Below are 72,089 nucleotides of genomic sequence, written 5' to 3' on the forward strand. Positions count from 1 at the left end.
GACTTTTGAAGTGCTTCCCCCCCCCCCCAATTTTTGATTGGTGATCCACAAGACATTGGTGAAAACGACAGCAATCACCTTTCAGATGAAACCAGAACTTTACTTTTAAGCATTTTTGGACAAACACTTTTATTGTTGTACATAAACCCTGTGGCAAGATTATTATATGTACATAAAGGGAAAAAGAAACTGCAAATGTTGAAGGTTAGCTATCCAAGTCTTGGCAGATATGGAAAAACAAAGATGACTAATGAGAAAGAAATTTTCAGAGGTTTTTCTCAAAGTTTGTTTATGGATTAAAGTAGATAAAATAAAGTAGATAAAATAATGGAATGATACAGGGTTTTATAGGGTTAAATAAGGGGAGATAATGGAAAATTTAAATAGTGTTTAGAATGGTATAAAATTAATAAATAATGATTAATGAGCTGTGAGGAAAGAGAAATGTGGAAGTACACTATATATTTTTAAGTTAGGTATTGAGTTTGGAATTTACACATTTGTTTCTATACATGTTTATGTATTGCATTTTTATGTTTATTTTATATGTAGAATTTCAGTGAAATTTAAACAAAAACAAGAAAAATATGTTCCAAAATCCAGCCTTATGGTATTTTTCATTTGATGTTTAAAAAAGACTGTGAAAATGCACACACTATGAAAAGCAACATGTGTGATTTGAGCTGAAAAGGATAGCTATAGGCTTTTTATCTAAATAAAATAAAACAGTGTTTATCATACATTTGTTCTACGTATATGAGGTATCCTGCCTTAGAGATATTAGGAGGTAATCCATGGATTTATTTATTTGGTGCCTTATTTGTCCCCAGACCAAATTAATCTGAGTATATAAACAAGGATCAGGCAGGCTGGCAAAAGCTGAAATAGTACTGCAAGCAGGAAGGTGATAAGGAGAAGCAACCTTTGGCAGGCAGTAGAGTAGAGTAAGGAGAAGCAAGCATCCTGATAGGAAGATCAGGACCTAACTGGAAGAACAGGAAGTGATGTACTTGCTCATCTGGTGGATGATTATAGCCAACTGAACACGGTGTCTGTCTAGGCAGAGAAAGATTGGTAGAAATGGTACTAAAATAGTAACTTGAGTGGGTGGCTAAATCCTATCTATACCCTTGAAAAAGTAAAGTGAACTGGCCAAGTTCCATCAAGAGCTCTCTATCCATTTTCCCCCTTTAGAAAGGCTCTTCATCTCCATTCGACCTTTGGCAATCTGCTTTTCTTATTTATGTCATTAATCCTGGAAATGCAAACACTCACACTGAAACCCACATCTAACCTGAGATGGAGTTTTTCTTCGCAACACAACACATTTTAAACTCTCCTCTTTATTTCATCCAGTGAGTGCTACATTATTTAGAGGGCTTCTTTTTCTATAAAGCACGAAAGACAAACAACTTCAGAAATGATGACCATATTACATATTGTTCTTTTCTTTGTCACAGTAACAAAATGGAAATGACCCACAGCATGGCTGGAGCCATGGTTTCCAAATGACGTTGTAGAGAGACAGCTGTGGTGGGACAGGAGTGAGAGTTTTGCGATGCTCTTCTACAGCTTTGTTCATTCTCTCAAGAATTGTGTGAAATTGTGGTTCACTATCTGCTGACAGAGGCTTGGCTTCTGAAGGGTCTTTTGAGAGATGAAACAGTAGAGGGGGATCATGATGGGTGACCCCTTCTCCAGAACATGGACAGTACTTACTGACATAACAGGCTCCAGATCTTTCAGGTTGGAAAACAGGGCTCACATAATGGGCTTTCCACACATTTCCGCCTGATGGGAAACAATCTGATTTATTAAAATGGAAGCAAACTATGAACAAGTTTTAAAGAGTCTAGTTTCCTGCAATAGAACTGTTTTAATTCTACATTGGCAGTTGAGACAAGCAACCTTGTTATGTTGCCTATCAGCTGCATTCTCTTTTAAGAAAGAAATATGCTACTGTTCCTGTTAGATAGGGTGAATGGATGAGATAGGATTCAGGCTCAGTGACAACAACAGCTCTTTATTCAGCAAACTATGTACAGATCCAGCGCTGGCCTCTCTGAGAGATGGCTCAGCCAATCAGCTTGAGTATTTTCCCTCCGAAATGGAGGACTTTGGTGGATCCTATTGCTCCGGTCTCAATATCTAACAGTTCCATTCCTTTATTTTTTTTAATACATTAAAGAGGCAGTGCATTTGCTTATAATTTAGCTTCACCTCTCTATTGTTCCCTACCCATATTACTTACAGATTTTTTCTTTGTGATTTTTTATATTTCTTTATGATATAACTGCACTACAATCAAAGGCTATGTCAATGTCATGTTAATTCTTACAGAATAATACAATTTTCTGAATTAGGCCCACAGCAATTTTAAATCAATTATGACATCAAAATTAATCCTGCCCATGTTTTAAGACTTAGAGCTAAAATTAGCCTTTTGAAATTAATTATGCTTGGTATAACTTTTGGTGCCAGTAGTGGTGTAGTTTAAGGGCATCCCTACATTTGGAAAGGGGTAAAATTGGAAGGATACATTTTGTTCCAATTGAGAAAAGTCAAATTAAAATGCAAATCATATCAGTTTTGAGTCATTTCAACACATAATCCTGCACGATGAAACCCAATAAGCTTTTAAGGAAACAGTGCTTTTCCAGGAAAATTAGGTTTTGTTTGAAGGAACCCTGGATACTTACTCTCCTTCTCGTACCATCGCACTGCATGTAAGTATATTCCACAGTAATGAAACATAAATTCGTGCTCTGAATGATGAACCAATCCTTGCAACAAAGGCATCAAATTCCGGCCATCAATTACCCTAAAAGGACAACAAGCACAGAGTTTCAGCAGATGTATTTGGAGTAATTCAGAGCCTTGCATTAATTGTCCAACAACTGAACATTTATTAATGCACTGCATTAATATAGCTGCTACATCTGCTATATATAAATACAGTCCAAATCACTTGAAATTCCAAATTCTTGTACATGTGAATTTTTGTAATATATGCAGAATTCTACAGGCAGAAAAGATTCTTTATTTACTTCTACAGTTTCTAAAAATTATTATGATAGACCTGCAGTATTCATTAAAGTGACCTGGAATTTCTGGTTGGGATGATGTTCTGAGTACAAAATACTAACCTCATCGAGCACTAGGGAACAGACTTTGTATGCTATCTTAATTCATTAGTTCTTACAAGAGGAGTGGAAGAGACTTTATAGCAAAAGAACATCATTTCCTAAGTTCTCCTATGTCAGTGATGTGTAACCTTTTTCTAAAGGTATACCAAAACTGTGTGTGTCCGTGCTATCTCGTGCAAGTGCCTAGCCACCTGCGAGCAATCCCCACATGGGAGGAGGGATTTTTATCCTCCCCAGGCTCCGGAGGCTTTCCTGAAGCCTGGGGAGGGTGAAAACAGCCTCCCCCGGCTCTCCAGAAGGTTGAAAATCAGCTGGCTGGTGTGCGCATGTTTGCCGGAGCTGAGGGCTGCCGAAGGCTGCCGAAAGCTGCTGTAGAGGCAGATATGGCTCTGTGTGCTACCTGTAGCAAATGTGTCATAGGTTCGCCATCACAGTCCTATGTTGTATTAAACAAGGCAGAACAGTTCTTCCTCACCCTAATGAATTTATTAATCTGTTTTTATTGTTTGCTTTAAACATATCAACTAAAAGGCTATTTTTGGATTCTTTTCTTCCTTAGATGGGAATATTCATAAACTGTCAGAACTGTGAGATAAAATGTTTGTTTTTTTAAAAAAAATTCCTGAAAAAGACACTTCTGGATGTCTGGATTGCCGCCAATAAGACTCCATATTCATGTTCATGAAATCATGAGGAGTCAACCATATTTTTAATGAGATCTTTATATGAGAACAAGAATACTCAGTTTTCTCTCAAACACCTCCAAAATATTCTTCTTCCATTATATTGCTACAGGTTCATACCTGTAGCGATATGTTGGTAAAACTTTCTACTAGTGTACTGGGGTTATTTTGAACACTGTAAGTGCTATTCCATGGGAAGAATAGCAATTCAGCAATATCAAAAAACTTCCCATCCATTCACCCAGCCATCTGGACTTGTGTTCCTAAATATAGAACAAATACATTCTGCTTATATTACTTTTGATCATGCAACTATCTTACTTCATTTCTGAACATTTATGAAAAATACATTTACTCTTTAATTTGAAACCTCCCAAGTTTTCCCATTGCTTCATCCGTCTTTTTTTCCCTTTTAAAATAAAATCAGCATAGTTGAAGAATGGAAGGAACAGATTGAAATATTCTGAAAGTCAGTAAATCAGAATCATAGCAGGCTTGTACCACTAAGTACTTTTCACTACTTTTGGGGATCACCAGGTTTAAGGTATTAAGTCCTGTAGCATCCATACCTGTCTTGTGGCACTGTTTCACCAGCCAATTGAACCAATGTGGGAAAGATGTCCATTAAGCTTGTTGGTACAGCAATCTCTTTGCCCTCTGGCAGCACTCCTGTCCATCTAAATAATCCTGGAACACGGATTCCTCCTTCCCAACCTCCCATGGCTTTTCCACCTTAAAATAACATACAAAACATTTCATATTTTCTCTCTCTCTCTCTCCTTCCTTCCTTCCTTCCTTCCTTCCTTCCCTCTCTCTCTCTCTCCCCCCCCCTCTCTCTGTTTTTCTCCTCCATCTCTGACATTATGGAAAGAACTAGCTCTCTGGAGAAGACTCTAAATGCTGGAAAAGATGAAAGAGAACAGAATGACCAGCAGCATAGACACGGTATGCTGTCCAGAGTCTCTTCCTGTGAGATGGGTGGCTATGTAAATTTGATAAATGAATAAAGACAATAGTAAGGAGTGAAATAGAGGAGCTATTAGAATAGACGACAAACAGATTTTAGGGAGAAATGTGGTTGCTAAGAGTTGACAACAACTTGAGGGTTCTCCTCCTCCCCTTCATTTTCTCCCCTCTTACAGGCCTCTTTTCTTAGTCTTGCAGTTGCTGCTGATTTCTTCATAAGTGTGTGTTTGTGAAAAGTTTTGCAAACACAGAGAATTTTCAGGCAGAACTCAGTGCTTCTAACACTTTTATCTTAGTTAGATTGTAGGGTCAAAAGTCTTATAAACAATAGAACATCATTTAGGACATCAGATTCCTAGAGCAAAAATCCATGGACAATTATTTAGATTGTCAACTAAAAGAAACAAATAGAAAAATGAAAATACATTATTTATTTATTTAAATGAATATCTTAATATCTATCTTAAAGCAACTCTGGGCAGCTCACAACAATCATAAAACCAATAAATAAAACAATACAAATAATAAAATAAGCAAATATTCTGAGTGATAATTATTCCCTTTGGGATGCCCCAAGCAACCCCCATGCCATACTGTTCTCATTGCACTCATACAATCCCAGCATCCCAGTAAAAGTCTAGGTCTTAAAGGGCCTTCAAAAAGGCTAGAAGGGAGGAGATCTTTTGAATTGCTGGTGGGACCTGAGCAAGCCCACCTTATCTGATCTAGTGGGGTGGTAGATATTCTTAGGGAGAAATAGTCCCACAAATGATGAGTAAGTCAAGCAAATGGTCAGGATGGCATTCATAAGCACATTGATATATACATATAACAGTACTTATTAATGCTTTGTTTTTTCCCAGGGGACTTATAATCATCAGGTCTTGCAAATAAATCTTTCCAGGATATCAACAGCAACAGTATTAATTCAGATGGATCTATGTGGGACTTCATAAAGTTATTATTACAGCTCTTTCTTCAAGCATAAGTGCTTTGGTCCACATTCCATCCTAACTACCCAATAAAAAAGGATAGTAAAAGGAGAAAATTAAAGAAAACCAAGAGATTTAACAGTCATATTTTCATCCTGTAGATTGTGCAACAAACTCTGTTAAGACTTGCCTTTTCCATAGATAAGTTCATATTTTCTATTAAATTGCTAATTTCTTTCATTCTAGCAAGTTGTATGAATTAAACTCCTATTTTGCATCTTATGATTGCAGATGCATGCTTCATTGATCTACTAGATTTTGCTTAACCCAAATTTCAATGTTTCATATTTAAACTATATTTCAAATAGCATACCATGGCTTTGAAAATGCAAAACAATTTTTTTAAAGAAACATATGAGGGTTACTCTCACCTTTGTATATACCATTCCAACCACCTCGTTGACTATTTTCTTCCCAAGCCTCTAAGTGTCCACCATGGTCAGAAGCAAAATATGTCAGAGTACTGTTTTTCAAATTTTCTTTATCAAGAGTATCCAAAATTTTTCCTGCAAAGAGAACATAACTTATGTATCACTAACTTTAAGTCAGGCAAAATTCTACTATACATCTATTTTTGGTGATCTTGATTAGTTTATGCATGATGCTAATATTGTTACATTGTTTCATTAAATTAAAAACCAAATTTTCATAACATAATCCCAAGAATTGTGCAGACAAGAGAGCCTAAGGGCATGTTTTTACTCCTAGATTCTTTAAAAGACCCACAGTTCAGACTATGAATTCTGTTTCTTTCCAACAATCACTTGCTCCATACTATTTATCCATACCTTTATTTGTAATTTTAGAAGGCATATTTGACATGGAACAATAAATTGAGGCTAGCATAATCCCTGGCAATGTCTATTTAGATACTCATGTCAACAGACATAATTTTGTCTGATATTTCAATCAAATTGCTATATTAATGTTTTTAGTTTTAATCCTGGGATGTTGCAACGAATTGCAAGTTGAGGTTTTCAAAGAAGATGCCAGAAAATGAACACCTTTGTTCCTGCAAATTAGGAGCTATTGAAACAAAAGTTCCTGTACATCTTTACCATCAATCATACCATGAACTATGATAGAAACTTAGTATACTTTTCTTAGCTCATGTTTCAACTTGTATTGATTCTTTTTACTTTACCTAATCTCATAATGAATTAGAATATTATACATTCTTATGGGTAACAGCTGGCAATATTTTTATTGTTTCAGGACTCTTGCCAGGAACATTTTGATTTAATTCTAATTTTATTTACCTTTGTCACCTTATTTTACTTTTAATTCTATTTTATCTCATTAGCTCATTTTATCTCATTAATTTAATTTCATTAATTTTTATCTGCTTTGTGACACTAGTTTTATTTCAATAACTGAGAGAAAGTAAATTGATTCTATGTAGGTCCCTTACATTTTCCACACATTTTCCACACTTACAGCAACTGCATCATCCCCGTGGTCACATGATCAAAGTCTAGACACTTAGCAACTAATTCATATTTATGATGGTTGTGGGGTCACAACACTTTTGCAACTTTCTGACAAGCAAAGTCAATGGGGAAGCCAGATTCACTTAACAATTGTAGAGATTCACTTCATAACTGTGGCAAGAAAGGTCATAAAATGGGGCAAAATTCACTTAACAAATGTTTCAGCAACAGGAATTTTGGACTCAATGGTGATCGTAAGTCGAGGACTACCTGTAGGCATGTATAAGATCTTAATGCATCCCTACTAACAATATTCATCTCTCCCCCAGAGTGTCCTTGCTGATCACATTTAACATACTGTAAGTTTTTACATAAATATTATATAATTTTTATTCTTCATAATAATATTTGAATGATTTAATTGCTTTGTTTATTAATCAAAGTTACACATATAGACACACCACTTCGAAGTATTTTTGATATACCGGTATATGACAGCCTAGAAATAAAACCAATAATATAACTAAGATGTACCTACCCACCATCCAGTCCATCTCTTCTACATTATCACCATATAATCCATGATTGCTCTTGCCAATGAAATTTTCTGTAGTAACCAGAGGAGTATGAACATGCAAGAAAGAAACCAAGATGAGGAATGGACCTTGTTTGTTTCTAAAAAAATAAGAAAATTTTGCCTGTAATAATTATTCATGAAATTATTATTTGGGGATGGGCAATTAATATTTTGCAAAATAATTGTACTCTTAGTACTTGATGCTTTGAACCAAACCACCAATAACACTGTGTTCTCATTTATAAAAGTTCAACATGCTTCCTTGTTTCTGTAATATTTCAAGAAAGCTTGCTTTATAAGGGGCATAGTATCTATACTATAGTCCTCAGCTTAGATTCACACAGCCCTCGGTTGATTTTCAAAATATCTTTACAATTAATTAGTCCATATTTAACTGAGAGCTAATGTTAATTTTCTTGATGCTTCAGAAAAACAGAGAAAAAGCTGTTAAAAGTAGCTATCGGTGACCAACCTATTTTTTGTTTCAATTTCACTTATCGTTGTACAGCATCCAATAGGTTACCCCTAAAAGAATGACAATTTCATTAATAAGAGCAATAAGTTACTTGTAACTTATGAATGCAAGGATTACAGAGGTAGATTATGTATAGAACAATAATGGCTATTATTGAATCTTTGCATAAATCTATCTGTCATCTATCTATCATCTATCTATCTATCTATCTATCTATCTATCTATCTATCTATCTATCTATCTATCATCTATCATCTATCTATCTATCTATCTATCTATCTATCTATCTATCTATCTATCTATCTATCTATCTATCTATCTATCATCCTATCATTCATCCATGCAATCTATATCTATATAATATCTACATCTAGATGGGATATCCAACATGTAGATAAAGCAAATAATCAATTGTAATGCTCTTCTTCTTTTTATTAACATTTTTCCTTGTTCTGAATTATTAAATTAAAAAAATAAAGTTTTTCCAGAAAAAATAGCATACCTTTTAATAAAGGAAAGGGCTTCTTTCAGCATAAGAGGTGCAGCTGTTTCTATTTTCATTGGCTGCTGTATAATGTCATAGTTTCTCATTATAATACACTCCCAATATCTCAAAAAGCCATATCTTGAGTACCAGAAAATAAAGAAGAATAAGTCAAACAAAGCCAAACAGAAAATGGCTTTCCAACTGAGAGAGACAAGATGAGTTAATTTTGCTACTACACAGGTCAGTAGAGCAAGGGTAATTATTTGAGTATAAAGCCAGAGTTTCTTTTGCAGTGCTGGATCCAACTCAGAGGTTTGCGAGATTTGGCAGTCATTTATTAGTGAAAGTGGTACCCCATAAAAATGATCAAATCCATGATTTAATGGATGATGGCAGTAGTCGTTACGAGTTTCACAATTCAAACCTTGATGCCATTTTCCTGAAATACATAATGAAAAAACAAGACAAAACAAAAAAGAAGCAAAGGAGACAGGAATATCAGTAACTGATAGCAAAGACCGGCTTAGTTTTATATTGTTTTATATTTCATAACTCATTTAAACCATATATTTTTTGCATAATCAGAAGTGAAAATTAGCTACAATTTTCTTGTATATATACAATTTTGTGTGTGTGTGTGTGTGTGTGTGTATTCTTTATTACTTATTATGTACTCTTAAAAAGTACTAACTGCTTTACATCATTAACCCAAAAGAATGTATAACTATTAATTAAAACATAATAACCAAACTGGCCTACAGGAAAGACCAAATGAAAATTAGAAAAGAGGTATGGCATGGCAAACATCTAGCTGACTGTGGGATCAGCCATAATAATTATATAGGAATGATTAAAAATATGAAAAAAGGCATCTTTCACAGAAAACAAATGTTATTACAGATAAGGTTTGTCTAAACAAGACTTCTAACAATCTTTAATCTTTCAATTAAAATAAATTCGTTTTAATCAAAACTTTAAAATATTATAAGTCTTGTTTAAGATTAAACATTTTGATCTTCAAAAGAAGGAAGACATTAGACAAGAACGTATTTTCTTGGAAACCTAACATGTATTTACCAATCATAGTACATATATGATGGAATTATTATTTATAGTACATATATGATGGAATTGTTATTTAATTTATATGAATCATTATTCCTAACATTATCCTTTTCTATTGATGATCCATACCAAATATGGAGGTAGTCCACCAATTTCTAACAAACTGAGAAAATCTATAGGATTTGAATATTGGTAGCTCGGGTTGGTAGTTATTATATTGTTGGCTTGAGTTCTGAGCTTGGCGATTTGTTGCAAATGTTTCATCCCCATTCGAGGAGACATCTTCAGTGCACTTTGGACTGTGCTTGTCTGGGGAAGCCCTGACCTTTAAATACCTTTCTGAGTCCTGGCTTGATTTCGGGTTGTGTGATTGGCTGGCTGTAGTTACTGAAACATTTGTTCAGTATTAAGATAACATGTTGTCCTTTATCTAGAACAGTGTTTTTCAACCACTGTGCCGCAGCTCACTAGTGTGCCGTGACATAGTGTAAAGTGTGCCGTGGGAGAATTACTTTATATATAGTCAATATAGGCACAGAGTTAATTTTTTTTAACATTTTCTAATGGTGGTGTGCCTCGTGATTTTTTCATGAAAAAAGTGTGCCTTTGCACAAAAAAGGTTGAAAAACACTGATCTAGAATAACCCCAATTTCTAACTTCCTCTTGACCTTTATGGAATAATTTCAGTTCAGTTCACCAACTGAAGCAAATTAATTTTACAACCGGGTATTTAGTTAATCCTAAATTGAATGCAATATTTTCTCAAATTAAAAATTAGCAAATGCTTCTTACCAAACAAGCTTGAATTAAATCTTCTGTTATGCTTGGAAACTTCAGATAAAGATATCAGTGGAAAGGACAGTTCTGATTAAAATTATCCAAAATGAAAGCCATATATGTTGCTTTTTCTTTCTAATATTTCCAGGCAAATAATATCCTTACCTATTAAACCTGTGCTGTAGCCTTGTTTCTGCAATATCTTTGCAAATGTGGTCTCATTTGGAGGAAGACCACCAGAACTAGCAACTGACTGAAGGACACGATAACCAGCGGTTTGCTCCATACCTAAATTTAAACACATACATTAAAAACAAGACAACCAGTCCATGTCTGTGGACTGTAATCTGTCAACCATCTACAGTATGTAACTTTGTTGTGGCTGTTATTTGCAAAGTTGTGTCCAACCCATCATAACCCCATGGACAACGTTTCTCCAGATGTTTCTGTCCTCTACCATCCTCTGGAGTCCATTTAAGCCTACTGCTTCAGTGACTCCATCCAGCCACCTCATTCTCTGTCATCCCTTTCTTCTTTTGCCCTCAATCTTTCCCAGAATTAGGCTCTTCCTCAGTGAGTCCTTCCTTCTCATTTGGTGGCCAAAGTATTTGAGTTTCATCTTCAGGCTCTGGCCTTCTAAAGAGCAGTCAGGGTTGATCTCCTCTAGGACTGACTGGTTTGATCGCCTTGCAGTCCAAGGGACTCGCAGGAGTCTTCTCCAGCACCATAGTTCAAAGGCCTCAATTCTTTGGCGTTCAGCCTTTCTTACGGTCCAACTTTCTATGCAACTAGTGACATTTTTTTAAAAAATTAATCACTAAGCAGTTAATGGGAAAGGAGAAAAACAGTAAATTTATACTTCAACACCCTTCCAGATAGGCTGGGTTACATTTTTTGGAATTATAATCTAAATTCTAAAACATTGGGAAGGTGGAAAACTGTTCCGCTTTTGGAATATATGGTAGAGCTCAACCAATTATTTAGCCCAAGCTTTACTTACCACAAAACATTAATATTCCATATAAAAATCATTTTCCACTATTATGTCTAATAGTTTCCACTTGATACTTAAATATGATAACAAACCTGATCGGATTGCATATCTTCCAGTTAAGAAAGCAGTTCTGCTTGGTGTGCAAAGGGAAGCTGCAGCAACATGCTGAATAAGTTTTATCCCTTCTTTTGCTAACCGATCAATATTAGGAGTCCTAAGAAAGATGTCAATACATGTTTCATTGTAATATTTTGGTGGGGGATGAACAGTAAACAATTAACCATTGTAAAACAGAGCATTCTTGCCTGTGTCAAAATTCACTTAAATCTAGAAACATACATGTATGAAAGTGTTTGTTGGACCATTCTTCTAGCAAAGGGAGAACTTGGGTAATGGAGGTGAAACAGAGAGAAACATTCCATACAACAGAAAAAGCCAATTATAATTATACACCTTCGGAAGCAGTGGCTAATATTTGGTGATCTTTGGATATGAAGGCAGTGCAGACAGATACCATATAAGAAACCCCTGAAGGATCTGAAACACTGCACAGCTGTTTCAATAGCTGTTTCTATTATCATCACGGGATAAAAGCTGGCCAGCTCCAATTAATAATTTAATTAACTATTAAAATTTAGAGGGGAAAAACACATTTTTTAAATCTTGGAAATACCTATAATAGTCTTATAATAAGTATTACTGGGCATATAACTTTAAAAATACTTTCTTATATATCTGTTCTTAGATTATAGATAATACATTATCAGTATTATCTACTCATCTGCTGTGTATAAGAAAGGGCATGATTATTCAATGATCTTTTTTCCAATTATGTGTTATGTTCCTACAAACTTTCCAAATATTTCCTGCGCTTGGATCTATGAAATAAACAAATGAATAAAATAGAGCACTGATATGAAATACTTTACCTCACTGTAGTATTTCCATAGCAGCCTAGATCTCCAATGCCGAAATCATCAGCTAATAAGATGACAACATTGGGCTTATAGCTGATCGAAGCATCCAATCCACTTGGCTTCAGCACCAAGCAGAAAATTAGAACTAAAACTGGGTATTTCCTAAAAACAGGACAGAACAGTAAGACATTTTAGCAAGATCTCAAGGAAGGCTGTTCTTCCTACACATTAACATTTATAGATAGCAATAGCAATAGCAGTTAGACTTATATACCGCTTCATAGGGCTTTCAGCCCTCTCTAAGCGGTTTACAGAGTCAGCATATTGCCCCCACAGTCTGGGTCCTCATTTTACCCACCTCGGAAGTATGGAAGGCTGAGTCAACCCTGAGCCGGTGAGATTTGAACCACTGAACTGCAGATAGCAGTCAGCTGAAGTGGCCTGCAGTACTGCACTCTAACCACTGAGCCACCTCGGCTCTTTTATTTTATACATGGCTATAAAATTGCAGAAGTCAACAATGGACTAGATTGTATGAAAGGAATATGCTGTTCTTCAGTCTCAAGGACATTAATGTGAACAGAAAGAGCCTGTTTTGTTTTGTTTTTTGCATTGCCCGAAGGTAATCAGAAGGTGTTGTCCCACATTTTCCTACTGAAATCAGAATGCATCAGATTAGAAAGCAGTGAAGCCACATCAGGCAGAACCCCCTCCATCTGAACTTAAGCATTCAAAGAATAAGGCATGCTGAGTCTCAGCTGTGGATTGCTGACACAGATGTCAAGAACTTCTGAATTCACTACTAGCATGAAACAGTGCAGTTTCAAGCAGCCATTTTTCTCTGCACTTTTGCCCAAGACAGAGAGTTTTTGAAGTTTTCAATCAAATGACTTGTATTCAATATTTTCATGATGTTTTATATTTCCATAAAGAATTCTTTTTCCTAAGCAGAACTGGCAAAGGCAGAAGCCACTGCTTGTTATTCTACTTGGTTTAAAGTAGACACAGGAAGGCAATTGAACACAAAGGTTCGTGTCATCAGTTAGCAGTTAAATGGCATGACCAAAAACCCCTGATCTCAAACCACACTGATAGTAAACAACACCAGTTTGATTGGAACAAAAATCATTGGCCATACCAACACCTGCCACTGCCACTTTCCCACTTGATTCATTGTTAAGATTAGGATCGATCTTTTGGATAAACAAAGTTAGGGCTTGACTTACAGCAGTCTGTTCAAAGTTATAACAGCACTGAAAAAAATTCAGATGCTTGGCAATTGACTCATACGGTAATATTCTGAGTTGAAGTGTCCTGGGTTCATGTGATCATCTTTTGTGACTTTCTGACAATTAAAGTCAATGGGGAAGCCAGTTTCATTAAACAACCAGGTCACTAATTAACAACTGCAATGATTCACTTAACAACTGTGGCAGGAAAGGTTGTAAAAAGGGACAAATGTACTTAATAAACATCTCACTTAGCAACAGAAATTTTGGGCTCAATTATGGTCGTAAGTTAAGGACTACCTATAAGCAGCTTATTTTTAGATCAAGGACGTTGTGCAGTAATAATTTCTGCTAATTAGACATGAATGCATCAAATATTTCAGAAATTCCACTTTTCTCTCTATTGCAGTTAAATATTCAAAGGTCTGAAATTACAGTCTGGGCTGTCAGGAAGCTTTGCCTGGATACAAAGTCCTTAATATTGTCATTTTTAAGAATCTCTTAACAGCCTTCTGAAGTGGTTGCAACAGCTGAACAAATGGCAGCTGCCTTGAGTAGTTACTGAATCTAGGCAGCTCAGGAGCTCTCTCTGTAATTCCTTATATGGAGGATTTTCCATATAGAGAAAACTCTGCTGCTAGTTAAGCCTCACTCTCAGTCTGCATGTCCCACTCCAGAGGCTTGCTTCTCTGTGAACACTGTTATTATTTACGTTATCATTCTTCTTAAGCCCTATGAGATCATCATCGGTTTTGTTGCTTGGTTGGTTTCTACAAGAGGTTCATATTCTTTCTCCCCATTGTATTATTTTTTTAAAAGTGGATGCAGATACAGGTAGTTCTCAATTTATGACAATTAAGCCCAAAATGTATGTTGTTAAGTGAGAACTTTGTTAAGTGAATTTTGCCCCATTTTAGAATAGAATAGAATAACAAGAGTTGGAAAGGACCTTGGAGGTCTTCTAGTCCAACCCCCTGCTTAGCCAGGAAACCCTATACCTATACCCTATATTCAGACAAATGGTTCTGCAATCTATTCTTAACAACTTCCAGTATTAGAGATTTACAACTTCTGGATGCAAGCTGTTCCACTGATTAATTGTTCTGTCAGGAAATTTTTCCTCAGTTCTAAGTTGCTTCTCTCCTTGATTAGTTTCCACCCAATGCTTCTTGTTCTATCCTCAAGTGCCTTGGAGAATAGTTTGATTCCCTCTTCTTTGTGGCAACCCCTGAGATATTGGAACACTGCTATCATGTCTCCCCTAGTTCTTTTTTTCATTAAACTAGACATACCCAGTTCCTGCAACCGTTCTTCATATGTTTTAGTCTCCAGTCCCCTAATCATCTTTGTTGCTCTTCTCTGCACTCTTTTCTAGAGTCTCCACATCTTTTTTATGTTGTGGCAACCAAAACTGAATGCAGTATTCCAAGGACTTACCAAGGCATTATAAAGTGGTCTTAACACTTCATGTGATCTTGATTCTATCCCTCTGTTTATGCAGCCTAGAACTGTGTTGGCTTTTTTGGCTGCTGCTGCTGCACACTGTTGGCTCATATTTAAATGATTGTCCACTAGGACTCCAAGATCCCTCTCACAGTTACTACTATTGAGCAAGGTACCTGTGCACTTCATTTTTCTTATCTAAATGTAGAACCTTACTTTTTTCACCATTGAATTTCATTTTATTAGATAGTACCCAATGTTCAAGTCTGTCAAGATCCTTCTGAATCGTAAGCCTATCTTCTGCAGTGTTGGCTCTTCCTGCCATCTTGGTGTCATCTGCAAATTTGATGAGTTCCCCATTTATTCCCTCATCCAAATCATTGATGAAGATGTTGAAGAGTACTGGGCCTAAAACAGAGCCTTGGGGTACTCCACTGCATACTTCCCTCCATGTAGATCTCCGTGAAGATTTTATGACTCTTCTCGTCATATTTGTTACGTTTATTGCTGCAGTCCTTAAATTAGTAACACAATTAAGTGACACTAGGTTCTGCTTTGACTTTGTTTGTCAGAAGGTCAGAAAAGGGGACCACATGACTCCGGGACAATGCAAGCATCCAGATGTGAACCATGTAACCATCAGGATGCTGCAATGGGCATAAGTGTGAAAAATAATCCTGTCACTTTTTTTCAGTGCCATTGTAACTTTGAAAGGTCACTAAATGAACTGTGTATGTTGAGGACTACCTCTAAAGTACTCAGTCAGTAGAGAATAAAAACTAATTATATATAATTAGGTTCTAGTGAAATAAAACAAAATGAATAATCAAGCACTTCCTAACTTTTTACTGTACACAAATTACTGTACACATTTTTATTGAGACATTAGTAAATTAATAAAGAAATAATGTTTGTTTCATTTACCAGAAATGTGCACAACACTCCATGATCTCTTTCAGGAAAATCAAGTTGAAGACAAATGAGGAATCTCAGACTAGAGAAAAACAAGACACTATTAAAGAAAATCCAGATAATTGCAAATTGTATTGACATGCGATAAATATTGAATATCTTCAAAATTTGTTCACAGATGTTTGCAGTCAATAAAATTCATTTGAAAGCTAAGGTTTTTTTCTTTCTGTTTTCTTACAGATAACTTTTAATGGTAAAAGAGGGATTACGTTCTTTTACCATGCTTTTGCTCAGAAAAAACAAAGTACTTCATATTTCCTCATATGTCAATGTTTTTTCAACTTACTCAGACTTTTAGAGTGCTGCCCCTTTTTCAGATTGATGACTTACCACTGTGTTTGACAATAAAACCTATCATTCCTCATGCTGCCTGGAATGGCTAAAAGTAGACTTAAAAAGATTGATAGGCATTGCACTGAAATGTGCTGTTAATTGTAAAAGCCCTTGCTGTCCAAATCTCTATTCATAAATGTTACCAAGCTTTTAGAAGTCAGATGTCAACAATGTAGGCATAAAACATGATTGCACACAAACACACACAGGCAATTCCACGTCATACTTGCCTAAATGCATAGCCTGTTAGGCACAATCCACACCAAGGTGCTTTCTTGTAATAAAAAGTGATTAAGACAAAAAAAATCCAGTGCCCTCTAATTTATTGAAGGCTAAGTTAGATGTCACTAAAATCTCCAGGAAAAGTTAGAGGCACACATTAGAGAAGTTCCAGAGATATTTCAACAGATGAATGCTGCACACTTTCCTCCTCTCCCTCCCTCCCTCCCTCCCTCTCTCTCTCTCTCTCTCTCTCTCTCTCTCCCTCTCCCTCTCTCTCACAAACACTCACATGAAGACACATTGTTTATAAAATTATATATTTTGAAATGTATATAAAATTATGAATACATGAATAATAGGGGGAAGTTGTAATGGTAGGTGGGAATGTCCTTGGATGACAGGTGGAAGAGTCGCAGACTAGACCATAACATACCAGAGGCAGTTGAGTCTATAGAAGAAATGGGGATATGGCAAATGTCTCAGAAGGGACCCACAGCAGTGCCATCAACTGCAAAGGTAAGAGCAGGAGAAATGTACTTTCAAACACAATATTTTGTTAATGTAACGACCTACCATTCAAAGCTGACAGGGAAGTGCCTGCAGGTGAGTCACTGGACTCAGGAATGATCTACCTCAATCAGCCCGTCTGGTTAACAGTAGCTCCTGCATACAGTATGGGCAATGCATGCAACAGAATCCCCTTTGATGAAATAAAACAGACCCTCCACAGAAGTAGATGGTGTAATTTTGAGAGATCAAGTTCATCAGCACCCCAATCTACCTTTTTGCACAGCCCTATGAACTATGTAGTACACTGATGACTAAGTTAGATCTTTGTCTTATAAACAGCTCTTTTTATGGTATCTCATTTCCAAAAATGTTTGCATCAATCTAAGCATGATTTTTTTAGATAACTTTTAGATATCAAGGCACCTTAAGGTTACATTAGTCATAAAAAAAGAAACAGTAACCCCCATTTTTAAAGAATTAAATTAGCCATTAAAACAGCAGCATTAAAAAAGCAGTTCATGCAGGCTTATCATTCATGCCCAAAGAAGCATTTTAGAAGAAACATTTTGTGCAGAGAAGCTTGTAATAGATGTTATCAAACCAGTCTATTTTAAACTCTCACACAAGTTTATTTTTCAGTGCCAGAAATAATTTGGATTTTCAAATTGCTTCTATATTTAACCCCCCCCCCCAAAGGAGTTAATATATTACCTGGAGAAATCTCATCAGTTCTGAAGAGATAAAGCAGCAGCAGCTACAATAGCAACTAGACAGCTTGGTTGGAGAGCAAACTTTATTCCTGCTTTTTCAAGAAAGCTGAACTACATCCACATGTGTAGCATCTTTCATCAGACTCTCTGAAAGTCAATAAGGAATTCCTCACATTAATCCCATCTGCTCATGCGTAATTGTAAGCCTTCAGGGGAGGGGGGGGGAGCAGCTAACGTAAGTGATGTAGGGAATTCTACAAGCGTACCTCTGCTTCCTTTCTCAACCCTGAACTTCTTGCTGATTACATCAGTTAACATTCGGCTGCCCATATGGAACTGATCAGAGAACAGAGATGTTTTTCAGAGTTCGGGCTCACGCGGCATAATGGCTAGTCCCCAGTCTCCAAAAAAAGGACGTCACATCCTTTAACTGAAGTCTTTCCAAAACAGGAATGAGCACAATGAGCTATTTTCAAAGCTTTTCATCTAGGAGAAATCAAAACAACTGTTATAGGAGAAACAGAAAGCTTTGCAGCATTTCAGCCAGTGGGATTTCTTACAAACATAACTATTTTTTAAAAGAATCTTTGGAATATCATTGTAATTAGGCATACAATTTTATGATGCCTTCTTTCCTGCTTCTTACACTTAGTTGTGACATGCCTTTATTACATTTAATTATACTTCATGGTAACCAAGATTCTTCATAAGTGTTTGCAAACTCTTGAAACTACAGTGTTTGTATACTAATGCCCAATCCTATTTTATATAATTTTTTTCCAAAACAAATTATCCAATGTTTATTTTATAATTCAAAGGAGAAGAATAACAAGAGATTTTCATGTAGTAGATGCCAGCTCTTCCATGAATTTTGTAAAGAAATCGGGGTCAGTTCAGCACAATATTACTTTAAAACAGTGGTTCTCAACCTGTGGGTCGGGACCCCTTTGGGGGTTGAATGACCCTTTCACAGGGGCTTGCCTAAGACTATCGGAAAACACATATTTTTGAAAAAATACGGAAAACATAAAATAATTTTATGGTTGGGGGTAACCACAACATGAGGAACTGTATTAAAGGGTCGCGGCATTAGGAAGGTTGAGACCCACTGCTTTAAAACCTAATTAACTCTAGTTAATACCAACTCAGGTACATTATTATATCATAGTGCTGCAGTGGTGGGTTGCTCTTACCGTCGCTACCGGTATGCTGCTTGTGGTCTGTCTGTGCACGTATGGGATGTGCGCTGTGCATGTGCCAGATGTGTGCTGTGCATATGCCGGAAGTGCACTGTGCATGTGCTGGATGTGCGCTGTGCATGTGCTGGATGTGCACTGTGCACATGCCTGATGTGCGCTATGCATGCATGCACACTCTACCGTTCCTGCAAAACCCAGCTGCTCGCCAGAGGTCACGCAGGTGCCGCATGCTGTGCACACATGTGCAATTGGCCCAGTTGCTTCAAAAACAGATATGGCACACAGGCAGGCGGGTGGACCAAATGAGCTACCGTACCGGTATGGTGGTCGCTGCTCCTGACTACTTCCAGCACGGCTGTACTGGCCAGAACTCACCACTATGGTGCTGGAAGAAATACCCATCTAATTCAGTTACAAGCTGGGAGGAAGACACTAGAGATAAAATGGAGGCTGGAGGCTGATTGGGAAGAAAGGTTCTCTTTATTGATGAAGCAGAACCACCAACCACATCTGGGGCAGGGGGTTGGAAATCTTTTTTTCCTGCTACCTCTTCAGTGGGGCATGTTAATTGCCTGAGGGGCATGTCCCTCCCATGAAATTGGCAGGGAGGTATGAGCAAGAGCAAGAATTAGCCTGAGTGGGTGAAGGGGATTCTGAATGGGGTGTGTGTGCAGCTATCCATAAATCTGTACAACTGGTTAATTAAAGGTAAAGGTTCCCCTCACAGATATGTGGTAGTCGTTCCTGACTCTAGGGGGCGATGCTGATCTGTTTCAAAGCCAAAGAGCCAACGCTGTCCAAAGACATCTTTGTGGACATGTGGCCAATGTTCCCTCTATTTTTTTTTCAGTGTGAGCGGAAAAGTATAGTGTTTGAGCGGCACATTTTCATGCCTGAGCACCTGAATTTTTTTCACATATGTCACCTAAGACAACCCGCATTTTCTGGACAGGGATCCCTTGGAGAGGGGATTCCTTCCTGCGAGACCCTGTCCAGAAAATGCGGGGAGCGGCAGCGGAAACCCGGAGCAGTTTCTGCTGCGACAGCTGGACTGTGGGGCTGAGAAGGGGGCGGGAAGAGCAGCGGGGCTGGCGGTGGGCGATGGTGGCAGGCTGGTTCGCCTCCTCCTCCTCCAACAGGCAACAGCACTGCCGGATTCAGTTGCAGCCGCCTGCAAAGGACTTCCACACGTTTCCTTAAGAAATCTCTGCGCGGCAGATAAAAACTGCTGCGCGGGATTTTCTTGCAACGTGCGTGGCCACGCACACGCGCACCTTAGAGGGAACAGTGCATGTGGCCGGCATGATTAAATGCCGAAGGTGCACGGAACGCTGTTACCTTCCCACCAAAATGGTCCCTATTTTTCTATTTGCATTTTTATATGTTTTCGAACTGCTAGGTTGACAGAAGCTGGGACAAGTAATGGGAGCTCACTCCCTTATGCAGCACTAGGGATTGGAACTGCCGAACTGCTGACCTTTCTGATCAACAAGCTCAATGTTTTAGCCACTGAGCCACCTTAACTGGTTAATTACCTCAAGGTAAATGAGGAAACAAAAAAACTTTACAATGGGTTTCTGCCCTCCCCCCCCCCCCCCCAGTCTTTACAGTTGTCTTCTGAAGCTTTACGTGCGGGCCACTGGATCCCTAAGTCCTTCTTTTCTCTGCAGCATTCACAGGCATCTGAGTAATCTGTAGGACCTGGGAAGACCTGTTTCCCTCTAATTGCATGGTGACTTTCTAGAGGATGGCTGGATCCAAACCCAAGTTTCTGGCTTAAATAAATGGAAGGTTTCCACTGGAAGCAGCGTCTGGGTCAATGTGCTCTGCTTCCAAAGGTTGTGGAGTTGTCTGTACAGGGCTCAAAGATATGAGAATAGGGACATCCTGCCCATTTGTGGGTGACCCTCCCAGAAAAGGCATTGTCGGTCTGACATAGGAATGGAGAACAGAGGATAAGAGATGGAGAGATGGAGTGGATAGCTTGCAGGCTGGGTTTGAAAAGACACTAATGTTTACATTGCAGAGGCTAAATAGTCAGATAAAACCACTTAAAAGACATACCATAAATGCAAGAATGAAACCTTTCCTGTAAATGAACTTAAAACATTGCCTCATAATCAAAGGCTGTTCTTTATGGGACCCGTGAAAATCTACGAAAACAAATTATGAAATATATATATATATATATATATATATATATATATATATGTGTGTGTGTGTGTGTGTGTGTGTGTGTGTGTGTGTGTGTGTGTGTGTGTGTGTGTGTGTGTGTGTGTGTGTGTGTGTGTGTGTGTGTGTGTTTATTTGTGCTGATAAAGTCAGCACAAATAAAAAAAACACAAATATAACAAGAATGAAACCTTTCCTGTAAATGAATTTAAAACATTGCCTCATAATCAAAGGCTGTTCTTTATGGGACCCGTGAAAATCTACGAAAACAAATTATGAAATATATATATATATATATATATATATATATATATATATATATATATATATATATATATATATATATATATATATATATATATATATATGTTTTTGTAGATTTATATAAATTCCTGTAAATGTTTCACCATGTGACGGAGTTTGCAGTACAACTAAACATTTGTCTGCTTGAGCCAGCCTACAGTGACCATCAACCGATCAAATACTGATGCCAATGTTCAACTTTTGGGGCAGAAACATTCACAGAATTAAATATATATTCGTTCCAAAGGAAGAAATAGAAGAAACTAGGATGCTGCAAGAAGAAAGATGGAAAGTTAGCAGCAGAACAGCTGGGACGAGAGATCATCACCAGTTTGTGCCAGTTGAGTCAAATTCGATAACTGTTAGCAAAGTTTCAAATGACACAATTAACTTTGTGGCCAAACTGTCCAATACTGTCGATCCGAATTTAAAATTGGCTGAGAATATTTCCTGGTTGTTACGTTGCCTGCATTTATGACAAAAAATGGTGGATAGACAACATTGTAATTTTGATCGAACAAAATGATGCGTTGGTAACATTTATGTATCTGTGATTCCTCCTCATTCATTTTATTGGCCTGAAAGACAAGATGTTTGTTGGGTTCCAGAACATCTTATTTGCATTTTTCCTGCCAGTGACGTGCGGTGAGCTTCATGGCCGGTGAGGCAAGTACGAAAACCCCGCCGAAGCCCCGGCGCCGTGTCCACCATAGAGCGGGACCCTCACCAGCCATGAAGCTCACCGCACGTCACTCGGCAGTTCAAACTCTGCTCTGCAGCCCAAACTTTCTCCTCCCAGCAACTTGGCCTGTTGGACACAGTGGTGGCAGGGGGAGGAATGGGCTGGGTGGGCTGGCTGGCTGGGGAGGGGGGAGCCCTTTAAAGCCCTGCTGCCGCGTCTTCCCAGCAAGACTTCCTTTCGGCTTGCAGTTTCCCTTGCCTGCTTTAACCAAAGCTTGGCGCCCTGCCTCTGCTTTTGCTCTCCCTCCCTCAGGTCTGCAGCAGTGTCGGCGGCAGCTCTCGGCCTACGGCTGCAGCATCGTGCAGGCTGTGGAAGGAGGAGGAGGAGGAGGAGGGAACCAAATGGGAGGCTTTTATCAGGCCTGCACCCCACAGCCAGGACCGTCCTTGTGCCTCAAGTCGCGTTTCTTCCTGCAAAGCCCTTCGGGCATCAGGCGGAGCTCTCGGGTTGCCCAATCCAGTTCCTCCCAGGTTCAAAACTACGGAGGGAGGAACTGGATTGGGCAACCCGAGAGCCATGTGGCCCTGTCCAACAATAAACCATCTTTCCAAGCAGCCTCCATGTCTCCAGTGTCTTCTTCCCCACTTGGAGCTGAACCCAGAAGGACATTTCTTTCAACAGGTGATTTCTATTTTTCTACTTGCACTTTTACAAGGTGGTGCAGTGGTTAGAGTGCAGTACTGCAGCCACTTCAGCTGACTGTTAGCTGCAGTTCAGCGTTTCAAATCTCACCGGCTCAGGGTTGACTCAGCCTTCCATCCTTCTGAGGTGGGTAAAATGAGGACCCAGACTGTGGGGGCAATATGCTGACTCTGTAAACTGCTTAGAGAGGGCTGAAAGCCCTATGAAGCGGTATATAAGTCTAACTGCTATTGCTATTGCTAAACTGCTAAATTGGCAGAGGTTGGGACAAGTAACAGGAACTCAGTCCGTTATGTGGCGCTAGGGATTCGGACTACTGAACAGCTGACCTTTCTGATTGACAAGCTCAGCATCTTAGCCACTGAGCCACTGCGTCCCACTGAAATACAGTATAATGTACCTTAATTATCTAGTAAACATATCTACCCTAAATATATTCTACCTCATGATAGCCCACATGTTCTGTACATTCACCTAGGATGGTTGTCTTAACTTGGGTGATAATAATCTAAATTTTTCATAGGTTAATCTTGTCATCCTCCACTTATTTCCTGAGCCAAAGATTTAGTCAGCTATCTTAGGTCTATGTAATTAAAAAAAATTTTTTTTTAAAAAAAATAACATATAACAGTTTAACTCATTGTCATAATATATTCAGTGCCTATGCTGGGTCATGGTTCTCTCTCTCTGTGTGTGTGTGTGTGTGTGTGTGTGTGTGTGTGTGAGAGAGAGAGAGAGAGAGAGAGTTTTCTTTTTAGCTGTAATTAGTGCCTAGATTAAGAAAATTGTTATTTATGTTATTTATATACTGATTTAAATGTAGCTATATTTTTCTGCTGGATGACTGTATTTTTGTAAACACTAGGCTGCTTTTTGGGAGTTTTAAAGAGAACAATGACAATGAAGATTTTTCTTTTGCAATTAGACTTCTCTATGTGGCTGTGACATTTTTGCAGGACCAGAATGCAAATAAGGCTGCTGTAATAATGGTGTCTCATTTGCATTCAAAAGGATAGATGTGGCTATTTTAGTCTTTCTCTTTAGCCTTGCCTGGAGGATCAGAGACATTTATGCTGGAATTAAACAATTTACCTTTGACATAATTTACCTATTTGAGAATAGAGGTATTCTTTTAAAAGGCTGGAAAGCTTGTTTGGCTTCGATTTAAAGAGTAGAAAAGAAAAACATTTTCAGATGCCTAGAGGAGAAAAAGTAATTTTGAACTGAAATAAAATCCTTTGTATAAGTCTTGAATTAAGTAGACAGGTAATAGATCCTAGACTGATATTACAACACTCACTTTACAGGAAGGTAGAGAGCAAGGTACGTCTCAGGAATGCTGCCAACAACCCTCTCCCTCCCTGTTAATCCCACTTAAAGTGCTAAGCAAACAATTAGTTTTGTAGCAAGATACAAACCATTGTTACAATGGAAGGAACAAGTCTGTAGAGATTCTCAGTCATCCAGGTCATGGTTGTCCCAAAGGTCCTTTTTCAGGAAGCAACTAGACTTGGATTTTTTTTTCTTCAAAAGAAAAAAACAAGAAAGTCCAGTTGCCTCCTGAAACAGAACCTTTGAAATAGAGGGAACAGATAAAACAGGCTATTTGTAGGATGTTGTATATGAAGTAATTAAGGTGTTTGTTCACTATTTTTCTTTCCTTATAATGATTGGTCATAATGGTCTAGTTGCAGTGGCTTGTAAGTTTGCTTTGTAAAATATAGCAATTCTGAAATGTACCAGAGAAATACAAGAATATTTAGAACTGACCTTGCTAATCTTTGTTGAAATATTGAATCGTCAGCTGAAGCAAATTTATTATTTGAAATTCCTTGGATTGATGCTAGGAAAGTGAGTGAGTGGTAGCTTGTAAACCAGCTGAACCTATCTCAATACTTCCCCAGTTCGCTGAAGAAGTCTCTGGTTTATAGTTGTCTTCAACCTCAACGGCAGCAAATCTACTAGAAGAAATATTTTGATACATAGAACACATCATTTAAATTATTTAAATACTTTAGCTCCAGATAATCCTGGAACTAATTTAAAATAAATTAGCACAACTAATTTACAACTTCGTAATCATCATCTGTATTCTGTTAAGCACGTTATGCAAGCTATGAAACTTCCTTAAGGCGACCGCATATGATGATCTTTTTCTTGACTGATCATTTTCCAAATTTCTGCATCGCTTTTGAAATTTCCCTTAACTTTATAATCGGGGTCGGTCTAGGTGTTTCTCTCCACAATAAAGTAACCAAAGAATCCTTTACACCAGGGTGTCAAACTCAATTTCATTGAGGACCACATCAGGGTTGTATTTCAATTCAGGGGGCCAGGATGGGCGTGGCCAGGATGGGAGTGGCCAGATCACCATCACTCTTGTTGCAGGTGCCCAAGGTGGCCGAGTGCTCTGCCAGTGAAAATGGCAAGCTCCATTTTCGACTGCAATGGCCTCCTACACTCTCTGTCAGGAAAAACAGAGCTTGTTTTCGCTGGCAGAGGCACTGCGGGTCGGTCCTTTGCTGTTTCCAGGGCGGCCTCATGGGCCAAATGTAAGCACCCCGCAGGCCAGATCCAGCCCCAGACCTTGAGTGTGATACCCCTGCTTTACACTGAAAGTACATTAAAATAAACAAAGTATTTTGGTATAAGAACCAGAAATTACGATAGACATTCCCTTTATCTTTCACATTAAATATAAAATAATAAGTTAAAAAAATGTGGATCCCTTCTGACAACCAGAATCTGCTGCCTGCAATGTATGTCTAAATTTGATTCCTTGGTAAAAGCATTCTGGTTAACGGTTGGTCTCTTGTCTAGCAATAAGCCTGAAATGAATTTATCACCATTGTTGGACTGCATTTATAAGATAAATGTATTGCGTATATACTTTATTGGTATTTGTTCCCATTGCTTATTCATATCCATGAACTGGAACAGAGGTTACCGGTAAGTAGGGAAGAAAACTTTGAAAACATCCAGATTTCTCAGCTTTCATAGGCAACTGTAAAATTTCCCTTAAATTTGAGCCAAAATGGTGGTCCTGAATAATCCCTATCCAAACTATCATGAGCTATTTTATAATCCAATTTTTTAAATAAAAAGATCAACATCATAAACTTCACTTTATTGTTGGCAATCAGTATTTTTATCACATAATGGAACAATTGTCCACAATGCAAAAAAAAAATCAATTTTAATTAAATTTCAATGAACTATCAAATATTATTACAGGATTTCACAAAATAAAGCTTACATATCTCAAAGTTAATGCTTTCAGGTCACAGTGACCTGGAACTACAACTTTAATGCCTGCTATTTCTTGTGTACAATGGCAAGATTTGAACTTTAATAAGGAAGACCAAAAGAATATGTTACTTATTGCAGACAAAAAAATCAGTCAAGTTAAAAAAAACAACCCCAAATATACTTGAATCAAATGGGTGCCTGTATTTTTTCAGGCATACTTCATAGCAGAGAAGAAAACAGTCATATAGAGGCTTCTTTATACCACAACTTTAGCCAGGATCCAGAACATGCTTACATCCCTTCCTTTATTCTTGGGACCAGGAAAAACCATGATTGTGCCAGTTCAGTACTTTAATGATAAATCCAAGTTGGGATGAAAATGAATATAATGAGATTTAACTGGGACAAGCAGAGAGATTCTTGGTGGCTGATCAGCAACAGGAAAAACCTGTACAATCTCTTCTGCTAGAAGCTGAGTTTCCCCTCCCCACCCCAAAAATGCTTGAATATTGTATCATCATTCCTATCATTTTATGTTGAAATGATTGTGTGACACAAAACACTTGTTACTACTTCCATTGATACATTAGGTAAAGGTAAAAGTTCCCCTCGCATATATGTGCTAGTCGTTCCTGTTTCTAGCGGGTGATGCTCATCTCTGTTTCAAAGCCAAAGAGTCAGCGCTGTTCAAAGACATCTTCATGGTCATGTGGCCGGCATGGCTAAATATTGAGATGCAGAGAATGCTGTTACCTTCCCACCAAGGAGGTCCCTATTTTTCTACTTTCATTTTTACATGCTTTTGAACTGCTAGGTTGGCAGAAGCTGGGACTAGTAATGGGAGCTCACTCCATTATGTGCTAGGGATTCGAACCACTGATCTGCTGACTTTCTGATCGACAAGCTCAGTGTTATTAGCTGAAAGCAAACCTGAATGCCTATGATCCATTCTGGTCAGTAGTTCTCAATCTGTAATCCAGGAAGATGGATGGTCCAGAAATGAATTACTGGCGATCAGGGGTGGGTTCCTATCAGCGTTGGTACTGGTTTGCTGTGTGCTCAGTTCACTGTAAATTGTTCTCTGCATGCATGATGAATGTGAAAAACTACTTTAAAAAATGCCGGCAATGGCAGCGGTGACAGGGGAACCAGTTCAGGTCATGGCCCGCCTGGGTCACTGCCGGTTCTGTGACCAAGGCCAAATGACCACTACTGGTTTTGCACACCAGTGTGAACTGGTAGAAACCCACCTCTGATGGCGATCCATTAAATGAAGATGAGGAGAAAGATAACATAATAAAAAAATATCCTATACTTATTATATATCCTTAAAGCACAGTACAATACAATACAATAGCAGAATGGAAAGGGACCTTGGAGGTCTTCTAGTCCAACCCCCTGCCTAGGCAGAAAACCCTATACCGTTTCAGACAAATGGCTATCCAACATCTTCTACTTTTATACTTATCTTTTTTGTCTTTCAATTTGTCAGAGAGTTCTTTATGCAGCCATGCTGGTTTCTTTTGGAAGCTGTTATTTTGCTTCTTCATTGGTTTTGTACTAGACTGGGCTTTTGTAATCTCATTTTTCAAAATTTCCCAAGCTTTTTGAGTTGTTTTCCCCTTGAGGATTCTCATCCATGGAATTCTTCCCAAGCTCTCCCTAAGTTTATTGAAATCAGTTGTCTTAAAGTTCAAGACTCTAGTTTGACTTTGTTCTACTACTTACGTTTGCATAATATTGAATTCTAATATTGCATGGTCACTTGCCCCCAGGGTTCCTGTGGCTTCAACACCTTCTATCATTTTCTCTCTGTTAGTGAGAATTAAGTCCAATATGGCTGATCCCCTTGTTCCCTTCTCTACTTTTTGGGAAACAAAGTTGTCTGCTAGGTTCGTTAGGAACCTGTTGGATCTTCCACTTGGTGCAGAATTTATAGCAATAGCAGTAGACTTATATACCGCTTCATAGGCCTTTCAGGCCTCTCTAAGCGGTTTACAGAGAGTCAGCATATTGCCCCCAACAATCTGGGTCCTCATTTTACCCACCTCGGAAGGATGGAAGGCTGAGTCAACCCTGAGCCGGTGAGATTTGAACCGCTGACCTGCTGATCTAGCAGTAGCCTGCAGTGCTGCATTTTAACCACTGCGCCACCTTGGCTCTTTCAATTTGTTTCCGAGTTGATGTCAGGGTAGTTAAAACCCCCCCATTACTATTGTGGTGTGTTTCCTACATACCTTAGTTAGCTGACAAAAGTAAGTAAAATATTTTTTAGGATTCATCACCCATTAATCTGAAGGAAAGTCAGGAGTTATTTCCAAGTCAGTAACTTGGGAAAGAGACAGCAGAAGCAGTACAGGGATTTGCAAATGATCTGCCCTTCTGAGAAAGATGGATGGAGAGCATTCAGTCTAGCAATGGGAAAGCACCAATTGCTGAAACCTTGACCTTATTACGCAAACATAGCTTTACCTTCAATTAGTTGACAATATTTTTTTTCAGAAATATGCCTAGTTTTGTTTGTAACTAGGTGGGGTGGAAGATCACTGACAGGATTGAAAAATAGAACATCATAAATATGTCACGGAGAGTTTTACATTTCTGTGTGACAGATTCATAGTGTTATTGTTTGGTTTTTATCCAGTTTGTACCAGCTTTTATTGGGATCAGCTAAGAATGATATATTTGCATGTGTTCTACAATGGGCTAAAACCAGCTTTTGGCATAATTCTGCATGCCATTCTATTTGTTGGATTAATGTGACAAAAGGTAAACACGTCATCATTCTGGAATAATGAAAGCCTGTCCACAGCATCAACAAAATGTTACTTGACAATAGAACAGAAAAATATGATAAAAATGAAATAAAGTCTGAAGTATACCTCTCTGGCCCTTAGAGTTTTGAGGTACATGTTGTCTTCATTTAGTGAATACAGTTGGAATTGGCAATTTGGTCATTAAGTGAACTAGTGGCTAAATAAAACTATTAGTGTGCTTATGTTGTTACTTCACCTTTCCTTGGCTTTATAGACCCACAAAATTCATAATTGCAAGGATTGGTTGTAAAGTTACTTTTTCATTTTCATAATTAGTAATGTTCACTGAACAAGGTAGTCACTAAACCTGTATGTGATGAAAGAAATAAACTGTCCCTTAGGAGTTAGTTTAATACCACAATAATGGAATAATAATGCTTTATTAAGAAAAAGAGAGAGAGTAAAAATGTGGTGAAAAGTAAATCTAATTGTCTATTCATTTAGTTACTCAGAGTGCTTATTTTTGTTATTTTTCTGAACAAAATAAAAGAAACATCTGGGAACCGGTTGGTCTTTGATATGTCTGAATCAGATCCTAAACCTGAGCTTCGCACCTCCAGGGAATGGTTCAATTTTCTTCACAGAAATCTTAAGGAGAATTGAACAATGCAATACACACCAGAGGTGAGTCGGATTGGGTGAACCTGTAGTAGCGGCAGCAGGAAGCTCTGGTTCCACCACAAATGCGCGCACAACAAAAGTGCGCCTGACTAAACCACGGTGACTAAAGCGCGGTGACAAAACCGCACGACGAATGAGCGACTAATTAGCCCTAAAGCGTGCCGACAAAAGCGCGCCGACAGAAGCGCGCTGTAACGGAACCCTAAACCTAACCCTAAACCTAACCCTAAACCTAACCCTAAACCTAACCCTAAACCTAACCCTAAACCTAACCCTAAACCTTACCTTAAATTAAATCGCGCTTCTGTCGGCGTGCTGTTGTTGGCGTGCTGTTGTCGGCGCGCTTTTGACATCGCAGTTTTAGCGCCGCGGTGTTGTCAGTGTGCTTATGACGTTCGTGCTTTTGTCGGGTCACGAGAAGCTCTACCCACCCACCCGGACATGTGCAGAAGTGTTGTGCACATGAGAGCATGTGGGAGCGCACGGTAGTAAAAAAAATAGCAACCCACCTTTAATTGGCATTTAGAAAATAATAACGTTTGTGAAATGCTAACTGTAGCTATCGATACACAAGTAACAATTTGTGTATCGATCAGAAGATCCTTTCTGAATTACAGTATAATGCAGTGTATTGTGTCATATAAACATAAGGAAAGAAATTATAATTAGCAGCTATAGAAATTGGAACATGGTTCAATTAAATTTACAGTCAGATGGCAAAACTAAGAGTTCACATGTAGCACAGGTGTCAAATTCAATCACATCACATGATGTCATGTGACATAACACAACGTTTTTTGTCTTTGCGGAGACAGGGTAGGTGTGGCCTGCATGTGATGCATCCAGCCCAAGGATTGCCAGTTTGACACTGGTGACATATAGTAAAGAATGAGACGAATTGTTAACAATTATTTTTAAAAATAAAAAGAAATCATCTTAGGAAAAGCAAATTATCAAGATGACTAGAGAATTAATTGCATTGCAACAAGTGACCTTCTGGACATATTTGCTGATCTGTCAGTTGAAAGACAGCAACTCTCACTTTGTCTGATCATACATGGCTAAGTCAGAAGTAAAATAATTAACTGAATGTGCCATGTTATATTAAAAGGGCATAGCAAGAAGACATGTGAAACTGTTCATGTTTCCTTCAGGGATCATGCACAAAGTTACTTGGTACATTTTGAAACTTTCCTTCTAAAATCACATCCAGTTCCCAAAGCAACAGTCCAAGTAGGGTGGACTGTCAAATCCCCCCTCCCCCAGTTCTGAAAGACATACTTTCAGGAACTCTACATGGATACCCCTACTGGAAGTAATGCCAAAAAAAATATATCTAACTATGTGGACATTAGTCACAATGACAAAAATCAAGAATCTTGTTACTTTGGGGAAGAACTAGACCTGAACTCAGAAAAATATATAATTATCCAGAAACCATTAAAAACAATGAGACCTTCTGAGCCCCAATAAAGGTAAGATGTAACCCTCAGGGCCATCTCACCAGTACCACTGACACTAAGAAAGGTGTCAAGCAAGGCTGCACATTGGCTCTACTATTAATGGTTTCTCTCATCAGATAACTTGATATAATCTAAAGTAAAAGAACAAAATGAGCTTTTATTTTCTTTAGACTTGGCTTTTTCTACAAAGCTTTCTAAGAAAGGAAATCTTAACACAATCTGATGGATGCTGTATATATGTGTACTTTCCAAATTCTTAATTCCTAGTTCCACTCTTATTTACCTCTCTAGGTCTAAACAAAGTGCTTGTCTAATTAACACACTGCACTATCAACTCGCCCAGACTGAAAAGATAATGGATGACTCTTACTTATTTTTTTATAGGCAACCTTTTTTATGTTCTTATCTTCCATCATTTTCAACCCAAGTCAAATCAAAGGATGATCTGGTTGGGACTCCCACAGTACTGTTTCTCTTCAGCACACTTTTCCCCAGAGCAGGACTTTTTTCAAAGGGTGTCCTGGTTTTACCCAGAAATTCTATAAAACCTAATTAGTGTCAACTGTTTGGTACATTTTTACATGTATCAACCAATCTTCCTGTTGATGAAATTCAACAATACACAGTCTGTCTTACAGGAGCCATGGTGGCGCAGTGGTTAGAATGCAGTACTGAAGACTAAGTCTGCCCACTGCCAGAAGTTCAATCCTCACTGGCTCAAGGTTGACTCAGCTTTTCATCCTTCTGAGTTCGGTAAAATGAGGAACCAGATTGTTGGGGCAATATGCTGACTCTGTAAACCACTTACAGAGGGCTGTAAAGCACTCTGTAAAGTGTTATTGCTATAGCTACTGCAGCTGCCAATCAATTTTTCAATGTATTACCTGTAGTCTCCATCCAACTTCTACATTATTCAACTTGTTTCTAGAATCCTCTAATCCTAAAGTGTCATCTTGATAATTTTCAAATATCAAAATACTAGATTATATTTATGACACTTTGGTTAATTTACCATAGCGGTTTCTTATTCTTATAAAGAAATTAGACAACCCATGATCCATTGGGTCATTTTTTTCAGGGATACTTCCTTATCTAAACAGAGAAACAGAATGTCCATAGGCAGGCAAAAAAAGCAGTGGGAGCAAAAGTAATTTGCAGCTACCTGCTGGCTTCTCCGTTAACTTTAGTAGAATAAAACTGAACTTTTTCTTCAGACCTTTTCCTAGATCACAGAACAGGAAGCAGCTGTGAAAACCATTTATATTGTTTGGACAATAGTCACTGAGCAGCAGAGAAATTCAGAGGAAATTAGTTCTGGTGGGGAAATCTAGCAACGGATATTATTATGGCAGTGATAACTGATTGATAATATGCTTAACCCAGCAACTACTATACTAGTCAATTCAATTTACTGGAGTTATGACAACATAAAGACTAAATGAGTATAAAGGCTCCATTGAAAAAATTCAAATCCTGCCCATTTTCTCTCCCATGAGCTCATTTTGGCAAAACTTTATGACAATGTGCTTACATGCTACAATTAATCAGTTTTTGCTTGACAAGTTTGTTTATTTTTCCAATCTTAGATAGTGAATTCCTAATGAGGGATAAGCATTTTCAACTTTTCTTGCTTTCCTGCTCTTATCTCTCAAAGGACTAAAAAAATAAACATGTGATTTATAAAGGAATTCACAGACAAGTCCAATTGGGTAGAGTTTATTTAAACCTATGTGCAATTAATTCTGCTTTTGGTTACCTTTAATTGACTGGAATAATTGATCGCTATTTGGTGTTTCTGTAACACAGTCAGACAAGTCATTAAATATTTCTAGAATTATGATAATTAATTATTGCATTATCTTCTAAAGTTAAGCTAAATGCATTTATTGCAATAAAATGAAATATATTCACCATTTTCTTTAGATAAAGTTATTTTAACTACTTTTTCCACTGGCCATGAATCCAAATCTACTAACTGTTCATTTGTCATGTGGTTCCTCAGAAGCAGATTTCTGTTGATCTTTCTAATACATGACCTGCTTCTTAGAAACACAATTTGTTGCAGAAAGGAAAGCCTGCTTTTCTTTAGCTGTCTTTTGTTTTTCTCCAAAAGTTCTATAATTGTCAGAGATTTCCTGGGCTTGATATTTTCAGACTTATTCAGAAAAGGGTCCAAATTCCCCTTCGAAAATGCTGTCTTTTTGGATTAAACCAAATTTTCCATTCTGCTTTCCAGACTAAATTTCTTTTCTTATCCATGGCCATAAGGCTGGAAAGACTGGGGTGGAGACTGAGGGAAATAGACTCACTGCTTGGCTAGCCTCAATCAACACAGAAGATGATCCTCCACTCCTCTGCTTGCAACAGAATACCTTATGCTACCAGATTTGAAATTTTGGGATTAGACAGTTTAGAACTTCGCTGTCTTCGGTCTGACCTAAGCGTAGTACATAAAATTATCTGCTACAATGTCCTACCTATCAATGAATACTTCAGCTTCAACCACAACAACACACAAGCTCACAATAGATACAAACTTATAGTAAACCGCTCCAAACTTGATTGCAGAAATTACGACTTCAGTAACAGAATTGTCAATGCCTGGAATGCACTACGTGACTCTGTGGTTTCTTCCCAAACCCCCCAAAACTTTAACCATAGACTGTCTACTGTCGACCTCACCCTATTCCTAAGAGGTCTGTAAGGGCATGCATAAATGCACCAACTTGCCTACCATCCCTGTCCTAATGTTTCTTTTTATTCGTATCCATTTCATGTATTCATAATCATGTCTATACTTATATTTGTTATGTAATTCATGCTTGATGAAATAAAATATATAAATAATAAATAATTAAATAATAATTCTGCAGCTCACATGGCTTTATCTAACTTGTCCTGTACTGAATTGATCTGACTCCTATAAGGCTGGAACAATCTTTTACCTCCTTTAGTGGAGTGCCCTCTTCTGACCGTTTTAGAGTTAAAAATGGATAAATGAGATCTCTTTAAAGTGATTAACCCAAAGACCGTAAGATAAGAAAATTCTGGCATTGTAAAGAAACATTCAGGTACATAAATGAGTGGAAAATAGTTCTGAGGGAAAAATCTGCTGCTTCTTGTTAATCTCGAGAGATGTCTGATACCTAATTAATTAAATTTGTTATTATAGACAGAAGTATACTTCAGCACTATTTTGTGAAGAGACATTTTTATTATTTCTTGATTTGTATCCCACCATTATTATTTTTTAAAATAAGGCAGTAAACGTATCCAACACACCTTTCTCCTCCTGGTTCCCATCTTCAAAAAAAAAAAGCGGGGGGGGGGGGGGAACAGATCCAGGAAACTACAGACCAATCAGCCTGACATCAATACCTGGAGAAATCCTGGAAAAGATAATAAAGCAATAGATCTGTGAACACCTAGAAGCAAGCAAAGTTATAACCAAAAGCTAATATGCGTTTGTCAAAAATACCAAACAAATGCCAAACAAATCTTACTTCATTCTTTGACAAAGCTACTAAATTAGTGGACTCCCGAAATGCTGTATATATTGTATACTTAAGACTTCAGCAAGGCATTCAACAAAGTAGAGCACAACCTACATCTTGGTAAGCTAGAAAAATGTGGGATAGACAGCATCACTGCCAGATGGATTTGTGACTGTACTCAACATGTAGTCCTTAATGGAACTACATCCATGTGGAGAGAAGTAAGCAGGAGTACCCCAAGATTTTGTTTTAGGTCCGGTACTCTTCATTATCTTCATAAATGATTTAGATAAGGGAATAGAAGAAGAACTAATCAAATTTGGAATTTGATAAGTTCTTCTATTTTTGGAATTTGGAATTTACAACTGGAATTAATTGTTCTACCTCACTTTCTAACAGTGAGGTAGAACAATTTGCCTTCAGAAGTTGTAGGTACTTCATCATTGTAGGTTTTTAAGAAAATACTGGAGAACAGCCTATCTGAAATGATATAGGGTCTCCTTCTTGAGCAGAGGTTTGGTCATTAATAGAGGGTTAGTTTCAAGTGTGTTAGTGTAGTACCACTTTATAAGGCCTTTGTAAGGCCACACTTGGAATACTCCATTCAGTTTTGGTCACCGTGTTATAAAAAAGACATTGAGATTCTGGAAAGAGTCCAGAGAAGAGTAACAAATATGATTATGGGGCTAAAGACTAAAACATATGAAGAATGCTTAGTCTAGTACAGGCCTGTCAAACTGGCATTCCACAAGCTGTATACCTCATGCGCAGGCCATGCCCACCCCAGCTCCGCAAAGGCAGAAAACATTGCGATACATTACAATCCGGCCCGTGACATGATCGTGTTTGACACCTGTGGTCTAGTATAATGAAAATAAGGACTAGGGGTGACATGATAGCAGGGGCTGCCACAAAGAAGAGGGGGTTAGCCTATTTTTCAAAGCACTAGAAGGCAAGACAAGAAGAAATGGATGGATCAACCAAGGAGAGAAGCGACCTAGAACTAAGGAGAAATTTTCTGACAGTGAGAACAATCAACCAGTAGAACAGCTTGCCTTCAGAAGTTATAGATGCTTCATCACTGGAGGCTTTCAAGAAGAGACTGGATACCTACTTGTCTGAAATGGCGTAGGTTCTCCTGTTTGAGTAGGGGGTTGAACTAGAAGACCTCAAGGTTCTGTCTAATTCTGATGTTCTATGTTCCTATATTTCCCACAACAACAATCCCATGAGGTGAGTTGGGCTGAGAGAAAATACTGGCTCAAAGTTACCCTGCTGACTTTCATGGGTAAGGTGAGATTTAAACCCCTGGTCTCCCATATCCTAGTCTGGTGTTTTAATTATTAGACCAAACTGGCTCATGGAGGTATTCAAATGTAATGTAAAGAAATGTAATATAGAATTACCAGTTTTTATGTTGTAAAATCCTTGGGCCTTTGTCTGAATTTTTGAAGCCATACTTTGACCAAGCTACTACCTATACCTTGTATGCATTCTGACTTTTTCTCCTTCAGTTTGATTGCTGTCTTGTACATTTGAATACAAGTAAAACTGTCCCCATGGTCTTGAAGTTCACAATCAGGATTCACAATCCAAAGATTCTTATACCTCCATTCAGTTGAATGTGAGTACTAACCTAGTTCAAATTTTGCTATATCTGGAATTGAAGGGCATGCATAGAAGTAGGTTCAATACAGCTACTGCATGAGAGCTGGTGCTGTTTGTGTATTATTGCTGCCTGGTGGATTTCTGAATAGGTGTTCTGTTTTTTTATACCGTGTTTTCCTGAAAATAAGACAGGGTCTTATTTTCTTTTGACACCCCCCAAATAAGCGCTTGGCCTTATTTTCGGGGAGGTCTTATTATTTTTGAGGTGCAGGAAGCGGCAAGCCTGTGCCTTCATGGCTGCTGCTGTGTTGCAATATTTTCAGGGAGGGCTTATTTTTTTGGGAGGGTTTATTTTAGCACATGCGGTCAAAAACCCGATTAGACTTATTATTCAGGGAGGTCTTATTTTTAGGGAAACAGCACTCACAGTACTCAGTACTCATAGCAATAACATAATAGATATATTGAGTTCTGTTCTTTACAGCATATCATATACTAAATAATTAAACTGTCAACTATCTTCAGGAATTCAGACATGAAAAATCAATACAATTTCAGTTTATTTTTGGGAAATCCTGTTCTGACAGGAGACAAATTAGAGAATATTATCCAGCTGGATAAGGTAAACCTTTGAAGGAAGCCTGAAATACATAGCAGTATCTAAACATATTTTTATTAGATGTTTTCACCACTAGAGGGAAGAAATATACCACAAGAAGCTTTACAATGACTACCTCCATTGGACTTTACATACAACATGTTACTTTGAGGTTTTGAATAGAATGACAAAAGAGAATCTGGGTATAGGCCTGATAACAGATATGCATACTGTTGTATATCAATTGCTGCTTTGATCAATTCATACAAATGAAGGAAAAACAAGCACTCCTTTCACGTAATCAACTTATTAACTTCTTGAATGTTTTCTTTAATTCTCACAACGACCAGAGTCTTAGATCTCTCACTTTTTATTATTAACTCAGATGTATATAATATTTTCCCAACATTCTGTTAGCAGTTTGTGTGATTATTGGACTAATACAATGAAATAAAAGTGGGGCTTTTGGCTCTGAGTTTGATTGTTTTTTTGCAATTGTTTCATTACCCAAACTAGTTAACATCATCAGTGCTACAAATATTTTCCTTTATTATAATAAATGTATTTGGTAAAAGAGGGTCCCAGCTAATACTATCATAAAATCAGCATTAACATGCTAATAAATGCAACATTAACCTTGGTTTAACAGGTATTTGTATAACTGTTATTTTTCCCTCTGGGCTCATATGTCTTCAGGTTTGAATAGAGACTTTCACCAAACATTCTTTTCCCGTGCTCCACAGTTCCAGGTAACTAAATAAGTTCTTCCTGAAGAAGAGCTATACTCTAGCCTGCCTCTTTATTCATATACCTCCACGTGGAGAACTATGCCCCCTTTATGACCATGCTGGCTCAGGAATTCTAGGAATTGAAGTCCACAAGTCATAAAGGGGCCATAGTTCCCACCCCTGATATACCTGAATGACAGAGGTGGGTTCCAGATCCCGGCGCAGCTGGTATGCTGTGCATAGGGTCGGGCGTCCTAGATGGGCACCTGTGCTGTGCGTGCATGCGCACGGGACCGCCCTGTGACATCCAGCTGCCCTGCAGAGGTCGGGCAGGTGCCGCACACTGTGCGTGCATGCGCAATGGGCTGGTCACATTATTAAACAGCCCTGGAATGCAGGCAGGCGGGTGGGCCAAATGAGCCACCGTACTGGTATGGTAGCCGCTTCTACCAACTAATCCCGGTATGGCTGTACCGGGCTGTACCGTCCAGAACCCACCACTACTGAATGAAAAGTCCTTGAAATTTTTAGGGTACAGCCTACCAGTTGTGACCACTATAATGATAAAAATTAGATGTACCTTATCTGAGCTACAAATATCCAGATGATCACTAGATGATTTGAGTTGTCAATAGCTCTGCTTCTATTAAGTGATTATCTGTGCTTTTGCAGGCTAGCCATAGTAAACTAAATGGAATGAAGTCCCTCCTATAATTGTCGATTGGAAAAAAAAAACCTACTTTAATCACAGTGGTTTTTGGACAAATCATTTGTTCCGTTAAAAGTCCTCCTAGGCTCTTTCTTCAAAGTTAATGTTATACTACATTCTATGGGTAGATAGTACAAGCATGAGGAGAGGCCAGCCTGAGGCAAACCCAACCCATCATTGGTTTAAGGTATATTATGCTACGTGATGTACCCAACCTTTTACAGGGAGACATGCAAAAACTGCTTCCACCCACATTCTTTGAAGGAAAACTAATGTGAGCTTTTATATTTCAAAGTAATGAACAGATAATCATAAATCAAAAGAAACAATAGTGTGTGCTCAAAGTACAACATTCTATAAATGTATATAGTAGCTTTGCTTGACATGACACAAGAAGGAAAAGACTATGCAGTCAATGTAGGTGATAGAAATCAACACAGAAACAGCTCCTGTCTAGTTCAACAACCTGGATATAATAAGGGGACTATTTCTATAATAACCAGACAGGACAAGACTTAGTCTCTGTGTAGGAATATTTCTGTCATGGCATTATTTAGATGAGAGCATATTGAACACCATTTCTGGATGGATTAATGAATAAGAAATAAAAATGTTTATCTCCAGGCTGATGTAAGTTGAGAAATTTGAACCTGATTCATGAAAACAGAAGGCATTAAATCCATCATATGTACAGCTACTTCATACCTGCACCATACCCTTGTAAGCTTTCTATTAAGCCACTGCAGATGGCTTAATAAATGTTAAACTTTTCATAGAAGCACAAGTTTCTGGTGGAGACCATAATAATGACATTTATGTTATGTACTATATCAGTTGCCACTATGATTAAATAACATGTTGGGGCATAATGGCATGTGTGCAGTGGTGGGATTCAGCCAGTTCACATTGATTTTGTAGAACCGGTAGCTAACTTTCTGAGCAGTTCAGTGATCTGGCTGTTGGAAGAAATCTCCTTCCAACAGCCTTTTGTTTTTCCCACCTTACAGGGTTAATCCTGTCAGGAAGGCAGGAAGGAGGCATCCTGGTGTGCCTCTGTGAGTTGTTTCTAGCCTAATCCTGCTTATTTTTATTGCCCTGCTTAAGTGTTTTCTGAAACTGCCTATGCTGTTAAGCCTTATTACATTGTAACAGCCATTAATGGTTCTTGGCAATACGCCTAGACTTTCTATAGCCTGAGTGGCTTCTCTGGAGTTTTTATCTTTTGCTAGGACTTGACTTTCTTAAAGGGGAAGGGTTGTTTTAAGCTTTTTACACTGCTTTAGTGGTTCCTGGCTCTGTCCTTTCGGGGTGTATTTCCAACATGGCTGAATTCCCTCTCAGCCATTCCTTGCCTCCTCTGTCCCAATTAAGGATGGGAGGGGATGCTCACAGGCCTCTTTCTTCCCTGGATCAGTAATCTTCTCTAAATGGAGTGATCTGGCTAGTCTTTGGCTTCTTTGTTTGTTTGTTACAAAAAAGGGCTTTGGGAGGTCTTCTCCCCTAATGGAAAGTGATGAGATAATCTTTTTGGACCACCGCTGATGAAGGTAAGCAATGGCTGAGAGGCAAGATAAAAACTTGGCACTCTGTGTGATTTTTTTTACTGCCTTTCTGGGGGCATGTGATCTTTCCTTAAATCTGGATGATTTCCTTAGGATATCTTGTGACCAGCTGATATTTTTAAGTGGTGCAAATGGATCTAATTGCTTCTCCTGGGTGAGAAAGGGTGCTTTGTCATTTCACTGAACACAGGAGTCTCTTGTCTAAGAGTGGAAAAATGCGCACATTTTGCCGCCCGTATCGCCACTAGATAAGTCCTCTTAAAGGCTCTTAATTGTGTTCGGTCGGATTCAGAGTTACTAGCCGTCCAACGTTGCTCTAGGCGTCTCTTTTGGCGCTTCATCTCCCAGAGTTCCTCGGTGAACCAAGGAGCCCTCCTGGATCCACTGTTGTGGAGAGGCCGTAAAGGCACAATCCGGTTTAGAGCCTCCGCCGCTGCTGTATTCCAAGCAGCGACCAAGGACTCCGCCGGACTGTGGGCCAGAGAGTCAGGTATCTCACCAAGTGCCGTCTCAAATCCCATAGGGTCCATCAGGTGCCTGGGGCGGAACCACCTAATCGGTTCCACCTCCCTACAGTGGGGGATTGGTTTCCGAAAGTCAAGCCTCAATAGGAAGTTATCTGACCATGACAAGGGCAAGATCTTAATGCCCTTCAAATCTAGATCATGTCTCCACTGCTCCGAGAGAAACACGAGGTCGAGCGTGTGACCAGCTGTATGAGTCAGACCCTGAATTACCTGGGTCAAGTCCATGGCTGTCATGGAAGCCATGAACTCCTGTGCTCCATCAGAGTGTTTGCCAAGCTACAGCAGGTTGAAATCCCCCAGCACTATAAGTTTGGGGAACTCAACCGCCAGCTCGGCTACTGACTCGAGGAGCACAGGCAGGGCTGTTGTAACGCAGTTGGGAGGTAGGTACGTTAGTAACAAACCCACTTGACCCCCGAGGTCCAACTGGAGAGAGAAATATATATAGAGAGAGAAATACAGTAGGTAGGTAGGGAGAGGGATAGAGAGAGAAATAGAAAGAGAGAGAGAAATACAGTAGATAGGTAGGGAGAGAGAGAGAGTGAGAGAGAATATGTATGTTGGTAGGTAGAGGGATAAAGAGAGAGAAATAGAGAGAAATACAGTAAATAGGTATAGGGAGAGAGAGAGTAGGTAGGTACGTAGGTAGAGGAGGAGGAGAGAGAGAGAAATACAATAGATAGGTAGATGGAGAGAGAGAGAGAGAGAATAGGTAGGTAGGTAGGTAGGTGGATAGAGGGATATATATATATATATATATATATATATATATATATATATATATATATATGTGTGTGTGTGTGTGTGTGTGTGTGTGTGTGTGTGTGTGTGTGTGTGTGTGTGTGTGTATGTTGTTGTATTTGTGCTGATAAATAAATAAAGTATATATATATACTTTATATATATATATATATATATATATATATATATATATATATATATACTTTATATATATATATATATATATATATATATATATATATATATATATATATATATATATATATATATATATATATATATATATATATATATATATATATATAGAGAGAGAGAGAGAGAGAGAGAGAGAGAGAGAGAGAGAGAGAGAGAGAGAGAGAGAGAGAGAGAGAGAGAGAAGGTAGGTAGGTAGGTAGGTAGGTGTTTCCAGATGTATTTCCTGCTAGAGAAGGAAATCACTGACAATTTGCAGCACCTAAGACTTTGTTTTTGCTGGCACAGTACTTGAACAATCTAATTCTCATCAATCAGTTAAAGAGCTTTCCATTCCGGTGACGTCATTGGCTATGGCGGCAGGCTTGGAGATTGCTCCGAAGCCTTGCTGACAATCAGGGGGTCTGGCGGCATAGAGAGCTGCCGTTCGCTGTCTTGGAGGGACTCAGCGAAGAATAGAGGTGCTTCTCTGCAGGCGGGGGGAAGTGCAATCTCCTCGGCTAAACAGAGGCTCTGCATTGATCCCAGACTCCTGGAGAGGGACGCGTGAGCTGTCCCAGCCATGATACAGCACTTTTGTCTGGCGTAGGATTTTTGGAGTGAATTTGGACGCCCTAACTTTTTTGAAGTGTAAATTGGATTTACTACTTGGTTACTGCATCTCTGGCAATCTTTTTTCCCCCTCTTTGATGGGACTTTTAGCGGCAATTAAGACAAACAGGAGTAAATGAACTAACAATTGAAGACGGATTTACATTATAAAGAGTCGTTGAAGGTGGCTTAGGTTGGTGGAAACAGAGAAGAGGGAAGCTTTTTTTTTCTACCCAGAGGCATAGCTGACAGTACTCAGCGAATCTGCTTAACTTGCTATCAAGACCTGTGGAAAACTTTTGTGCTGAGTAACCAGCGAACTTGCCCTGCTTGCTACTAAGACCTTTGGAAAACTTTTGCGCTGAGGCTCCACGTGAGACAGTCAATATTATATCCACCGTGTGCATTGTTTTCTCTTTTCTCCTTTTGGAACTGGCGTTGGATACTTGAACCTTTTTTCTTTTTTATTCTCTTCTCTTTGAGGTCTGTTTTTTCTTTTTTTCTTTTTGTGCTGATGTATTTGCCTCCCCCTCCTTCCTTTCTTCCTGATATGAGCCCCTTCCTGTACCTTTTTTAGACCTTTCTATGGGACTATATTTATATATATTTTTCTGTATAGATAGCAGCAAAATAAGTTGGAACATTGCTCAAACTGGTAGCAGATAGCTTATGAAGCAGTGGGATATTCTTAACTTAATTGATATGAGCTGGGCAAAGGTGGGAAAAAAAACCCTCGACATTACCTACTCAGCCGTCCCCATCTTCAACTCCTTCAATAACACACAGAACTTTAGACAATATGGCTGGGGTAGAGAAGGCACCCACATTGCAAAATATACAGACAACTTTGCTATCGATACAAAATAGTATTGCTAGGAATCAAGAGATCACCGAAAAATCCCTGGCCGATATCAAAAATGAAATGGGAGACATGAGGGGTGAACTGAAACAGTTGAATTTACAGCAAAAGGAGATTTGGGCAAAAATGGAGAAACAGGAGGGTCAAATTCAAGAGTTAGGAGTAAAAATGAAGGAAAGTGAAGAGAATATGGCGAGGTGGGAAATGAGGCAGCTACATACTAACAGAAGGTTGGAGGATGAGATTGCTATGTTGGAATTAGAAAAGTCAGCCTTCTTTCTCAGATTTCAAAATATCCCAGAGGAAAGAGGGGAGAAACTGAAAGAAATCATGGTGGAGATGATAGCAGGGATCGCCCAGAAAGACAAATTGTTGATACAGAGTGACATCGATGACGTATATAAAGTCTATACTTCTTATACTAGGAGACAGAAACTGCCACGTGAAGTGCACGTGAGGTTTACTAAGCGATCCCTGAGGGAAGAAATTTACCAGAAGGCACGTGATCAGAATACCATGTATGCGGGGGAGATGGTCATAGTACTAAAACAGATACCAAGAAGAGTGAGGGAAAGGAGGCAGAAATATCAGGATCTAACAACACAACTGAGGAAACTTCAGGTGATGTATAGGTGGCTTTTCCCAGAAGGGTTATCTTTTCTCTGGCAAGGCCAGAGGTTTCAGATTGAATCATTGCAAGATGCGCAAGACTTTATCGAAAGCCAGTTGAAGAAGGGAACTCAGAATAACGAGGGAGAACTGGACAATAAGAGCCAAGGAGAAGAGCGAAAGAGTAGTGTCCCGGGAGATGAGAAAGGGGGAAATGAGAAACAAAGCAGAGATGAGAGACCGCAAACGAGGCAGACAACAAAAGCTAAAGCCTTAAACAAATAAACATGGCGGATGAACTTCGCTTAATTTCCTTAAATATAAATGGTTTGAATTCACTAAGAAAGAGAAATAAATTACTGAATGCTTTACGGAAAAAGAATTGTGATTTGACATGCTTGCAAGAAGTACATATAGCGAACCACCAGCAAAATGTGTTGTATTACCCCCGGCTGGGTATAATGTATACAAGCTTAGCAGATGAAAAGAAAAGGGGCATTGTGCTGTATGTTAAAGACCATATCGATTCTAAATTGGTGTATACGGATGGGGAGGGTAGAATCTTAATGGTCGAATTGAAATTTGGTCGATATAAAATCTTGCTGGTGGCCATATACGCACCGAATGACAACCAAAGTACCTTCTTTAGAAGGTTGCATTTAAAAATTGCAGAGTTAGGCTATGATCATATTTGTGTGGTGGGTGACTATAATGCGGTGGCAGATAGGACAATGGATTACAACCCAGGAAACATACAAAAGGGGGGAAATTAAGAGAAAGGAGGAGAGTTCTCCCCAAAACCTTTGAAGACATGAGGGAGGAATATGAATTAAAGGATGTATGGCGTGAACTCCACCCACAGAAACAACAATTTACTTTTTTTTCACATAGACACCAATCCTGTTCTAGGATCGACATGGCCTGGTTGACACCGGAAATTGGGGACTTGATTAAGGAAGCAGCAATTGAGGTCAACACCTGGGCCGATCACAATCCACTCTTATTGGTGTGGAAGGGAGTAAGGCAGGGGAGGAAGAGAAGGTGGATGATGAATACAGAGATAGTGAAAGAACAAGAATTTCAGCAAATGTTTAAAAGGGAAATGAGGGTTTTTTTTGAAGAAAATAGGAAAGGAGTAACCCCACAAATACTTTGGGATACGGCCAAGGCTTATATGAGAGGCCTAGCTATTAAACATACAATAGGTACCCACAAGAAAAAATTAGAAGAGAGGGCAAAATGGGTAACTAAACTGGAGGTGGTAGAAAAAGCCTTGCAACAGAACCCACTAGACGATAGGAAAAAAGAAGAAATGGCTAAAATTAAGCATGGGATCTCTCTTTTAGACCAGGAGGATGTCGCTCGAAAACTTAGGGGATTAAGCAAAACTTTTTTGAGCATGCCAACAAACCGGGTCGCTGGCTCTCTTATAGACTTCGAAAAGAAAGAGAGAGCAGACGTATAGCTCAACTGCAGAATAGTAAAGGGGAATTAGTAGAAACCAAGGGGGAGAAACACGAAATTATCCAAGGCTTTTTTCAGCAACTATATAGTAGGGAAGAAGTTTCTGAGGTCCAAATTAAGGAATTTTTAGATAATGCAAATCTACCCAAGATCTCAAATGAACCAAAAGATAACATTAGAGGAACTAGAAAAGGCAGTTAAAAAAATGGGAAACAACAAAACTCCTGGCATGGATGGTTTGCCAGTTGGAATCTATAAATCTTTTTTGGAAATTTTAGGACAAGAGATGATAGCAATATTTAATGCTGTCTTCATGGATTCTATTGCACCGAAATCATGGGCCGAGGCTTATATAACCCTTTTGCCTAAAGTTGGAGCTGACCGTACCCAAATTAAAAACTATAGGCCCATTTCACTTTTGAATGTGGATTATAAAATCTTTGCAGCTATATTGGCAGATAGACTCAAATTTTTCCTTAACAAATTTATACACCCTGATCAGAACGGCTTCCTGCCGTCAAGGCATTTGAAAGACAATGTCAGAATTATTTTGGATGCCTTAGAATATTATGAAGCTCGGCCAGATAAACAAGTGGCCTTTATGTTTCTTGACGCACAAAAGGCTTTTGATCGGGTAAATTGGAATTTTATGTTGTCACAACTAGAAAACATGAAGTTTGGAGAACGTTTCTTAAATGCAATTCGGGCAATTTATGTACGACAAACCGCAACAATATTGGTAAACGGAGAAGAGGCGGGTGACATTGTGATTGGTAAAGGCACAAGACAAGGATGCCCGCTATCCCCCCTACTGTTTATCCTCACATTAGAACTTTTATAAATTTACAGAAGAAGAGAGGGGTTATAAGACACTCCCCCATATATTCCACCCGAACTGTAACTGGTCTCCAGCCACTTCAACCCTGAACACTAAGAGCCAGTTCTGTTATCTGATCTCGCATTTTTAAATCTGCAATTAACTGCGCAATTATTTTATTTTCTTCCTTTTCTTTCATCTTTTTTTCTTCTCTTTGTATGGGATATGCATGGGATACGTATGAGATGAATGAATGTCCCACTTTTTACTATTATATTGTTGTAATTTTCTGTGTTTTAACTTTCACGTGGGGACTGCTTGGGGGAGTGCATGGGTATGTATGATTCGGAGGACCTGCCGGGGGATGCGGGGGCCATGGGGGTGGTTGAGGGGACTAGAGACACGGGAGAGGGTCGGAGTATTACGGTCGTAACAGGGAGGGGCAGATATGGCGGGGACTTTAGGGCAGGCCATTACCGGGGAAGGAGGGTTCGCTACATTACAGAGATCCCTCCTTCCGGCCCTATGAGTCCCACTCCGAGACCAGATGGCGCAAGTAATCAGGACCCTGGACTCAGGCTGCTGTCGCTAAATGCCAGGTCTGTGGTACATAAAGCTCCTCTCGTCCGGGACTTAATTTTAGACGAGAGGGCAGACCTGGCATGTATTACTGAAACCTGGCTGGGCCCAGAGGGAGGAGTCCCCCTCGTAGAGCTGTGCCCAGAAGGATTTCAGGTGCTGCACCAGCCGAGAGCCCAGGGAAGGGGTGGGGGTGTGGCTGTTGTTATCCGGGAGTCATTAGCTCCTCGTAGGGTCCCTGCTCCGGAGCTTGTCGGGTGTGAGTCTCTGCTGGTAAAGTTGGACCTCAAGGGTCAAGTGGGTCTGCTGTTAACGTACCTGCCTCCCAACAGCGTTGCAGCAGCCCTCCCCTCGCTCCTCGAGTCGGTAGCCGAGCTGGCAATTGAGTTCCCTAGGCTGATGGTCCTGGGGGACTTTAATTTGCCGTCGCTCGGTGAACACTCTGATGGGGCGCTGGAGTTCATGGCTTCCATGACAGCCATGGGCTTGACCCAAGTAATTCGGGGCCCAACCCAGTCAGCGGGTCACATGCTCGACCTCGTATTCCTCTCGGAGCAGTGGATTTGTGATCTTGGTCTGAGGGGTAACGACATCATACCCCTGTCGTGGTCGGACCACTGCCTACTGAGGCTTGACTTCCGGAGACCAAACCCCCACTGTAGGGAGGAGGAACCGACCAGGTGGTTCCGCCCCAGGTGACTTATGGAGCCGTTAAGGTTCCAGACGGAGCTTGGGGTCATTCCCGATACTTTCGCCCACAGTCCGGTAGAGACTCTGGTTGCTGCTTGGCACTCGGCAGCATCGGAGACCCTCGACCGGATTGTGCCACTACGGCCCCTCCGAGGCGGCGGATCCCGGAGACCTCCTTGGTTTACCGAGGAACTGTGGGCCCTTATGGAAGCTTATAGAATGCTGCTGGGCTTGTGGTGGTGGGGGGAAATGACCCATTTTTTGCTCATTTCTGCCCTTCCCAGTTCCCAGGAGCTCTCTGAAAGCCTCCATAAGAGTATGCATGGCTATTTTGGTGAAGGGGGCATGGGTTTGGGAGGCAAAAAATGCTGTATTCGATGTATAAGACGCACCCAGATTTTCTGCCTCTTTTTTGAGGAAAAAGGGGGCATCTTATACTCTGAAAAATATGGTAGTAGTATAATACGGTGGCACCTAAACAACTTCAAATTTATTTAGATATCTGTGGCATGTACTAATTTGATTGTGATCCTGATAAGCTTGGCAGAGACTTGAACCTGGGTCCCCTATGTACTTTATTAATTTGTCTCTTCAGCTCAGCATTTTGTAGCCCAAATATGCCCACCCACTTTCTGGAGAGCTTAAATGACCTCTCTGATGAAGGGTTTCACTTTATGAGCAAGAGTTGGCTGCTGATAGTTATTGTTGCATTTTAACTATTTTAATTCCTCAAGGTGCTTTGGCACCCTCCTGATTTGTAACTCCAGGTTTCAGGTATTGCTGATTGAAAGGAAACTATTCTGACAGTTACTATTTTACTATAGGTAATCCTTGACTTACAACAGTTCATTAGTGACTATTCGAAGTTACAATGGCACTGAAAAAAGTCTTATGACCATTTTTTACACTTATGACCATTGCAGCATCCCAACATGATCAAAATTAAGATGACAACTGACTTATATTTATAACAGTTGCAGTCTCCCAGGGTCACGTGATCCCCTTTTGCAACCTTCTGACAGGCAAAGTCAATGGGGAGGCCAGATTCACTTAACAGCCATGTTACTAACTTAACAACTGCAGTGATTCACTTAACACATGTGGCAAAAAAAGTCATGAAATGCGGCATTCACTTAATACATTTCTCACTTAGCAACATAAATGTTGGGCTCAATTGTGGTCATAAGTCGAGGAGAAGCTGGGCGAGGTGAGGATGGGCGTGACAAGGAGTGGCTGGGCAGGGAGCGGGAGGGATGAGGTGGGGCCGCATGTAGTAACATTCAGGGAAAAATATCTCATGGGGGGAAAAGTTGACCATAGAAAGCTCTCTCTCTCTCTCTCTCTCTCTCTCTCTCTCTCTCTCTCTCTCTCTCTCTCTCTCTCTCTCTCTCTCCCTCCCTCCCTCCCTCCCTCCCCCCTCCCCCTCCCCTCCCCCTCCCCCTCCCCCTCTCCCCCTCCATCCCCCCTCTCTCTCACACACAAACATTTCCATAGAAATATATCAGTTTTACCCCATGGCAATGTGCTTCTGCTACATGCTACATAGAGATCTGTCTAGCATGTTTTACTTAAAGTTGGGAAGCAGTTACATTTCGGGCATTTTTTTTTCTTTTTAAGTGCAGTTAATACAAATTGTGTACTCTTAGATTACATGGTGGTTTTTTTTTTTTCCATTTTTCTAACCATGCCATAAAATGCAGTATTGGAGCAAAATAGATTTATTTTATATGTTACTTTGAAATACATATTTTAGAAGCCTGGGAGTTACCATTGAGTTGATACTTTTAAAAGCATATTTGCCAGATGCCTTCCAGTTAAATCTTGGAATGGAGATATTTCATCCCTTCATTTATACTAAGAGTTTTAGAATGCAACTCAAGTTCCACTGGATAAAAAGCTATTAAGATTTGGCAGAAGACCTTATACAGGAGCACTCTGTCTTTGAAAATGGAAATTCAACCACATTGTGGTTATGGTCTATTGTTATATTTTATTCAGAGAATGTACATAGTTGAAAAACAAATTAGCATCCAGGCCATATCCATTCTAATCTGAGAAGAATCCAGCAACATATTTGGGAATTCTTTAAATTACTGTGTCTGGTTTTATCCATCAGGGATACTAAATTATTCTTGATATGTAATGAATAAATTTAAAGAAATTAGAAAGCAGTTTAAAGAAGGTAAAGAAGTAAATTAAAGAAATAAGAAAATCCTCATAGTGGTTGGTGGCCAACTGTTAATCTAAAGTAAATGAAAATAAAATTTAGGGAGAAATTATAAACTTTATTACTAAAGAGGATGATTTGTTTTCCCTGGTCTGGATGTGGAAGGATATGAAAGCATACAGCTTTTCTCCATGAATGTAACCAACACTTTATGTCCCACTTTTACACACATTATACATAATGGCTCTGTGGATGCACAGAAATTAATTGCATGGTGGATGGCTTGAGTAAACTGCAAATACAGTGCAAGGAGAATTAAGCTATTTTGGATATTCTCAATGGAACTCAGCCATTGGGTTTTACATATATCTGTTGGTCTTGAGCAAGTAATTTATAGACAATGCATTTGGCTTAGCTATCATTTCCTTATGTTCTGCTACAGGTAAATTTAATTACACTCTTACTAGCAAACTGAAATGATTTGGATGATTGATATGCCCTAACAAAAAAGAGCAAGAAAAAATATAGCACAGTCAAATAATTGGGTAGGATTTGAAATTATTGGTCAGCAACAGTGGTGGGTTGCCAATTTTTTTACTACCAGTTTGGGGTTCATGTGCAGAAGCGTCCCCAAGCGTCTGGTTCGCCCGATTGAGGCTGAACTGGGAGCAACCCACCTCTGGTCTGCAACCTGGGATAATCAGCACAGGGGAAACAAGTAGCTGAAAATTAAACCTTCTTGGGAATTAATTATGTTTTAAAATGATATTGCTATTAACACTCCAGGAATGGTCATTGGGATCAAGTTATGGAATATTACTAGTGTTTCATAATATGTAATTCTGCCTTGTACCTAGTGACATTTGGAATTGTCTGAGAATTATAACAAATACACAATGAAAATGTTGCAGATTTTGCCACGATATATGTCTCCATCTCAAATATTTTCCCTGGAAAGATAATAACAAATAGTTTCCAGTTGTAACTTCCTTAATCTATTTTGTCTAAATGACCCAAAAGAAGCATGGATTTTAATATTTAAGTGCATATATATGAGATCTTCATAGTAGCATATGTTCCCCATTTAATAAAGAACTTCAACTTGATTAGGACATTACTGCATTTCATCATTAGAGCACTTGAAATAATAAAATTGATATGTAACTACCATTATATGTTTGATTATTGAAATTTCACTATTTATATAAGCTTCTTTAGCGACAAAGGATCCCAAACAAGATCCCAAACTAGCATGGGTTTGTTAAAAACACATGCAAGACAAACCTTATTTCCTTTTTTGACAATGTAATTAAATTGAAGGATTAGCTAAAGGCTTTGGACATTGTATTGGACTTCAGTGAAGCATCTCACAAAGTAGACCACAACCTACTTCCTAGAATATGGGATGGATAGTACCACCACCAAATCGATTCACAATTGACTAACCACACTCAGTGATACTCATCAATGGAATTACATCTACATGGGGAGAAGCATGCAGTTGGATACCTCAAGGTTAAGTCTTGGGCCCATATTTTTTAACATCTTCACAAATGATCTGGATGAGAGAAAAAGAAGAGGAACTCAACAAATTTGCAGATGAAACTAAGCTGGGAGGATAACCAATACTTTAGAAGATAAGCTCAAAATCCAGAAGGATCTTGACAGACTTGAGCATTGGCTCCTATACAACAAGATGCAGTTCAGTGGTGAGAAAGGTAATTTAAGAGAAGTGGTGAAAAAAGTAAGGTTCTGTTCTTGGCAGGAAAAATGAAATGCATAAGTATAGAAGATTTGGTACCTAGCTCAATAATAGTAATCATGCAAGGGATCTAGGTGTCCTAGTGGACCACCACTTAAGTATGAGCCAACAGTGTGCTGCCAAAAAGCCAATGCAGTCCTAGGCTGCACAAACAGAAAATAGCATCAAGACAATGTATAACACAGTAACAGAGGTGGATGGAACCATGTTCTAAACCAACCTCCTGCTCAAGCAAGAAACCTTATACATATAACAAATGGTTGTCCAATCTCTTTTTAAAAACCTCCAGTATTAGAGCACTGTTGGAGCAACTTCTGAAGGCAAGTCATTCCGCTGATTAGTTTCTGGAAATTTCTTCTTAGTTTTAGATTAGTTCTTCTTGATTAGTTTCCATCCATTGCTTCTTGTCCTGCCTTCAAGTGTTTTGGAGAACATTTTGACCACCTCATTGTGGCAGCCCCTTAGATATTGGAACACTACTATCATGTCACCCCTACTCCTTCTTTTCATTAAACTAGACATATCCAATTCCTGCAACTGTTCTTCATATATTTTAGCCTTCAGGACCCAATTATCTTTGTTGCTCTTCTCTGCACTCTTTCTCAACCTCTTTTGTATATCATAGCAACCAAAACTGGATGCAATATTCCAAGTGTGATTTTAACAAGGCATTATTAAGTGGTATTAACATTTCATGTAATCTTGATTCTATCCCTCTGTTAATGCAGCCTAGTACTGTGTTGGCTTTTTTTTGGCAACTGCACCATATTGCTGGCTCATATTTAAGTGAGTGTCCACTAATGCTGGTAGGACCACTCTGCATCCTGTTCTGTACTCCAGGATACAAAAGAAGACGTTGAGACCCTGGAAAGTGTAAAGAAACGATCAACAAAGATGGTAAAAGGTCTGTAGGCAAAATCATATGGTGAATGGTTGAGTTAGATATGTCTAGCTTATCAGAAGGAGTAGTGAGATCATGATAGCAATCTTCCAGTTCTTGAAGGGCTGTCACAAGAAGATGGGATTGATTCATTCTCTACGGCACTAGAGGGTAGGAAAGAAATAATGGGTGTAAGCTTTTCAAAGAGAGACACAAACTAGAAGTAAGGAGACATTTTCTGACAGTGAGAACAATTGATCAATGAAATAGTTTGCCTCCTGGGGTTGTGGAATGCTCCATCCCCGTCTGCTTAAAAATAGACCAGACAGCCATTGAATTAGAATGTTATAAGACTCCCGCCTTGACCAATTATAAAATTGTCAAAGTTCCTTCCTGCTCTATAATTTAAATAATAAATAATAAATATTTTTGCTGAGGTCTATCTCTGCATGGATAGGCATTAACCATTTTTATATTCGATCACATAGAAACCAAGGGGGGGGGGTGATTCTATGTTTCTATGATTCTATAAGCATTTCTTAAAATATAAAGCTTTTATCAACCAGAATAGACATTCTATTTGTATTTGTGGGAGTGAGGCAGTTTTTTCATTCTTCTTTTGCTTCTGCTTCCTCGTTGTCCCCCTCCTTAATCATAGGAATGGAGGAGAATGTACAATTAAATCTATACTTACTGTATCCATGGGGCTTCAGTGAATCTAAGATTTATTTTCATACCCCTGAAACACCACCTTTCCAGATGTCTATTGGAGTTCTGATAATAACAGATGAATAGAATCTATGGGGTTTTTGCCTAGCAATGAAGTCCTCTGCCTGATGGCCTGAAAAGTATATTTTCTTGAGTTTGGGTAATAGCTTCAGAATGTCCACATAAACAGTGGTAGGATTCAAATTATTTTACTATCTGTTCTGTGGGGGTGGCTTGGTGGGCATGGCTTGGTGGGCATGGCAGGGGAAGGCTACTGCAAAATCCCCATTGCCTCCTGATCAGATGGGATTCGGAGACAGAGAATAGATGGGGGTGGGGCCAGTCAGAGGTGGTATTTATCGGTTCTCTGAACTACTCAAAATTTCCACTACCGGTTCTCCAGAACTGGTCAGAACTTGCTGAATACCACCTCTGCACATAAATAATTAGACTTAACTCTTGATAAATTAATCAGTATAGTTACTACATTCTTAAGGTGACCAGACGTCCCGCTTTTGGCGGGACACCCCCGCTTTTTGATGCATTTTCCCGCGTCCCGCCCGCTTTTTAAAAAGGCACGCTTTTTTTGGCGCTTGCAGCTCCCGCCCATCAGCTGCTGGGCTGGCTCATCTTTCTGTTCTATGCTACCACCTACAAATTTAAGCCAGCCCAGCCTGCCGCTCACTGATTTGATTGGCTGGACTTCAGCCAATCAGTGAGCTGGCCAACCAGCTCACTGATTGGCTGGACTCCTTAGCTGAGGACGCATGCGCGAGTCTCCATTTTATTTCGTCTTTGTTTTGGGCAGCTGCGCTTACTCACTGGTGGTGAGTAAATCATGTTTTGTATTAAATTTGGTACCGTGGGAATCGGGAGGCGCTGGGCTGGGGGAAGGAGACAGCCCCCTTGCGGAGTTCGCAGCCAGCCCCTGTGCTGCGCTGGAACGGGCGGCAAAACCTTTGGAACCACGTGGAAGTTCTCGGGCGGCTGCTCCCAGCTCTCCTGCCCTGGAGGGAGCAGCTGCCGGCGGCGGAGGAGGAAGCAGCCCGGCATCGCTGCTCGCCGCACGCTCCCTCGCTCACGGCCAGGCTTTGGTGCTGCCTTTCCCACTCTGTGCGTGCTGCCCAGACCAGACCTCTCTTCCTTCCGTGGAGTCCGTTCGTGAATCCATGGGATTTGCCGCGGAAGGAAGAGAGGTCGTGGCAGCGGCAGACGCCAGCAGAGAACGTCCCCTCGCTTCTGGGCCTCCCCGCTGCTGTCCCGATCTCTCTTCCTTCCGTGGAGTCCGTTCGTGAATCCATGGGATTCGCCGCGGAAGGAAGAGATATCGGGGGAGCGCCGCCGCCAGCAGAGAATGTCCCCTCGCTTCTGGGCCTCCCCGCTGCTGTCCCGATCTCTCTTCCTTCCGTGGAGTCCGTTCGTGAATCCATGGGATTCGCCGCGGAAGGAAGAGATATTGGGGGAGCGGCGCCGCCAGCAGAGAACGTCCCCTCACTTCTGGGCCTCCCCGCTGCTGTCCCGATGTCTCTTCCTTCCGTGGAGTCCGTTCGTGAATCCATGGGATTCGCCGCGGAAGGAAGAGATATCGGGGGAGCGGCGGACGCCAGCAGAGAACGTCCCCTCGCTTCTGGGCCTCCCCGCTGCTGTCCCGATGTCTCTTCCTTCCGTGGAGTCCATTCGTGAATCCATGGGATTCGCCGCGGAAGGAAGAGAGGTCGGGGGAGCGGCGCCGCCAGCAGAGAACGTCCCCTCGCTTCTGGGCCTCCGAGAGCGTGGACGCAGCGGCAGCTGCCCGCAGACAACTTCCACGCGCTTCTGGGGCTCCTGTCGCTCAGCAGAAGCTCCTGAAGCGTGTGGAAGTTGTCTGCGGGGCAGCTGCCAGCGCACCCACCTCTCCTCCTGCCTCTTCGTGCATGGGATCGCTGCCTCCGAGAGCGTGGGAGCGGCCGCGAGGAGTCCGTTCGTGCAGCGCCCCCACCTCTCCTCCTGCCTCTTCGTGTATGGGATCGCCGCCTCCGAGAGCGTGGGAGCGGCCGCGAGGAGTCCGTTCGTGCAGCGCCCCCACCTCTCCTCCTGCCTCTTCATTTATGGGATCGCCGCCTCCGAGAGCGTGGACGCAGCGGCAGCTGCCCGCAGACCACTTCCACGCCCTTCCAGGGCTCCTGTCGCTCGGCAGAAGCTCCTGAAGCTTGTGGAAGTTGTCTGCGGGGCAGCTGCCAGTGCACCCACCTCTCCTCCTGCCTCTTCGTGTATGGGATCGCCGCCTCCGAGAGTGTGGGAGCGGCCGCGAGGAGTCCGTTCGTGCAGCGCCCCCACCTCTCCTCCTGCCTCTTCGTGTATGGGATCGCCGCCTCCGAGAGCGTGGACGCAGCGGCAGCTGCCCGCAGACCACTTCCACGCGCTTCCGGGGCTCCTGTCGCTCGGCAGAAGCTCCTGAAGCGTGTGGAAGTTGTCTGCGGGGCAGCTGCCAGCGCACCCACCTCTCCTCCTGCCTCTTCGTGCATGGGATCGCTGCCTCCGAGAGCGTGGGAGCGGCCGCGAGGAGTCCGTTCGTGCAGCGCCCCCACCTCTCCTCCTGCCTCTTCGTGTATGGGATCGCCGCCTCTGAGAGCGTGGGAGCGGCCGCGAGGAGTCCGTTCGTGCAGCGCCCCCACCTCTCCTCCTGCCTCTTCGTGTATGGGATCGCCGCCTCCGAGAGCGTCTCTTTGGTTCCCTTCTCCTCCTCCTCCTCCTCCTCCTTTCTGGCGCCCTTTCCTTAAAGATTTGGTACCAAAGCAATGGCGGTGAGGTCGTGAGGAAGTTGTGTCTTTTGGATTTTGCTGCACTGTTGTCTTTTCAATGGTTCTCAGACTGGTTGAACCTTTAGCAGCTGGGGTGATATTCTTTACTGTTAAGGTTACAATTGGATGTGTTGGACGACTCTTAAAAGATGAAACTTTTATTAAAACGTTTGACTTAACTAAAAACGTCTTCCTTTTTCTTCTTCTTCTTAAATATGATTTATTTATTTATTTTTACTTCAGAAGTTTGATGACTGTTGTACAAACTAATCCAACCTAAATGTAGAGGAGGAGAAGAAGGGGGGGATTTAAAAAGAGCAGAGGAAAAAGAAAAGAAAGCATGAAGAAAACATAAAGAAAACATAAAGAAAGGGATGGGAGGGAGGGAAGGAAGGAAGGCACTTTATGTTGAAACAGAAAATATTATATAAGGAAGAAAATGGAAATAACTTACGAAGGAAGGAAGGAAGGAAGGAAGGAAGGAATTGCACTTAATATTGAAGGAAAAGAGAATGAAGGAAAAAGTATTGGAAGGATTGAAAGAAGGAAGGAGGAACAAAGAATTACACTTAATATTGAAATGGAAAAGAAAATATAATGAATGAAAGAAGAAGTATAGGAAGGAAGGGAAGGAAGGAAGGAGGGAAGGAAGGAAGAAACAAAGACTGTTGAAACAGAAAAGATAATATAAGGAAGAAAATGGAAAGACGTATAGGAAGGAAGGAAGGAAAAAAGGAAGACAATGTTGAAATGGAAAAGAATATAAGGAAGAAAATGGAAAAAATTATAGGAAGAAAGGAAGAAATGTACTTAATATTGAAACAGACAAGGGAATGAAGGAAAAAAATATTGGAAGGATTGAAAGAACAAGGTTTTCCTTGTATGGGATTGTTAGTGTCATTCTTAAATTTATTCCCCAAAATTTTTCCCATTTGTCTAGTTCAATGTTATAGCCAAAGTTCTGTGCCCATTTTATCATTGGTTCTTTTACAGTTTCCAATTTCCTCTTCCATTTGATACTTCAAGAGGAATTTGTATATTTTCCCTATCATCTTTCTGTCCAGACTTTGAATAATTTTATTCAATTTGTGTGGTTCTGTTTCAATACCATATATTTTAGTGTCTTTATTGTATTTAGTTTTAATTTGGAGGTAGGTTAGCCAGTCACCTTTCATATTCTGATCTGCCAATTCTTCAATTGTTTTTAAATTTCCCTGTCTGTCAATTAGATCTCTGTATCTTAGAATTTTGTTCCAATCTGTAAAATTTGGGTGTGTCGTTCTTTCTGTTGGTGATAGCCAATTTGGGGTTTTCACATAGTGGATTTTTTTAATTTTGAGCCATTGTTGCAGTAAAGTTCTAATTAAATGATTTTGAAAGTATTTGTGCGTTTTATGTTTGTCATTCATTCCATAAGAAATTATGCCAGCCTGCCTGCAGGTCATGACCTTCTAAGATCAGAATTCTTTTATTCTTTAACTCAATCCAATCCTTCATCATTGTCATTGTTACTGCAGTTGCGTATATAATATATAGGCTCCCTGTGTGCTTCCATCCATCCCTACGAAGATCTGCTGACTCTGCCTGCCTGCTGGTGAGCTGGGTTTTTTCTTTTCTTTTTTTAATGTATTTTAAAATAATATTTTATTTATTGTGCATATGATTTTTAAAAATAGTGTTATTCTGTGTTGATTCTTTTTTTAAATTGTCTTAAACTATTTAAAAAAAGATTCTATCCAAAATAAATTGAAACAAGCCATTTTAAAAATTTCTATGCACAATACTTTGAAATGGACTCAGGAGTCATGATTGACACTGAGTGAATTTGCACTTTTAATAATCAGGAAGATACAATGGCATTGAAAAAAGTGACTGATGACCATTTTTCACACTTAGCGACCGTTGCGACCATTTTTCACACTTAGCGACCGTTGCAGCATCCTCATGGTCACGTGATCAAAATTTTGTTTGGCAACAGATTCGTATTTATGCTGGTTTCAGTGTCCTGGGGTGACCTTTTGACAAAAAAATATTTTTTTAATCAAGCCCCCCCCCCCCCCCCCCCGGTCAAGGGCGTCCCTCTTTTCCAATCTGAAAATCTGGTCACCTTATACATTCTGATACTCTCAATTGGCATTAAATAGCAATTCTTGATTCAGTGCGAAGGACTGGAAAGAAAGGATATTAATGAAAACAGAAGCATACAGGAAACAATGGTAGCACACTTTCTTCCTGCCTGCCTTTCTTTGGAACAATATTAACACACATGTACTTGAAATAAGTACATGTGTGTTAATATTGTTCCAAAGAAACAAAAAAAATTTGTAGGCTTTTAAAAAGGAGAGTAGAATAAAGCTCTAATAAATAGGGTTTACAAAACCAAACAGCGACCACAATGTAACCTTATTCCTACCAGTAGTGCATTTTTCCAGATGAAAATGTTTAATTACCAGACATCAAAAGTATCTCATTTTCATAGACACATAGTTGTTGTTAGGTGCAAAATTGTGTATGACCCATCGCAATCCCATGGACAATGTTCCTCCAGGCCTTTCTGTTTCTACCATCCCCCAGAGTCCATTTAAGCTCACGTCTACTGCTTTGCTGATTCCATCCAACCACCTCATTCTCTGTCGTCCCCTTCTTCTTTTGCCCTCAGTCTTTCCCAGCATTAGGCTCTTCTCCAGTGAGTCCTTCCTTCTCATTAGGTGGTCAAAGAACTTGAGTTTCATCTTCAGGATCTGGCCTTCTAAAGAGAAGACAGGGTTGATCTCCTGTAGGATTGATTGGTTTGATCACCTTGCAGTCCAAGGGACTTGCGGGAATCTTCTCCAGCACCATAGTTCAAAGCCCTAAATTCTTGGGTGCTCAGCCTTTTCTTATGGTCCAACTTTCACAGTCATGGGAAAACCATAGCCTTGACTATACACACTTTTGTTGGCAGGGTGATGTCTCTGGTTTTTAGTATGCTGTCTAGATTTGCCCAAGCGTTCCTCCCCAGGAGCAAGTGTCTTTTAATTTCTTGGCTCTACTGCCCATCTGTGTTGATCTTGGAGCCCAGGAAAATAAAATCTGTCACTATCTTCATTTCTTCCCCATCTATCTGCCAGGAATTTAGAGGGCCAGATGCTATGATCTTAGTTTTCTTAATGTTGAGTTTCAAGCCAACTCTTGCAATCTCCTTCTTCACCCACATCAAGAGGATCTTTAGTTTCTCTTCACTTTCTGCCATTAGAGTGGCAGAACCTCATCTGCATATCTGAGGTTATTGATATTTCTCCCGGTAATACACATAGTGGAGGCAATAATTCTAACTTGCACAGATCCGGGGTGAAGAGATTTCATATCCTACAAGCAAAAGCCTTGTATTTATGGATGTAAATTCAAAAACCTGTATTCCTCTAAGGATTTCATTTCCACTAAATAACAGTGTACTCTTTTCAAAACAGATACTTATAATGGAAAACCTGATAAAATCCTAGTTGAGCTGAATCTCTGCCAATTCTACATTACACTGCAATTATCAATCTTTAGAACTTCAATAATATGAAACAGAAATGGAGAAGTTAAAGCTAGTGGATTAACTTGCTATAAATTACAAGCTCTTAGGACTTTATTTATACAGAGACCATAATAGCTATTTTTCCCTTTGTTTTTCCACATTTACTCCAGAGAATCCATGCTTGTTTCTTTTTTGTCCAACAAAGTATTGAATATTTTGTAGATCAGCAGATCTACTAGTAATGATTTAATACACCATAGGTGCATTAATCTAAAGCAAAAGGACTGCTAGACAACTATAAATAATTAGGAGAAAAATTAAATGTATACCTGCTTTATATTAATATGAAACATAAAACAGGTATACGTTAGAAGTCATCTTGGTAGTTTGTTAACCTCACAACAGAGCTAACTGTGTTTATGTTTAGATACAAATAAATACAGGCCTCCAGCCTAATAGCTTATTTCAGTTAATACATATTTTCTCACTTTCTGCTGAGAACTTAACAAAAGAATTAGTACACCAAAAACAAAAACATAGGAATCATGGTGGCACAGTATTTAGAATGCAGTATTGCAGGTAAACTTTATTCATAGCCTGGAGTTCGATCTTGACCATGTTAAGGCTGATTCAGCCTTCCATTCTATCAAGGTCAGTAAACAGAGAACCCAGATTGTTGGGGACAATATGGTGCCATTTGTAAACTACCCAGAAAGTGCAAAAAGCACTAGGGCAGTATACAGGTGAAACTTGAAAAATTAGAATATTGTGAAAAAGTTCATTTATTTCAGTAATGCAACTTAAAAGGTGAAACTAATATATGACATAGACACATTACATGCAAAGCAAGATAATTCAAGCTGTAATTTGTCATAATTGTGATGAATATGGCTTACAGCTCATGAAAACCCCAAATCCACAATCTCAGAAAATTAGAATATTACATGCAATCAATAAAACAAGGAGTGTACATAGAACAATATCAGACCTCTGAAAAGCATAAGCATGCATATGTCTCAGTACTTGGTTTGGGCCCCTTTTGCAGCAATTACTACCTGGAAGCTATTAGCCTGTGGCACTGCTGAGGTATTACGGAAGACCGGGATGCTTCAATAGTGGCCTTCAGCTCTTCTGAATTGTTCGGCCTCATGTCTCTCATCTTTCTCTTGGCAATGCCCCATAGATTCTCTATGGGGTTCAGGTCAGGCGAGTACAGTAATCCCACAGTCATTGAACCAGGTTTTGGTGCTTTTGGCAGTGTGGGCAGGTGCCAGGTCCTGCTGGAAAATGAAGTCAGCATCCCCATAAAGCTCGTCTGTGGAAGGAAGCATGAAGTGCTCCAAAATCTCCTGGTAGACGGCTGCGTTGACCCTGGACTTAATGAAGCACAGTGGACCAACACCAGCAGATGACATGGCTCCCCAAATCAACACAGACTGTGGAAACTTCACACTGGACTTCAAGCATCTTGCAGTGTGTGCCTCTTCATTCTTCCTCCATACTCTGGGTCCTTGGTTTCCAAATGAGATACAAAAGTTGCTCTCATAAGAAAAGAGGACTTTGGACCACTGAGCAACAGACCAGGTCTGTTTTTCTTTAGCCCAGGTAAGACGCTTCTGATGTTGTTTGTTGTTCAGGAGTGGCTTGACAAGAGGAATACGACCTTTGAAGTCCAGGATCCATCTGTGTGTGGTGGCTCTTGATGCACTGACTGCAGCCTCAGTCCACTCCTTATGAAAGTCCCCAACACTTTTGAATGGCCTTTTCCTGACAATCCTCTCCAGGCTGCGGTCATCCCTGCTACTTGTGCACCATTTTCTTCCACACTTTTCCCTTCCATATAACTTTCTATTAATGTACTTTGATACAGCACTTGGGAACAACCAATTTCTTTTGCAATTACCTTTTGAGACTTTCCCTCCTTATGGAGGGTGTCAAAGATGGTTTTCTGCACAACTGTCAGGTCAGCAGTTTTCCCATGATTGTGATTCCCACTGAATCAGACTGAGAGACCATTTAAAGGCTCAGGAACCCTTTGCAGGTGTTATGGCTTAATTAGCTGATTAGAGTGGGACACTTTGAGCCTAGAATATTGCACCTTTTCACAATATTCTAATTTTCTGAGATTGTGGATTTGGGATTTTCATGAGCTGTAAGCCATAATCATCACAATTATGACAAATCACGGCTTGAACTATCTTGCTTTGCATGTAATATGTATATCTCATATATTAGTTTCACCTTTTAAGTTGCATTACGGAAATTTTTTAGATTTAGATTTTAATGAGCATTTATATGCTGCCCTTTTCCCTGAGGGGACTCAGGGCGGCTTACAACAATGGGGGGAAGGGAGTGCAAGACAAGACTTAAAAGAAAAAAAATGTGAATAAAGAAATTAACCATAAAAACACAACATTCACTCAACATTCGGGCGGGGTGAGAATAAATCCTATCCCCAGGCCTGACGGGATAGCCAGATCTTGAGGGCTGTGCGGAAGGCCTGGACTGTGGTGAGGGTGCGGATCTCCACGGGGAGGGTGTTCCATAGCGTCGGAGCTGCAACTGAGAAGGCTCTCCTCCGCGTAGTCGCCAGTCGGCACTGACTGGCGGATGGAATTCGGAGGAGGCCTACCCTGTGTGTTACGCAGGGAGGTAATTGGCAGGAGGCGGTCTCTCAGATAGCCAGATCCACTACCATGGAGCGCTTTATAGGTGGTAAGTAAGACCTTGAAGTGCACCCGACGATCAACAGGTAGCCAGCGCAGCTCACGGAGGATCGGTGTTATATGGGCGAACCGTGGTGCGCCCATGATCACTCGCGCGGCCGCGTTCTGAACTAGCTGAAGTCGCCGGATGCTCTTCAAGGGCAGCCCCATGTAGAGCACATTGCAGTATTCCAGCCTAGAGATCACAAGGGCTCGAGTGACTGTTGTGAGAGCCTCCCGGTTCAGGTAGGGCCGCAACTGGCGCACCAGGCGAACCTGGGCAAATGCCCCCCTGGTCACAGCTGACAAATGGTGGTCAAAACTCAGCTGTGGATCCAGGAGGACTCCCAAGTTGCGGACCCTGTCTGAGGGGTATAAATTTTGCCCCCCCAGCCTGATTGATGGAACGTTAACCGAATTTTTGGGAGGAAAACACAACAGCCACTTGGTCTTTTCTGGGTTGAGCACCAGTTTGTTAGCTCTCATCCAGTCTTTAACAGCCTCAAGGCCCCGGTTCATCACGTCCACCGCTTCATTGAGTTGGCACGGGGCGGACAGATACAGCTGTGTATCGTCCGCATATTGGTGGTACTTAATCCCGTGCCTCCGAATGATCTCGCCCAGCGGTTTCATGTATATGTTAAATAGCAGGGGGGACAAGACCGAGCCCTGCGGCACCCCACAGGTTAGGGGCCTCGGGGACGATCTCTCCCTCCCCACCAACACCGACTGCGACCTGTCCGAGAGGTAGGAGGAGAACCACTGTAAAACAGTGCCGCCCACCCCCACCTCCCGCAGTCGTCGCAGAAGGATACCATGGTCGATGGTATCGAAAGCCGCTGAGAGGTCAAGGAGAACCAGGATGGACGCATAGCCTCCATCTCTGGCTCTCCAGAGATCATCGGTCAATGCGACCAAAGCGGTTTCAGTGCTGTAACCGGGCCTGAAGCCAGACTGGAAGGGGTCAAGATAGTTAGCTTCCTCCAAGGTACGCTGAAGCTGTAAGGCCACCACCTTCTCAACAACCTTCCCCACAAAGGGGAGGTTGGAGACTGGACGATAGTTATTAAGAACTGCTGGATCCAAGGACGGTTTCTTCAGGAGGGGCCTCACCACCACCGCCTTAAGCGCGGTGGGGAGGTGTCCCTCCCGAAGAGAGGCGGTAACAACCGCCTGGATCCAGCCTCGTGTCACCTCTCTGCTGTTGGCAGTCAGCCAAGAGGGACACGGGTCCAGTATGCAGGTGGAGGAACTCACAGCTCGCATAGCCTTGTCCACATCCCCGGAGGCAACATCCTGAAACTCAACCCAGAGATGGTCTACCAAGTCATTCCCCTGTGTCTCGGCTGGATCTGCGGGGGTGGAGTCCAGTTCCAATTGAAACCGAGCAACTTTGTCCGCCAAGAACTGACCGTACTCCTCAGCCTTACCCTGCAGGGGGTTCCCCGTCTCCCTCCTATTTAGGAGGGAGCGGGTTATCCTGAACAGGGCGGCTGGGCGGGACTCGGCGGACGCTACCAAGGAGGCAATGTGTGATCTTTTGGCGGTTCTCAATGCCCAAATATACTCCTTGGTGCAAGCTGTCAACAGTGCTCGGCTCGATACGGACCTATCGGACCTCCACAGGTGCTCTAGGCGTCTCCTCCGGCGCTTTATCTCGCGGAGCTCCTCGGTGAACCAAGGGGGTCTCCGCAAGCCGCTGACCCGGAGGGGCCGTAGTGGCGCAATTCAGTCCAGAGACTCTGATGCCGCCAGGCCGCAGCAAGAGTCTCCGCCGAACTGTGGGCGAGAGCATCTGGAATGACCCCAAGCTCCGTCTGGAACCTAACAGGGTCCATCAGTCGCCTGGGGCGGAACCACCTGGTCGGTTCCTCCTCCCCACGGTGGGGGTTTGGCCTCCGGAAGTCTAGCCTCAGTAGGTAGTGGTCTGACCACGACAGGGGAATGATCTCATTTCCCCTCAGACCAAGATCATAACTCCACTGCTCCGAGAGGAATACGAGGTCGAGTGCGTGCCCCGCTGAGTGGGTAGGGCCTCGAATTACCTGGGTCAGGCCCATGGCTGTCATGGAAGCGGACGAGGGGAGCCTTATGAATAACAGACCTGGCATTTAGCGACAGCAGCCTGAGACCAGGGTCCTGATTGCTCATGCCATCTGACCTTGGAGTGGGACTCATAGGGCCGGAAGGAGGGATCTCTGCGATATAGCGAACCCTCCTTCCCCGGTAATGGCCAGCCCTAAAGTCCCCGCCGTATCTGCCTCTCCCTGTTATGACCGCAATGCTCCGACTCTCTCCCTTGGGCCTAATTCCCCCAACCACCCCAGTGGCCCCTGCTTGCCCCGCCAGGTCCTCCGAATCAAGCATACTCAAACACTCACACAAACAGTCCCCACAATATAGTTAAAACACAAAAAGAATACAGCAATAATAATATTAAAAGTGGGTCTTTCATACTAACACATTCAATCCCACGCACTCAACATACCCGCTTAAAATTGCGCAACACAGAATTTAAAATTATGAGTTCCAGAAGAGCCAGCCTCCCTTCCTCCAGTTCCAGAGAAATCCGAGGCCAAAGTCCAAGGTCCGTATTCTGTAGAATAGTTGTAGATGGAGGGGGGGCAAAGCGCAGGCCCCAGATATTAGCAAGCACCAGCTTTGCAATCTCATACCCTCCAAGTCCAGATAAAGCATGGAATAATGGACAATAACGGTCCGTAGGAGATAAAACGGTAGTATGCAGGGGGGTATCTTATCCTCCCCCTCTCCTGAAGTCCTGGAACGGCCAGAGTCTAGATGTCCAAGGTCTACAAATGACTGGAACCAGTTAAAAGGGGGAAGGGGGGGTGCCAGCTTAGTGCCCAGTTTTTAGAACGCCAAGTTCCTGTCCCTGAAGCTGCCATCCTCTATCACTCCTTTCCCCAAACCAAATGCACCATAAGTATATATACCATAAGATGTCAAATGTTAAACAGATGGTCGTTGTTCACATTAGGTGTTCCAAAGTAGCAGTGGTAGCAAGTGGTGGAGAAGGGTAGTTGTTCCGGGCCAATGTCGATGGTCGCAGGCCAGGCAGTAAAGCTCGTATTAAATAAGAATAAATAGGCAGGCAAGCATGGCTCCGCAGTAGCAGGGGCAGACAGGGAAAGAGATTGTCCAAGACACGGGAGGGGTAAAAGGAGAGGCTCCAACGGTGAGAGAGGTAGGCACCAAAATACAAGATAGGGGAGGGGCGGGCGTTCAGGCGAGCTATGATGGTAGTGGCTGAATCGCCACTTAGTTCGCTCGCTCAAGCCACGATAATTTCCTCCTCTTTACCACGATGGTGGTGGGAATAATGAAGATGGTAATTGCCAATTTCAAATCCCCCAAGCTCACCGTTCCTTTTTTTTTAGCTGTAGGTGAAAGTCCAGGGTTCCTCTCCAAGCCCCACGCTGTTTAGATCTAAGAAGAACAGCGGGGGAGACCCAATCGTGAGAGCGAGAAGCTCAGGCAGCCATTTTCCATCCAATTCCCGCTGCCACCATTCCGCTGCTCTGGGGCACCTTCCAGGACCAGGGCTCACCCGATCGGGCAGGCGACCACCGGGGGCATCTAAGGGCACCAAGGTATCTGAGATGTTAAAGGACGACGATCGTCCGTGTGTCGCCGCCGTCGCCGCCCTCGCTCGATGGTTCAGCTGTTAGGCTGCTCAGCTGTTAGGCGCAGTGGAGGCTGAAATAAGCCTTCGGGAGCGATGTTTTTTTGAAATTCCGTCCGGTCCTTCAATGCTGGAGGTCTTAAATTCACCCAGAGGCTCTTTCTGGAAACTTTGCGGACCGTTTGGAAGGCTGCTCGGTACTTTTTCGCCAGATTACGGAGAGATTGAGGAAATAAATGAACTCTGTTCATTACACCTGTATATAAGTGCTGTGGCTATAAAAGATAGAGATAGTGTGCAATGCAGCAATTAGTGAGTATTTTGATACCACGTATCAACAATTTTTATGTCTTAAATTTCAATATAATTCAACATCAATGTACACATAGTCTTACCCACTGCAAAATATCGCTGGGGGATGAAGGAGGGGGAAGAGGTTGAGGAAAATGTTACATTTTCTCTGTGGTTGCCTCTTCCTGTTTGGAGTTGCAGTATTTGATTTGTGAACCTATGGCATATATGTGCTTAAGGGGGATTACTGTCAGAACACTCCAGTTATGCCTGCATGCAGACATAACTATGAAAACATATTAGGGGCATTTGCCACAATGCACAACAGGGGATCTAGCCAAAGGGTTTTTCATTTTTTGAACTTTTGGCTTGAACGGGGTTAATGCCTCCAGGTTTTTACTAGTTTGTTATCTGCATTTCTGCCTTAAATTAGGACATTGTCACTTAACCATCTTTTGTCAACAATGTGCTCAGGAGTTGTAATTAATTTGCAAAGACAGCCTGCACGTAGCCTTTTTCCCTGGAAAGCTAGCATGCAGGACTGGCTGATGCAACGAAATTATGAATAGTCTTTTTGAACATGATCTATTAAAGCTGCATTAAAAAAAAAGGATATGTGGAATAAATATATAATTGCTGAAGTTCTACCAAAACACGCATATAGGGAAGGCTCTGGTGGACTAGTGCAGTAAAAGTAACCTGGTTCTAAATGTCAATAAAACAAAGGAGATCATTGTAGATTTTAGAAAGAGACGGCATAGTCAGTATCAAGGATGCAGCAGTAGAGGTGGCCAACAATATTAAGTATCTGGGGATGCAGATAACTAACAGTCTAAATTGGTCTCTCCACACTTCATCCTTAGTGAATCATGCAAACCAATTTCTGCATTTCTTGTATCAGATGAGGAGAGCACATCTTTCTCCTTCTGTCCTGGCCATTTTTTACAGAGGCATAATTGAAAGTGTTTTAACAAACTGCATCACTGTTTGGTTTGGTGGCAGCAGTGCCTCAGATAGAAAGTCCGTACAGAGAGTGGTAAGGACCACCAGGAATATATAAGCAGGATACTCCTATAAGCGCTATGTGTTTAGAGCTCAAAGCATTGTTAGAGACCTCATACACCCACTTTATGGTCTGTTTCTGTTGCTCCCCTCAGGGAGGATGTTTCAAAGTATTTCTAGCAGGGTTACATCTTTGTAACATCCCTATGCGATCCATCTGGTAAACTCACAAGATTAAATTTTCTTGCCATGTACATGTATAAATCTGAACTAAACTATGTTGTTTCTCTGTGTCTTATAATATGCTGTATGTGGGTATATACCTATTTATTAATTTATTTGTCATGTTTATGTAGTATACATTGGAGGTGGTGACCCTTTGTGAACTGTATGCAACTAAATTTAATTTTAATGTATGCTGATTAGTGTACATTTAAAGTGACAGTAAAGATATTTTAGTCTGTCTAGTCTAAATCTAAGCCTAAGACTAAATCTAAGTCTAATTGGTCTAGAGATAGAGATTATTACAATAGAACATTGTAAATATGATTTACTCACATCCTATCATTATTTCTTTGGTTTTGGCAGGTTATGAAACTAGCCATTGTGCCATGATTTATAGCTTATTGATTATGTGGCAGGCCATTATGGCTCTATCAACAAACCATTTAGCCTCAGTTATAAATCCAGTCAAAAGGATGAAAAAAGACTTCTACAGTTGTCATGAAAAGCAATCTACAGACATATTTTAAAACATTTTAAGTAATAGGTTGTGTGGAAGTTAAAGACAAGGTATCACTTCAAACTTTAAAGATGCATTTATCAGCATATGTATGTGTTTGTGTGTGTGTGTATGTGTATGTGTAGATAGATAGATATGTATAAATATAGATATTGATATAGATAAATATAGACATAGATGAAATAGAATTGGAGAAAACAATCAGAGAAAAGATTCATATTGAAGAACATCTCGAAGCTACATGTGCTATAGAGTGCAGTAGTGCAGAGAATTATGTGCACTCTAGATCAATGAATATTACATTGCTTCTCTGCATTGGTTGCCAGTGTGCTTCAATTCAAAGGGATGATGACTGATAAAGCTCTTGATGGGCATTGATGGGCATTGGGCTGGATTATATAAGGGATTGCCTTGACCAATTATGATGAGTTCCATTAATTAATTGTATGTTTATGGGGTTTTTAAAATATTTTTTCTTGTTTTTAAATACAGTTTTGAATTGTTCCTAGCCATCAAATTTGAGATGAGTGGGCATACATTAATTCTATGAATTAACAAACAAACAAAAAACTAGGACTAATAGCCCTATGAAACAAACAATACAACAAAATGTGTGATAAATTTATAGCTCTGGTACCTCATGAGCATAATTTAGCAATACAGGGAATTTTCTTTAAAAAGAGAAGAAACTGAGAAAGTTTAAGTATGTTGCAGGTCTAAAAGAAGGAATACATCTCTGGGAAGGAAAGCCATATCAAATTGTTTTTCTTGAGAGTGGTAGCAAGACTGTCAGTAATAAAAATAGCAAAATGTTTCTAACAAATTTAAGATAGCCGCAGATTACATCTCTAAATAATAGCAATAGCAATAGCACTTAGACATATACCACTTCACAGTGCTTTATAGCCCTCCCTTAAGCAGTTTACAGAGTCAGCATATTGTCCCCAACAAGCTGGGTCCTCATTTTACCAATCTCAGAAGGGTGGAAGGCTGAGTCAATCTCGAACTGATCAGGATCGAACTGCGAAACTGCAAGCAGCCAGCAGTCAGCAGAAGTAGCCTGCAGTATTGCATTCTAACTACTGCACCACCATGGCTCAATGAGCTAGGAAACATGCCTTCTCCATGGCATCCCCTGCCATATAAAATATTCTTCCTCCTGAAATTCTATCCTGCTGGCTTTCCATAAAGCTTTGAAGACCTGGCTTTTTCCTCAAGTACTGGGATAAGATTAGATAAGTGCACATCAGAAGTTTGACTTGGCACCAGACTTTTGTTGTTTTTAAATGTGTTTAGTTTTATAGTTTTAACAGGGTTTTTATGCTGTTAAAATTGGGAGCTGACCAGAGTTGGTTATGAGGTGAATGTATATGTAAATGCTTTAAATAAATAAATAAGGTAGTGCTCAGTTTGAAAAAAAATAAAAAGGATCATAAAATTTCCAAAAGATAATTATTCATCCAGTTCCTTCTTTCCTTAATGTATGTTTGGTGAAGTTATAGTTAGTACTACAACTATTATTGTGGTGGGATTATCCTGTGAAAGTCTTGATACAACTGAGTTCAGAATGATAATTTAACTGTGTTAAATATTATTATTTTATGCTTAGAAGTATAATAAAAAATAAAAGACCAGTGCCGGAAGCTTACTGGTAGATTATATAGAAGAAAATAATTTAGCATATCTTCTTCAATGTGTTAATTGTTACTCTAGTTGCCCAGGAAGGAAAATTTGAACAAAAGAATCTTTGCAAAAATAAGCACCAGTATATTTATGACTGTCTCAGCAAAATCTGAGCTTTCCGGCTTGATGGGTGTTCGCTTCAGAGAAAAATGATATGCTTTTATACCATAATAAATAAAGAATTTTCACCAAAATAGATACAGAGGCAGAGTTCTAAAAAAATATCCTGATATGACATTCATCAAAAGTAGAATGAGTAAGGAAGGCTGGCCCTGAAGCTTAACTCATTTCAAAAGCCATTATAAAGATAATTAAGCATTGTACTGAATCATTAGCTTAGGTGGAGGATATCATGTAATACAAACACTCACACACACACACACACACACACACACACACACACACATGTTGTGGCCCAGGAGCAGCTGTTGGAGCTGCAAACAGACTCCGACAGAAAGGGGCCCTATGAGTCGGCTCTGGAAGATGTGGAGGACCCTGGACAGGGTTCAGACTCTGAGCAGGGTCCAGAGAGCCTGGTTGGTCACCAGGAGGCGTCTGAGGCATGGAGCAGCAGTGAAAGCCAAAGGAAGCGTGCCCATGACGTCAGGCCCTGGAGCAGTGGTGAAGACGTCAGGCCTTTGAGCAGTGATGAGGTTTAGAGGGAATTGGTCCCAGACGCTCAGCAGAGGCGGGCGGATAAACCACTGGCAGCAATTAAGGAGACAAAGGAGATAATTGGACCCAAGTGGTTGTGATTAGATCCCTCCCAGGAGAGTATATAAGGAGAGACTTTGAGAGGAGGCTGTTTGCAGGATTCAACTAATATACTAATGCTGGAGAAGCTCTCGGGTGTATTTCTTATCTTGGAAGTCTGGGTTGCTGCCAAAGTCTTGTTGGTGTGTTAATTTACTGAATAAATTGTCCAGCAGTAATCTTGTGTCAGCATGCCTCATCGTACAGAGGGGGGATCAGAATGAAAATACATACATACATACATACATACATACATACATACATACATACATACTTACTTACTTTATATATTTATCAGCACAAATATAACAAATGTAACAAAAAGGCAACAGTAAAAAATATTGGGTTTCTGTCTGGATGGTCTCTTGTGACGAGCTGAAGGACAGAGAATGGAAGTAGTGATCTTCCTCCCATATTTGGGCATACCAGGGGTTGTGACTTTAAATATATACCTTTCACCCTGGCTTGGCTGATAAGGAGTCGAGCTCTGTAGCTCAGTGGTTAACACATCTGCCTAAGAGGCAATACAGCACAGGTTCGATTCCCAGTAAGGGTATGGCTAGCTGATGAGAGCTAAATAGCTTGAAATAGACCTATACTAGTCTCCCTTTATTTATTTATCAGCACAAATATAACAAATGTAACAAAAAGGCAACAGTAAAAAATATTGGGTGGGTTTCTGTCTGGATGGTCTCTTGTGACGAGCCGAAGGACAGAGAATGGAAGTAGTGATCTTCCTCCCATATTTGGGCATACCAAGGGTTGTGACTTTAAATATATACCTTTCACCCTGGCTTGGCTGATAAGGAATTGAGCTCTGTAGCTCAGTGGTTAACACATCTGCCTAAGAGGCAATACAGCACAGATTCGATTCCCAGTAAGGGTATGGCTAGCTGATGAGAGCTAAATAGCTTGAAATAGATCTATACTAGTCTCCCTTTATTTATTTATTAGCACAAATATAACATATATATATATATATATATATATATAATTGGGGCTTACCAGGGGGGGGGGAGTAAGGATGTATTATTTTTGTTTGTAGCTTTCATTTCTCCCTATGATTCTACATCCATAAATTCAGTTAACAAATGTATGCATTAAGAAATTCTGTCACACTAAGAAGTAGAATGTGCAGGGATGTAATGTAGGCTCTGAGTTGTTAAGCTCAGATAAAGTTTTGGCCTCTTATGGGCCCGAGCTAAGGAGAAGAAAAATAAACCTAGCGGTCCCAGCTATATATGTCACTTTCTTATTCTAAACTTAAACTTATTTTAAAGAGCAAAACATGTTATTAAGCTTAATTTGAGATCTTACTAACAGGCATTGTGAACAATGGAGGCCATCATAAAACATGTAAGAATTGAAAGACCGATCGCGTTTTCTCATCCAAGCATTGCACACAATTCAATAATGACTTTGTTAAAATTGGATTTGATCCTAAGTCCAATGAGAATATTTTTTTAAAAGTGGGCTGTGAACAGATAACATAATCTATGTGGGTTAAATTGTCTAATGGGGGTGCCAAATGGGAGCTACATTATTAGCAGCCAAACAGATATTGGGGGGAGGGTGTGAGGAGAGAGAAGTTTTCCAATGTTATATTTTCTTGTTGCAGGTTTTGACTGAAATTTTTCAGGAAATATTAATGAATATAAATGTGTTTTTAACTCCCAGTCCATGGGCTTTTAAAGGTAATAAGTAGTAATGCTCAGATGATTTTGCATTCTTAGCCTAATCATCCTCCATTGCATTTTCTAAAGTAGGGACTAATTCTGCCTTAACTTTCTATACAGGTAGTCCTCGAGTTACAACAGTTCATTTTGTGAATATTCAATGTTACAACAGCACTGAAAAGAGTGACTTATGACTATTTTTCACGCTTCACAACCATTGCACTATCCCCATGGTCATGAGATCAAAATGCAGGTGCTTGGCAACTGACTCATAGTTATAATGATTGCAGTGTCCAGGGTCATGTGATCACCTTCTGTGACTTTTTTTACAAGCAAAGTCAATTGGGAAGCCAGATTCACTTAACAACCATGACACTAACTTTACAGCTGCAATGATTCACTTAACAACTGTGGCAAGAAAGGTCATAAAATGGGACAAATTCACTTATCAAATGTCTCACCTAGTAACAGAATGTTGGGCTCACTTGTTGTCATAAGGCGAGGACTACCTGTATATCAATAAACATTTGGTACCACTTTTGTTAGGGGATAACCAAAAGCAATAATTGCTGCTGTTTTCATCCTTCCTGCTAGCCTAATGAAGAACAGATTGATTCATTCAATTAGTCAATCAATTATATAGACACAGATCTCATAACTGTCCTGGAGAAAGAGCCAGCATAAAACTGCTTTCCACTCCTATTATCTGAAGGCAGTCCAAAGAGATACATGATCAATGGTATTTAAGAAGATGTTAGATAGGCATTTGTCTGAAATGGTATAGGGTTTCTTGCCTAGGCAGGGGGTTGGACTAGAAGACTCCCAAGGTCCCTTCCAACTCTGCTATTGTATTGTATTGTATATAAGAATACCACCAAGAGATCAACAAGA

General features: G+C 40.4%; 1 protein-coding gene across 3 annotated transcripts; it reads right to left on the reverse strand.

Annotated features, from left to right (window-relative positions):
* Positions 1-423: 423 nt before the first annotated feature.
* Positions 424-18,303, reverse strand: LOC106543221 (arylsulfatase D). Of its 3 annotated transcripts, XM_087726268.1 has the most exons (13): positions 18,196-18,303; positions 17,931-18,076; positions 17,143-17,217; positions 16,107-16,176; positions 12,523-12,672; positions 11,686-11,807; positions 10,765-10,887; positions 8,772-9,195; positions 7,756-7,892; positions 6,159-6,293; positions 4,399-4,561; positions 2,700-2,821; positions 424-1,791 (listed from the first exon to the last, which is right to left on the reverse strand). In XM_087726268.1, exons 4-13 carry the CDS (start codon positions 16,127-16,129, stop codon positions 1,433-1,435), a joined length of 1,758 nt encoding a protein of 585 aa, XP_087582394.1. In that variant the 5' UTR covers positions 16,130-16,176; positions 17,143-17,217; positions 17,931-18,076; positions 18,196-18,303; the 3' UTR covers positions 424-1,432. The 3 variants fall into 3 exon arrangements, with proteins under 3 accessions (XP_087582394.1, XP_087582393.1, XP_087582395.1); XM_087726267.1 differs by lacking the exon at positions 18,196-18,303 and having other exon boundaries at positions 17,931-18,137; XM_087726269.1 differs by lacking the exons at positions 17,143-17,217; positions 18,196-18,303 and having other exon boundaries at positions 17,931-18,137.
* Positions 18,304-72,089: the final 53,786 nt, after the last annotated feature.

Source organism: Thamnophis sirtalis, unplaced genomic scaffold (genome assembly GCF_051295495.1).
Source record: "Thamnophis sirtalis isolate CommonGarterSnake01/CBP01778 unplaced genomic scaffold, rThaSir2_p1.2 scaffold_12, whole genome shotgun sequence".
In the NCBI taxonomy this organism is placed as follows: domain Eukaryota; kingdom Metazoa; phylum Chordata; class Lepidosauria; order Squamata; family Natricidae; genus Thamnophis; species Thamnophis sirtalis.

Excerpts from the sequence above, each read along its gene's own strand:
- LOC106543221 (XM_087726268.1), bottom strand. The coding sequence starts at position 16,129 with ATGGAGTGTTGTGCACATTTCTG. Across the intron at positions 9,196-10,764 it reads CTACAGCACAGGTTTAATAG|GAAAATGGCATCAAGGTTTG; the intron begins GTAAGGATATTA and ends TATGTATTTCAG. Across the intron at positions 6,294-7,755 it reads AGAGATGGACTGGATGGTGG|GAAAAATTTTGGATACTCTT; the intron begins GTAGGTACATCT and ends TTCTCTTTGCAG.